A 72,089-nucleotide genomic window follows, 5' to 3' on the forward strand; every position below is an offset into this window, starting at 1 on the left:
ACTTTCTAGTAATAAATATTGTGCTGCTACGCTTCCTAAGATATACTTAACTGTTATAAGAATCACCACGGGAAGTTTGAAAGGTTACGGACGGACGGACCGACCATGATTAAAAGAAATTTGAAAGAAAAACTTCACCTTTCAAAATATCTGATAAATATAAACATGTGTAATCTTGGAAAAGACATATTATCAAAAACCAAACAAATACATTTTTTTTCTCAACATCTTTTAACTTTATTTGTACCTATAACTAACCCTGTATCCTTAAAATAGAGTAGAAGGATCTCCGTCTATGTGTATATCTGTCTGTGTGTGTGTACCGAAGAATATCGCTAACCACAGAACCGATATGGTTCTCTTTTATAGGGTAGCTTCTCATAGGTCCTGGGAAGGTTTATAACTATTTTTAGGAGGGTACTATTAAAATCTCACGGTAAATCGCCCCTAGAAAAAAATGCCCCCCCCCCCACAAAAAAATTCTTGGTCGACTTCCCTCCTCTCTCAAGGGCCCACAGAGGATTCTAGGGGCATAGCCGCTTGTATTTATATATCTTTCTTTCTTTTGTCTTTTGCTTTTCTGTTTCCTTTCCATTTGCTTTTTAACTTTCTTTCTATCTATCAATATCTAGTTTTTGATTTAACCATTTCCTTATCTTATTATGTAAATTATATGTAAAGTAGTCAGGTTTTAGTAAGAAACTTGAGATCTCAATAAATACTGAACAGATTATTAAGCTTCACATAGGTTCTGTAATTGCTTTAGGCTATTCTATTTACGGGTTTATGTTTTGGTTTCAAGCTAGATGCTAGAGGGGTGTATTATATAAAATTAAGGCTATGAGGAAATTACCATTATCTCAGCTGAACAAGAAAATAATAATATTACAAATATTCAATATCATAAAAAAGAATAATAATTTTCTTCCCAATTTTTTTTTTTTGTAAAGCAACTCTATATATATAGGAAATGTTTGTCCATTATATCTATAATACAAAGTAGCTTGATGTCTGTCTGTCTGTCTGTCTGTCTGTCTGTCTGTCTGTCTGTCCGTCCGTCCGTCCGTCCGTCCGTCCATCTATCCGTCCGTTCGTCCGTCCGTCAATCCATCCGTCCGTCTGAAGCTTAAGATCTCGGTAACCACTGAACCGATCGGATTCTACTCTTCAGGGTATATACCTATTGGTCCTGCGGTGGTTTTAAGCTATTTTTTTGGGGGGGGGTGGGACATCCCCAACCCCCCCAAAAACAAAAATTCTCCCCCCATTTTTTTTTACGAATTTTGCAAATTCGTTATTTAATCGCAATTTTTTTAACGAATTTTGCGAATTCGTTATTTAATCGAGAAAATATTTTCTGCTGGGTAGGTGCGAAAATTTGCGATCCGTTCTGCTGGGTAAGTAATAGAAGATGTAATTATACCTCTTGGGGCAAAGCCCCTAGAGGCTAGGGGCGAAGCCGCTAGTATATAAATAAGATAATAGATATGATCTTTATCCAATTTTCCCCTAATTTTTTTCTACCTCTCTTTTTAGTCACATGGACACACTTATATGTACATAAACAGAGACTCAAAGAATTATTAGTATAGTCAATAAATTCGTTTATTCCCGAAAAATGATAAAACTAAATCATGGGTTGAAATTATGGGCAAATAAATTTTTCTAAACCTTAACCCTTAACGGTGGGGGGGGGGGGCGTTGAACGCCCCCCCCATCTGGTTTTTTCTATCTCATTTTCTGTGTGTGAAAGATAAAGAGCCCAAACTGCTTGACTTTTTAAGTGTGGGTATGAGACATAACAGAGAGTTGAAATTTTTTGAATATCTCCATCCTGGCGGGCACAGGATGCCAGCAAACCTGGCACGGTCAATCAGGTAAAGAGCAAAAATATTTTTTTTGACTTAAACAAAGCATTTTATCTTACCAATATACTAAAATATCCTCTAGTAGTACATCCTCATATTAAATACAGGTGTTCAAGTCAATTTTAGGTTCCAGTTATGATCCTGCAGGTCCTGATCCTCCAGGTCTCCAGAAATCTCTAAAAGGCTCCTGTGGCCGCAATTTTTTACTTAGAGACTTCAAATTTCAAACTTAAGCTTATCTTACATGTCTACATAATGTTTAAAAATTTCATAAAGATCCGTAGCCGTTTTCCCGCCGACCGCATAACACAGGGGACTTGCACAAAATTTTTTAGCCCTCTAGCTCTAATAGGAACTGAAATAATAAGGGGGGCGTTGAACGCCCCCCCCCCCCCCCAACTGATAAAGGTGTGGCCAGGGGTCCGACTGCAAGGGGTTAATTTTTTCTATGCATGATATTCTATTGCATTACATTTTGTGTTTTCTGTTTTGTACATAATGTCCTTGTCTCGTTTCTTAAGACTTTATACTTTAAAGAAGAAATGATTTGTTTATCTAAAAAACACCTGTACACAACATCAAAATATTTTATTTCACTTTTTACCTTATGGCTTCGCCCCTATTCAGAGTTTATTGAAAAATCTAGCAGCTAAAACCTGATGATACTGTAGATCGAATTACAATGATAATTAGACCAATATTTTTTTTTGCAATAATATATGTTAAAATATGTAAAATATTATTACTGTGAAAGGAAACAATGATTTTTAATTAAAAATGACAAACGTCACTTTCCAGTTTTACTAGGCCAACCCTTGCTATAAAACTATAAATCGCTAAAAAAAGATAAAATTATTAATTATATAGGCTGTGAATTTATAGAATTGCTTATGAATAAAAATGATTTTGAACCAGTCTAAAATTCATTGAATTGCATTGCAGGTATAGACTATTGCTGCCGTAGTCAGGTACAAAATACATTTTTTATAAAGAAAATGTGTTTTATACAGCTTAGAATCTTTTGCTCTCGTCTGATTATCAAGATCCATTTATCTTGAATATTAATTATGGATGTTGTTTGTTCTTGGTAGTACAGTAACAGTAACAAGCCCTTTTCACTCCACAGGGGGAGCATAGGCCGCTGACAATTTGTCAGTGATTCTGTAATAATGTGGCTTTTTATGGATATGGGATAGGGTTGTCAGCCCTAAGCCCTATGATTGCGATGTAAAGCGTCCATTTGCTCATCAGACAACCAACCCTTTGATTGCACGACCTTTGTCTGAGAAGTCCTAACTGTGCATGGTAATGAGTTGCGCCTGTTTTGGGCCAATGCATTCCCCCTACTCTAACTATTTATGTCGCGCACCTTACATAGCTGCAGTAAGAACAATTTTTAACGTCTTTAGTTATGACGTGTTGGACGATATTCGAACCTATCACCTTCCCGACGACGAGCAGATACGCTACGTATTGAGCCACGGTCGCGGGTTATATTTCATGTGAAGTATGAATTTGGTTTGTTCTTGTTAGTACAGTATATCATAGTTATAATTCATGTGAAGTATGGATATTAATTGTTCTTGGTAGTACAGTATATCTTAGTTATATTTCATGTGAAGTATGGATATGGTTTGTTCTTGGTAGTACAGTATATCATAGTTATATTTCATGTGAAGTATGGATATTAATTGTTCTTGGTAGTACAGTATGTTGTAGTTTTATTTCATGTAAAGTATGGATATTGTTTGTTCTTGGTAGTACATTATGTCATGGGTATATTTCATGTGAAGTATAGATATGGTTCGTTCTTGGTAGTACAGTTTGTTGTAGTTATATTTCATGTGAAGTATTGATATGATTTGTTCTTGGTAGTACAGTATGGCATAGTTATATTTCATGTGAAGTATGGATATGGTTTGTTCTTGTTAGTTAGTATATCATAGTTATATTTCATGTGAAGTATGGATATGGTTTGTTCTTGGTAGGATATGGTTTGTTCTTGGTAGGATATGGTTTGTTCTTGGTAGTTATATTCCATGTGAAGTATGAATATAGTTTGTTCTTGGTAGTTATATTTCATGTGAAGTATGAATATAGTTTGTTCTTGGTAGTACAGTATATCATAGTTATATTTCATGTGAAGTGTGTATAAAGTTTGTTCTTGTTAGTACAGTACGTCATATTTATATTTCATGTGAAGTATAGATATGGTTTGTTCTTGGTAGTACAGTACGTCATAGTTATATTTCATGTGAAGGATGGATATGGTTTGTTCTTGGTAGTACAGTACGTCATAGTTATATTTCATGTGAAGTATGGATATGGTTTGTTCTTGGTAGTACAGTACGTCATAGTTATATTTCATGTGAAGTATAGATATGGTTTGTTCTTGGTAGTACAGTACGTCATATTTATATTTCATGTGAAGGATGGATTATATTTCTGCAAGCTTCGCAATTTATTTTTGCATACATACAAATATTCATACACTTTAGAACAGGAGGGATATGTTATTTGAGGAAAATACTTTTGAGTTACATATTTTTAAGTCAACAAAACTTACATTTTAAAGTTAGGGTTCTGCTAAGTGAGAATAGTTAACTATCGCATCGTTTATAGATAGCTTTCCGCGGATATAAGAATAAAAACATATTAGATTAAAACCAGTTTTATTATCTCCGAGAGGATTATGATTTTTTTTTAATATTCTTGGCAAACTGTCTGTAATACGGTCCTATACATGATTTTTCAGTATGCGTGAAAACCGGATTTAATTCAACAGATATGTAACTTTTTAGGTAAGAAAAACAAAATAGTTTTTTTTTGTATATAAATCATCACTTTCTCCATTATTTATCATTTTTTATATTTCTTCGTGTGAAGTGTAATTGAGACAACAGTCCATTCAAAAGCAGTTAAGCCGAAAGCTTTGTTGTGATATTTTTTTAGTCTTGTAGCGACCAATTAAAAAAATTGCAACAAAGAAAAATACTCCTTCCCCATTGTTGTTGTTTATTATAAAACAAAATGAAATCCGTTGAGGTAACCTTCTAAAAACCCCTTCCAGGTAGAGGTCTCCAGAGGTAAAGGTCAGATCCAATAGATGTTTTAAACAATAGCCAAGACAACTTTTATAATGCGGAAGAGAAAGAGATATGGTATAAATAGTTGTACAAATTAAAAGTCAAAATCAAAGACAGAAAGATAAAATAGAAAAAAGCTTTACAAAGTGTCTAAAAAAATCAGCCATGTGACGTCATAACAATGACGGATCTCTTTTTTTCGGTTTTCTTTCCCACTTCTCCTCACATCTCTCATTTTTATGACGTCACATGGCTGATTTTTTGACACTTTGTAAAGCTTCAATAGAAAGGTTGAGAGGAAGTGATAAAATTATTAAGTGGATATTTCAGGGCATGCCAGCCGCAGATAGTTGTGCGTCTTTAAAGAAGTTGCTAGCAAAAAAAGACAAGCCAAAGCACTCTCTTCATTTAAAAAGCTCTAGCTACTAAAATCTTTGCAAAATTTCCTAACAGTTTGATCAGAGATATCTACAGACTGGCGTCTTCATATTTTCAGCCACAGCCGCAGCCGTCACGGCTGCCAAGTCCTTAGAAATATTGAATTGAAGGGACTTTAATAGAAATATAGAATTAACAAAGAAATTAGAGTAAGGCAAAGGAAAGATAGGTAGAAAATATTTAGAGAGGAAATAGGAAGCAAAGTTTTGAAATGAGTTAAATATGATTGGGACATTGATAAATGTTATGAAAACAAAACACATATGTACTTGTTTTAAAGTATCAGAAGAAAAGTAAATGGTGAAAAATAGGTTTTTAACACAGGTATTTTGATTAGAGAAAAATACTAGAGAGAGAAAGGGTTAAATAAATGTATCTCCCCATCGCAGTATCCTTGTGCCGTCTGTCAATTAGGTCATAAACCAATGATGTCATTTATATTAACACAGCCAAGTAGTAGAACATAATTTTGTAGCAGACGAGAAAGGTAATAAAACAAAGGGACGGAGGAAGTCATCTGTTTATAGATCTGTGGTTTATTGGTTGATTTTAATATATGGAGAAACCATAATTAACTTTTAATTATTCAACTTTGGCCAATCTAATCTAAGGGAATATGACGTCAAGCGGGATACTTCGACCATAAGTTTTTTTTAAATTGTTCCCTTCTTTAGAAGACACTTTACCAGCTTGAAAAAAGCAACCAAAAAATATAAAACAAAATATTTTAAGTGATTGAAGTTAAGTTTGAATAGCTGTACCTAAAGAACGAATGAGACTTTGGGTGCCAATGTAATTTTCAATTCATTCTCCCCTCTCTTCCGAAAAATCGTATACAACATTAATCCAGAATTTCATACAAGTAAGTGAAGGTTAACCCTTACAGATCGGGGGGGGGGGGGGGGTCATATTGACCCCCCCCCCCTCTAGTTTTTTCAATGTCATTTTTTTGTAGGTAAGATGGAGAGCTGTAACTTCATGACTTTTTAAGTTTAGTAATTATTAAGGTGGGAATAGGGGCCCGATCTGTAAGGGTTAAATTGATAACTTTGTGAAAATTTGTTAATGATCTTTATCTCTGTACCAAGTTATGATGGCCTTGAAAGTTGTCAATCTTCAAATATCAAATAAATTAAATTTAATTCACTCCTACTTTCTTTCCAGGTATATGGTTCCAAATCATCAAATATAAAAATGTGCGTTCGTCTGTCTGTCCACTTAAGATCGCGCTAACCATTGGACCTTAAGGGTACTGCATTTCAGGGTAGATATAAATACATATGTATTATAAATATTTCCTAAAAGTTAGGTAATGATAAATAAAAAATGTGGAATTTAAGGCCATTGAAAGTCAAAAAACGCTTTATTTACCTACAAGACATTTATGAATAGATTTGGCTCCGCATCTCTTAGTTTTGAATTGTTAAGAGTACATTTTAGCAGTATGTATTTGAAATGATTATATTTTATATATTTATTTATATCACCCAGCAAGGATGATAAAAAACCAAAGAAGCAAAATTACTAAACATTAGTATCATAATATTACGAATAAATCATGAGGTTAAAGCATAATGAAATATAATGTTAGGGGGGTAGATGCTGAAAATTATAGTAGGATGTCCATGATTCGTTAGCAGAAATTATAATGTTACCAAACATATACAAATGTTCTTTCCTTCACATATCTAAAAACACTTAATTTTTTATTGATTAGTTCAAACAAGCAGTTTCCAATCTTTTTTACCTATGATTTCTTCAGGAAAGGTAATTTTGTCTATTATCATTTGGGATGTACAATATTTATCCACATTGACTTATTCTTTAAAAATCCTCTATTCATCCTTAATACACCATGATGATTTATTGTGGATCTAAGAGAAAAATTTAAGAAAAAAATAAAGATTAAAAAGCTCTATCCCAACAAAGAAATTTTATTATAAAGTTTGCCTGTAATTTATACAGTTCTTATATTTGTAAATGTAGGTGAAACGCATTATCATATTTAAAAGGATTTAATTATGTGTAAGATATGATATGATAGAATATAGACACGATTAATCTTCAAATACAATGAAATGAAAAAGGAGAAGGGAGATTATAGAAAATATACATCAAATTCAACAAGGATAACAACATCCATGAGTAGCGAAACACAAAGAAATCATAGAATGGACAAACGGAGAAATTAAGTTAAGAGTAGATGTTCAATTATCATTACAAAGAAAAAAAAGAAAGAAAATACGCAAAATCTCAAAGTAAATCACGAAACCTTTAAAGAAGAAGGTTTATATCTTAGAAATCTTCAATAGCAGCCGAGAAAAACACATTTAACCATAGCGCTTTTACTGACTGACAAACAGACATTGTGAATTATAGAGTAGCTTGGCTACTAAAAAAGATCAAAATAGAATATAGTCGAAGGATAGGACTATAAAAAAGTTGAAGAACATTTAAAGGTATAAAAAAACTTTGACAAGAACAAGGATGACTTTATTTATTAGTAGTGAAGCACATTGGTGATTAAATTAAAAACAGACATCTTGACAAACAGTCATTATATTCATTGGTTAAAAAAAAAATACTTTTGAGAAGACTACAATGACGTGCCGTCGGACGGACGTAAGAAGTCCAAAATTTAGAGTAGCTCCGTTACTAAAAATAGCGTTAGCTTATTTTTTATATTGGCTAATAAAAAACACTGAATAAGGCAAACTAAAAAATTAACAAAAACTTGGAAATCTTAAAACAAAAGAAAAGCGTGTTTTTTTTTGACAAAAAAAAACTTTGAAATTTTGAATACAGGGGTTGGTCTAAGATCATTACTTAAAAATGATTTTCTGTACTTATTTGAGATTGATGAGGAAATTTTCGATTAATTTAAAATTTTAGGGGAATGTATTTTTTGATTTATTTTAACTATTAGCGAGATAACTATTTCTTTAACATAATTATGAAAAAGTTAAAATCCAAAATTATGTTTACGGAATGAACTTTGGTAGACTATAAAGTCATAAAATAGGTAATTGTTTTAACCTTTGAGACAATTTTTTGGTTGTTGGATGGCGCCAAAAATTGTAAAATATTAACGCCTTAGGTTTATAACCTTAGATAGATTTAAAATAGATAACATCTAATTTCAAAAGGGTGGCCAAAAAAAATTTAAAATATTTTTACCAAATTGAAAAAAATATAAATATCTTATGTAAAATACATTGTAATAACAAGGACGATTAGAAAAATAGTTAATATTAATTTATAAAACCATTAAGGTTGTATAATCATATTTATATTTTAAATATAGGAAAAGTAAAAGACATAAAAATAGTATCTGTAAAAACTTAATTCAATTCAAAATTTGATAAAATTTAACATTGAGTGTCCAAGCTTTTTAAGTCGGGTAACGTATGATTGGTTTCTATAACTTGCTTGATTGTTCGAAATCAAATCATATTCTAAATTTGGTTTGCTGTATATTTATAAGTTGAATCGAAAAATTTAGTAGTAATAAAACTTTCAAGATATTTTTAAAAGGTGAAGCAACCTCCTCTACCCTACTATAAAAAGATAGAGGGTTAATCGGTCCTCCTTTTTATCAACTTAAACTATGATTTTTTGCGCAAAACTTAATAGTCTACCCTGCATATAAAACCTTGATAAGTTGCCATTCCTTTATCCGGGAAAGATTTATTTCTTCTTCAACTTAGAACTCCAAACCAGGGACTGAGAATATTAATCCTAATATAAAAGTATTTGTCATTGTGTCTGTCAGTCGCTAACAGCAAGGCTGATATGGTTCTTCTTTATAATGTAGCTTATCATAGGTCCTGGGAAGGTTAATAGCTATCTTGAGTGATGTTACCGCTAATCTCTCGAGCCAAATTTCACGAGAATAAAATGCTTCTACTTTTTTGAACTAGAATTAAAATTTACTCATTGTTGTTTGTAACTTTAATAAGTGATTTATAAAATAGGCTTCTGAATTGTCATGTAGATATTTCCATTTTAGAACACCAATCCTTGTCCTGGGCTGGGAGCCTCTGAATTCATCTTAACATGGCTCATAAAATCTTAATTCTCAGATGCATTATAAAACAAATTTTATACCTTACATAAGAATAAAATTGCTTAAATATTTAAGAACATATAATTTGTGTCTTAGGTTTTAAAAATACAGATATAGATTTTGTTGAAAATTTTAGGCAAACTAAAAACGTTAAATAAAAATATAATAAAATTTTATCAAAAACCTCTTTTTAAAGCTGGCCTTTTATCCCTTTTTTAGTAGCGAAGTTACTCAATAACAATTACATATGTCATAAAGTAAGCACAATAAACACAAGACATACACACTATTTTTGCTGTTCTGTATTAATACTATTTTTGTTTACTTGTTGTTGTTGTGGTATTTATAGTCATAAAATTGTCCTTGTTTTCATTTGTTTACCATCATTTTGTTCAACGGCTGATCAATGATCTAATAATCGATATGTTATTACTTGCATGTTGCACCAGATTTGCAAATACTCTAATAAAGTGATACCTACAGATGGCTAAAGTAACGATATTCTCCACCCTCCTCTTTTACCCTATCTCCATCCTTAATACTGGGTAAACGAACTTACCTATAAATCAAGTTAATATTAGCGCTCCCAAATTGAAGACAAATTTTCCACTGTCAATATATCCACCTATTCTACATCCATTCATCTATTTTTAATGTAAAAAGTTTGTCCTAAAATCTGAAAGTGCACAAATCAAAAAGCCCAGAAAACTAAGAAATTATTTCAGGAATAGAAAGGTATGCGGCATCATCAAATTAAAAAAAAATGGAAAGATTTGCATTGGCCCCGGTTCAAGTTCAAGAAATCAAAAGTTTCTAAAAAGATTGTCTCAATACAAGCTTTCAACTAAAAAAATAGCTTTTTTTATACATTCACCCCTGCAAAAAAAGTAGACACACAAGAGAATTGGAAATCAGGGAGTAAGGGAGGGGACAATGGATCGAATATTCAATTTTTAGGAGTCTCAGACTTTGGGGACTGGCTTAAAGGGAATGTGCAAGAATTTAGCAGTTTCTGACTGAGTTTGGGGACTTGCGCATAGAATGCCGCTACTCGTTATGTATGTTTTGAATATTGCAGACGGGATAAGGGAAGTGGGGGGAAGGGAAATAAACACTCGTTGTGTTAGTTTGGAATGTAGCAGACGGGGAGAAGGGAGAAGGGAGGTGGGGAAAGGAGCAAGGGGCAAGGGAAATAAACAGAATAAAAAGGGGCAGTCATATTCTTGCTAGGAGCTGGCCGGGTCCAATAATCTTTTAATATAAAAATCACACCAAAAAACCTCAATATATTTCATCAAAAACAAGTTGTGATTTCACTTTACATGACGCTATGGAAATCTATTATTCAATTAACAATCCCTTTATAATTTCCTACAAATTTATTGGATTAAACTGGATTTCATGCCCTTTCTTTGATAACTCTTATATTGAATTAATTGCCCATTGTCCCCTCCCTTACTCCCTGATTGGAAATAGTTCCTTCCGTTTTAGCTTTTATCTTTTAGTATGGCTATTTCTTGAGATAAGAAAAGAAGGGTAAAATAAGATTTTCTTAGAAGCGTAGCTACTTCTCTACTAGTCCATCAACCCAACTCTTATTGTAGCATTCATGTATATAATGCTAAGCTGTTACCTTTTGCCTGTTTAATTTATGTTTTAATTGTATAAATAAATATCCTGTAAGATTTCTGAAACCACTGGAACGATATCTCAACAATTTTGAAAAAAAATTGTGGCATTCATTGGGTAATGGTAAACCTCTTTAAAATTTATAACAAACAAAATCTCACACAAAATAATTTTCCATTATGACTTTGAAACCGATTAATGTCCGCTGGATTAAAACTGGTTCTTAGACATACTGAAAAATCTTGTATAGTATCGTATTACAGACATTTTTATTAACTACCTATTAAAATTAAAATCATAAAATTAATACCAGTTTTGTTAGCAACGTCCTTCTTCTCCTCGGGGATACTAAATCTGGTTTAGATCTTATTATATTTCATTTTAATATCCCCGGAAAACTGTCTATAATACGATGCTATAAATAACTATTAACTTTAGGTTTTTTGTTTTAGCTAAAGGCAAAGCTCTATAAAGTTCATATAGCCAACTCTTAAAAAATGTGGACGTGGCATTGCACGTTTTACTATTCAGCCATTGGATTGGGTAATCTTGATTTAGTGGTAGGCTTACGTAAGGCTTTTGCAAGTTTTAGGCTCCCAACAGGGGCTAGGGGCTTGGTGTTTTTTTTTGTTACTGGAAATACAAAAACAACTTAAAAATATTTATCTATAAGAATAGTACATAAGAAATATTTAGATAAAACAATTATATCTTTTCACCTCATCTTATCTTTATGTCAAAAAACACTTTTTATAGGATGAATGATTATTATAGATGCACATAAACTTGATTGTTAGTAACCTTATTTTTTATTGACTCATAACGGTTGGTTATTTGTTATCCTTCGCCCTCGATTCAAGTATAAGAATAAAGTCCTTAACTTTATTATATTAATGAATTGTTATTGAAGTAATAACTATATCCTGAATTGCACAAAATGCCAGTAAACCTGGCATTATCATCCAGGTAAAGAGCAAAATATTTCTTTTACTTCATCAAAGCATTAAAAATTGCTAAAATACTAAGATATCAAATGGTTTACTTCAATCTCAGAAATTCTGCTTATAAGATTATCAAGAAAATAAATATTAAATAAGAAAACAGTTGGAATCATTTATGTCAGAAAAAGTCTCCAATAGTATGTATTATTATCTGATTCACTCTGTACATTAAATATTTATAGAAAGTAATTTTTAGACAAATTAATTTTTAGCAGACTCAATAGCTAGGACATATATTTTTTACTAGACAGTAAATGTATACGTAATAAGTATAGATCACTGTGGGTTAGAATTGAATCAAGACAAAAGTAAGTGCCGAGCCCTGGGACCTATGTATGGTGAAAATAGACATAAAACCATGATGATTCCAGGTAAAACCAAAATATTTCAGTGGGGGCTTTTTGAGAAAATTAGATTTGAAAATTTCAAGTTCAATTTTCACCCCCTAGGAGTTGCCGCATAACCATGACAAGAAAAACAAATATTATTTATTGTAAATTTTTAACAACTTTGCTTTTATGAAGTCCTTCTTAAAACCTCTCTATATATGATTTGTTTTAGGCTGAGTTTTCGTGACCTTTGCAAAGCAAGTGATAAAAATGGCCATTTATTAACTCCCTTCAGGAGTGGTTTTATGAAGAACTTTATAAAAGCAAAGTTGTTCAAAATTTAAAATAAATAATATTTGCTTTCTTGTCATGATTATGCGGCAACTCCTAGGGGGTGAAAATTGATCTTGAAATTTTAAAATCTAATTTTCTTAAAAAGCCCCCGCTGAAATATTTTGGTTTTACCTGGAATCATCATGGTTTTATGTCTATTTTCACCATACATAGGTCCCAGGGCTCGGCACTTACTTTTGTCTTGATTCAATTCTAGCCCACAGTGAGATGTATTATCCCGTCAAGTATCTGGCCCAAGGGATGGAGACACTTTTCGTCTGCTTGCAAATTGTTTTGTGTTCTTTTGTAGAGATTCAGCTTTGTTTAAATTTTCAACGCTAAGCGCTGATTTAAAAGACCCAAACAAAATCTGGACAGGGTCCCCAACCATATATAGCTCGTGCCCTCTCTATTCTTCCACTTTAACTACCAAACCACCGAAAAATACTGAATGAGTTAAAATAACGAAGTTAAACATTTAAAATCATTAAGTCTTTAAATCTATTAAAAATTATAATATTATGTTATATTAATTTGGAACATTAACTGCAATAAAACAGCTAGCTATAGGTCTCATTTAAAAACTTAAATGAATGAATAGGACAGAGTAAGATTTTAGGAAAAGTAAAAATAAAAATCCTTTTGATTTTTTTGCAGCTATTTTATCTAAATGAAATTCTTAAATTTTTAAATGTCTTTATTTACTTGGATGTTGCACCAGATTATCCTTAGCCCCCTCCTCTCCTACTGGATGAACGAGCTGGTCAATATATGAGGTCCATATTAGCAACCTAAATTGACGACAAATTTTCCCCTGTCAATTTAACAAAGCTTTGCTTTAACTTTACTACTTTCATTACCAAAAAAAGCTATTAATCTAATACCCTTTTTGGTGTTAGAAAAGATATTTAACGCATTTTATTATAGTCAGTTTTCCGCTGATAGTAAAATGGAAATATGTTTTTTGGCCCCCAGAGAAAAAAGGCCCTGGCCAACAAGGATTAATTTATGATTTTGTTTTATCATTCGTAGAAAATTGTCTAGACAATACATGACAATGCATTACGGCTCAGAGCTGATTGTAAATCGGTTCGGAGACTTACTAAAAACCTTTTTTCTCTAGAATATTTGTCAACTTTCTTGGACTTTGTCTTTATTGAAATGTTTACATTAAGCTCTGGCTATAAAACCATAAAAACAATTTTGTGCACGGGCACAACAATTTCGAACCAAGCCATACAGGGGCGTGCAAAGAGGGTGCGGGTGTAGAGAGGGAGGTGACATTCCTCTGTTTATTACACTAGTCCCCAAAGTTTGATAAATGCGTTTTCTTATTTGTTGGCTCAACAACTTTTTTTGAATTTTGATTGTTTGGTTAAGGAACTAAAGTGTCAAAACGTTTAAACCTTTAATAGTAATCTACAGAAGGGGTAATTTTGTATATCATCATTGGCCATGTACAAAAAAATTTCGGTCATTGGCTTAACTATTTAGATCCCTTTTCGGTTGCACCAACCCATAGAAAAAAAAACTATTTTGAAAATGCTGTAATCCCTGATCCCACATACATTGCATGAAATTTCGGTCTAAAATAAAACGTGGACTTTTTAAAAAACTTCGTTAATGCAAAATCTCAAAAATCTTCAATTATAGTTTTAAAAATGTTTTCGTGTATATTTATTCAAAGTTTAAAAGTTGAGTTTCAAAACGTTTAAACCTTTTATAGTAATCTACAAAAGGGGTAATTTTGTATATCATCATTGGCCATGTACAAAAAAATTTCGGTCATTGGCTTAACTATTTAGATCCCTTTTCGGTTGCACCAACCCATAGAAAAAAAACTATTTTGAAAATGCTGTAATCCCTAATCCCACATACAATATGCATGAAATTTCGGTCTAAAATAAAACGTGCTTTGACTTTTTAAAAAACTTCGTTAATGCAAAATCTCAAAAATCTTCAATTATATTTTTAAAAATGTTTTCGTGTATATTTATTCTTTTGGTATCTGAAACTTAAAATATTTTTTAACGTAATTCTGCTTAGCATTGAACTTTTTAAAAAATCTAGAAGAAATTAGAGTCTTTTAATGAAAAATGATGAATTTTGAATTGATGTTAAACCCTCCTTGTAAAATGCCTGCGTACGCCCTTGTAGCTATGCTTATGCCTAGTGTTTAATACTGCCTTTTAATGGCGACATTTTAGGATAATGGACAATTTAAAATTCAAAAGCTTCTTGGATTTTTTTTTGTTGCGTGGCATGGATAGTTCAGTTCACCTCTTTTTCCATCTTTCAGTTGCTCTTTAATTTTTAGGAGCGCGTGTACTTTTTAAAAGCGAAGCTTTTCTATAATTAGGGTCGGTCCGTCCGTCCGTCCGAGATAGTTAGCTTTTATTCGTTTATTTAGGCATGTTAGAATTGTCCTATCGATTTCAAACTTTGTATTGTGATTCCTGTAGTAGTTAAGTACGATTTAGAAAGCGTAGCAACTCTATAATCATTACCAGAATGTCCGTACGTCCATTCTAAACATGTTGATTTTTTTACTTTTTTAATAAAAATTCTTTTATGTGATATAATCATCCGATTAATCTAAATCTAAAACTTTATTTGTTAAAGACATCAAATTTAACAATTCGGTTATAAAATTCCATTAAGTAGTTATAAAATCACATTAAACATTTCTTTGCTTTATTTAGTTGATGTTATGAATGTTATCATCCTTGTTTTTTCTTATTTTCGCTTCCGTTTAATAAAAAAGCGAACTGAATATTCGTGTCTAATTTGTAGTAATAATTAAATTTAAAAGAAAAAAGTTTAGACTTTCCATTTAATTATCTAAAACAGAGCAGCACTTTTAGATAATAACATAGGTAATGCTTATAAAAATTAATTGATAGACGACTAACTAATACTTTAAACTATTTTGCTTTTGTTTTGGCAATTAGCTTTCAAAGTGTTTACTTGTCTTTGCTGCTGTTTGGTTGGTTCAATACCAAATTGTTTTTAATTGGTTATTTTAACTCACTCCCCGTAAACCTTGAGGTTTTTTTTACTATAAAAAAATCTCTAATTAATAACAATGTTCTTTTTTAGATTTTATGCATAGAATAGAAAGGACTATAAAAGGCTTAGGATACACTAATTCTGAGGTCAGCCTAAATTATTTTACTTAGGATTTAGTATAACAACTATAGATTAATTATCCCTTGTCCTAATACTTAAGAAGTGCATTATGGTATTGTAGTTTGTTGTAATTGTTCTAAGCAGTTTATTTATTATGGGGTTTTCCTCTTATATAACAGATATATTTGTCCTACTTAATTATTATTTTCATCACAAAATTTGTAGTACTCTTTTCTAATATTTTTCCTTTTTTTCTGTCAGCATGTTGATAACTTGAGTTAACCATGAGGTTGCGCAAACATATGAGATAAGCTTTGAACTTTTCTTGTGAAAGATGGCTATGTTTCTGGAAATTGGGGAGACATTATACTGGTACCTGAAGTTTTACAAATACGATATCTTATATCCAAAAACATTGGGAACTTGCATTAAACTTTTATTGGTTGGTGCCGAACTTGCTGTGTCTAAACTTTTAAACCAATGATTAAAATCTATATGAAGAAGTGGTAATTATTTAAAATTATTATTAAGGATGAATATAGATTTATCTACCATTGTCTTTTCTCTTTCGATCCGTTCATAGCTCATTTAGTCAGACCGTTTAGTTAACTATTCTTGATCTGAAACAAAGAGGTGGGATGTCTATTTGTTTGTATTAGAATATTATCCAGAGAAAAATATTTCGAGTATGGCTTCAAAACTGATTAATGCCCACTGGATTAAAACCGAGTTTGATCCATAGTAGAAAACAGTTGTAGCATCGTATTACAGACAATTGTCTACAAATATTAAAATATAAATCTTAAAGTTAATAATAGTTTTGTCAGCCCAAGCCTTTGGCCACTCGGGGCTTAAAAAAATTGGTTTTAATCTTAAAATTTTTTATATTATTATGCGATAAATAACTTTTACAAACATTAAAACAATGCTTCTATTCAACGAGAATAAATATGCTTTAGTATTATTCTTATAAAGATAATACAAATGAGCAATGCAACAAATCACGGCATCCATATCAGTTGGGATGTTGAAAATATAATCTTTTCTTTAACCATATTCCGTAGGCCTTCTAGAATTAGGGGCAATAAACGCCCCCAAACCCTATCTTTTCTCGGAATCTGTACATTATACCAAGGCACACTCAAAAGCAAAGTTGTTCCTTTATAAATATAGGATGATTTAAATTAGTAATTAACTTTAGGGGAAGGGGAGGTGTCGATCATCAACTTTCAATTTTAGTTTGTTAGGGGAGGTAATAATTTTAGTCGCTATTTCTCACGGGAGGTTAGAGGTTCCCTCCCCCAAAATAGTTATAAACCTTACCTGGACCTATAGGAAGCTCCACCGGTTCAGTGGTTAGCCAGATTTTTCACTTCAAACAGAAATAAAAGAAAAAATATCATCCTTCCAACTGAGATTATGATGTCTATAAAAAAAACTAAATTATTTATCTTTTATGCATTCAATAGATTTATTTAATTAGTAGAAATAATGATATTTTTCAGGGCTCGGCAGCCAATTCTGTGGTTATTATTGAATGCTAAAAACTACCAACAACAACAATGCTACAATATACACTACAAATTTTTTTGTGTCCCAAGAGCTTGCTTACCACTGAACCGATTTAGGTTTACATGGAATCATTACATAGGCCCACTTTACATAGCTATTTTATTTTGAAATTTAAATCTTTGGATGGTTACTATATTTTTCTGCACCTTCATCCCCCTTTTAAAATATATGTGCTAGATGTTAAAGCAAAACCACTCGTGTATTTTTTAGTATTTAGCTGCAACCGCAGTTATCAGTAGCATTCAAAGCTTTACCCGAATAAAACAGTCAGTAAGGTTAGCATTTTTTTGTAATAATCTAAAGATTACATCAAACTAACATTTAGCCTTATGATTCGCAGTGGTAAATGAACCGAACTTAAAAGTCGCGGATGTGTGCCCTAATTATGCATTTATTTGTGTATATAATGTTCAGACATTTAAGTTTTCTCTTCATGTTAAGATAAATTCTGAAAAAATGCAGCAGACTTTTTACACAATAGAGCTTTCAAAATCTGTTTAATTTAAAAACTTCATTTTTCTAACATTTTAATCATATGATGGTCTCATAATGAGACTTCCACGACGCTATCTTGTTCCCAATATATTTATTACTCAATTGTATTATCCAAGTATATCTGACTACTACCACTTTTAATGCTTTGTTAAAATCAATTCAATATATATGAGAGTTAGCTAAGATGAGCCTGTTAGGTTTGCTGAGGTATTTTGGCTAGGGTGGTCAAATTAGCAAATTAAAGATTATATTAATACTTAATACTTTAACACAGAAAATGAGCAAAATAAGTTATAATATTTAAATTTTTTTTCTATTCTTGTTGGAAATTTATTGTCATTAAATGTAACTTACTTCCATTGTATATTTTCTTCAAGACTTGCTTACCTTAAAAGTTTCTCTTCAAATCTTTCTTGTAGAAATCTTTGTCCGACTATACATGTATTCATGTCCATGTTCTTGTGTTATTTAATATGTATGTCTAATGTTGAATAATTCCCCAAGTGCATTTACTAAGTTTCCATACATTTATAACCAAGGAGGGAGGAAACAATTGACTGTAAATTGATTTGGTACTCAGAGTTTTATAACAACACTAACAGCTTCGCCCCTAGCCTCTAGGGCTTCGCCCTCTGAGGTAAGGTAAAGTCAACCCTCATATATAAGATTTGTTTTAAAAAATAGGCACTGCTTCAGGCTACTGACTATGCTACGGCCTACCTAAAAAAAAGGGGGTTGGGGGTGTCCCACTTCCCAAGAAAATAGCCTAAAACCACCACAGGACCAGTAGGTGTATTCCCTGAAGAGTAGAATCCGATCAATTCAGTCGTTACAGAGATCTTATGTGATCAAACTTTTCAACCAATAGATTTAATCAAATCATTTATAAAAACTTTTAAAATTGGAAAAAATTTCAAAGAGAATAACACTTAAAAATCACCCAAATATAAAACAGATAAATATATTACACACAGTATTATTGTATTGTATCTATAATCCTAATTATAGTATTGCTCAGATAGGCCCAAATATATAATACTTATGAGAACACCTCAGGATTGGTTCTTCTTAGAATACAAAAACCTAACCCTAAAATATGAAAGAGTACGCATAAATATTAATTTTTTGATGATATGTTTCATTTAACAAAACACCTGTACCTAAAAATTTATTCAAAAAGATTTGTTATTTTAGGTTTAAATTAAATACAATTTTCAAATAGTCAGATAAATAATAAAGTATTACTTTAATTGAAGTCTTAAATTGCATGATTCAAAAGCCCAATAGGTTTACTCTCAGAATCATGATAAAAATGCCTTATAGGAAACTTTAGTCGGGATGAAATTTTTCAGAAGCAAATCCCTTTTTGGTCATATCTTTAAGAAATCAGCATAATCAACTTTAAGAATCAATCTTATGACAGGAGTATAATTCATTTTATAACAGCAGCTGTGCCCCTATCCTAAGGCATTCTATATTCAAAAAGGTAAGGAAAAGGCATGAAAAAAGCAACAAAAAAATATCTAAAGATAAACTAGCCAAAAACCACCTAGGAATCAATGTAAAGTTTTCCTGAAGTGAAGAACCGGACAGATTCAGTGGCTAGCAAGATCTTAACTGTCAATCAAAAAACCTCACTATTCATTATCATTTATGGATTTGGTCAGGTTTCTATATTGAAACATGGCCCAGTCCTGAAGTACTCTAATGTGTATGTGATAATGCTTTTTAGTTCATTTTTTCTCCCTTGATTAATTTATAAGACAGGCGAGCATATATGTCTGTTGTCTATCTATGATATGTATGAATAGTCTGAAAACATTTATGCATATAATTAATGTTATTATTTTTCCTATTTTTGTATTATTTTTGTTGTTTTATGTAAAAGAAAAGATTTGAAATGGCTTTTTAACAAAAATTGGTTATACTTTTTCTGTCTCATTTTCTGTCTCATAAAGAAAAGAGCTAGAAATAAATGAATTTTCAAATCTAGTGATTATACATTACTGAAAATCCTTACAGACACAGGATGCCAGACAACATGGCTGGGTCATTAAGTAATATATGAAGTGAATAACTTTTTATTACTTTTTAAATCTTGAACATGGCATCAGAAATTTATTTAATATTAAAATATACCATAGTAGATAAAAATTAGTGGCAAGCCAACATTAGGTTCTAGGTGAAATCCTACAGATCCTTATCCGGAAAACTTTAAACGGCTTCTGTAACTATTAAGTACCGGCTGAAAGCCTGATCTTTTAGGTTTAATTAAGGATGAAAAGAATTTTATTCTTTTTCTAGTAAAAATCTATTTTGGACAAAATATACAAAAAATGTAAATATTCAAAAATATAAATTCTACAGAGAAAGTAAGGAAGAAGCAATCTCATAAACTTAAATAAGGAAATATTCTTAAATTTTGTGACCACTATTTTCATTGAAAATGTGAGCCATAAAATGTCGACATGACTTTGTAGAAATATACAAGGGTGGACGGCAGTTGAGGAGCACACAAAAATAAACATTGAGAAATGAAGATTTTAAATTATCAAATTAAATTGTGTTAAATATTCCATACAAATATTGTTAACCCTGCAATGGTTGATTGTGTTTTACATGTTAAATTTCAATACCTGCACGCCCGCAGGACCTCTAAGAGCCGACCAGTGTTTGGCTAAGGAGGAACCAGAAAGAATGGGTCAATTGTAACTGTCAAGCAGCTGCAGTCTACTTTGATTTATTATAATAATTTATAATAAACATATTTGTTGCTAACTCGCTGTACTATCAGGGAGTTAGCGCCCCTAGCTTAAAATTTTGTGATTAATAAGGTTTATTATTAAGGCCATTAATTTATGTTGGTGCAAATGGTCAAGTAGGCCATCAAGCTGCCGTACAAGAGGCGCGTAGTTGCACAGGATTAAATATCATATCATATCATACCCTGGGAACAAGAATGCAGGGCAGGTAATGAATGCCCTGGGAGGGGGGGAGGAAGGTGACTGTACCCAATGTTTTTTAACCTTTGGGTAAATTATTTATTCAAACTAACAGTGTCAAAACTTTTAAAGAATAATTTCAATCTACAAAAAGGATTTTTTTTTTATTCATTATCATTTTGGATGTACATAATTTTATCATTTATTGTCTTATCTATTCAAAAATACATGAACCTTGCTCTTGTTAGTTTTGAAGTAGTAATATAATTAAGGTTGTAGTATTGGCATGTACCATTTCAATTTTATAATATATATACATAATATGCATAATAAGGGATTTAGAATTCTCTTGTAAAACAAAAATTCCATTAGTTTTGCTTACATCTGATACAAATAAAAAAGATCATCCACAGAAAAGCAATGTTCCTCTATAAATATATCATATGCCCATGACTCCAACAAATCATTTAAATTGATAAAATACAAATTAATAGTATCAAAATAATAAAAATACAGGACTCTTAGTAAATTACAGGTTCAAGGTATATTCCTGTAGGTCCAGTAAGCTTTAGATGGATCCTGTGAACGCAATTTTTAACTGTGGTCCAAAACTGCCACCCTAAATCTTATGTTTTGGTGACCTAAACATACAAACAGACCATTCTTAAAGACTTTTAGAGAAGCTTTGTAACAAAAAGAGGTAAAAAGATAAATTTAAAATGTAAATTTGTCAAGATAAACATTTCAAAGTTGTTGAATATGAAATTAGTTATCAACTGGGATAAGAAAGTCCATGGGCTTTGCAACAATTCTAAATCAATTATATTTGTACTTGAAGTTGATTTATAGAGCAGCAATTATACAATAAGGTAATCGATATTTGGATATTGCACCATATTTTCGTCTACTCTAAAAGAAATATGCCTTACAGCTGGCTTATACCCCTTTTATCCTATACCCTCCTCTAATACGGATGGAACGTACTGACAAATAAATGAGGACTATAGTAGCAACCTAAATAGACGACAAAAGTTTTACTTTCATAATATCCAGGTATATTATATCAATTTGTAAGGTTAAGAAAATAATCTGAGACAATTTACTAAATTTTCTGGATTAAGAGTAGTTATCCTACTATTAGGATAAGAAAATAGACAGAGACAGTTTGGTAAACTAAATTATAGAGTAGTTACTCTACTATAAGGTAAAGAAAATAGACAGAGACAGTTTAGTAAACTAAATTATAGAGTAGTTACTCTACTGTAAGGTTAAGAAAATAGACAGAGTTAGTTTACTAAACTAAATTATAGAGTAGTTACTCTACTATAAGGTTAAGAAAATAGACAGAGACAGTTTACTAAACTATCTGAATTCAATGCAAATTAGTTGGCTACCTTCTTTCTCTATTTCTCCAGGGATAAAGTGAGAATATGTGAGATTAGTTTACATTTCTTTTGTATAAAATTATATTTTTTATTTTCAATTATTAAGAGAAAATAAACTGAATGTTAATTTAAGCTTCAGCTCTTCTTTCCTCCATGCTTTCAACCTTAAAAAAAAATTGAAAATAATCTAACCTAAACTGATCTAAAGTAATAAACAAAAAATTAAAGAAAAACTATTACTTAGTTTTCAATTTATTTCAAATGAAGGGTGATTCTAAACTCATCTTGGCAGTTTTAGGAAAACCACCAAATAAACTAAATGCTCAATTACATATCTCTTTATCTGAATATTCCGTCTCTAAATGGAAATGAATTTGTAATTTTAATTCCTGTTTCTCTCTCTCTCCCCCCTTCCCATCCTTCTTTTAGTTCCACAACTTAGGTTTTGTTGAGTTTATGATTCTGGAATATAGGGAAAGTTAACCATACCCTAAGGGGGTTGGAAGTGGGGTCTTAAAAACCTGTATTCTATAAAGAATATTAAATACTAAAATAGAACAGATGATTTTCTAATGGGTGTAACTTTCAAAAAAATATCTATTAGATTTACCGCAATTTAATTGTATCTTTATCGTAAAGGAATAAATTTAAATTTTATGAAATTGTTATTAAAATTTTATTAAACACTTTACTAAAGTCTAAAATACAATAATTATTATAGAGATTTAGACATTGCATTATAAGTTACACAAAATGTAACAATTGAAAATATCATTGCTGACCTATTTAGCCCTGATATGGGTAAAGTTTTTATTAGGTCAGACAGTTGCCAGTTAGAATATGGACTACATATGTACCTTTTATTCAGGAAGGAATGGTATAGTAGCATATAAAATCAATTAGTTAACATCCAAAAGCTTAATCTATAGGGAAAAATTGTGACAGAAGTGGGGAAGGGGAGATAAAGTAATGGATAGTAAAGGAAAGTGTAAGATTTAACGGCAACCCACTACCATTATCAATAGATTAGAGTAAAACACTAGAGGGAGAAAGGGTTAAATAACTGTTTCTCTCCATCTCAACCACCTTGTGCAACCTTTCTATTTGGTCAATGAAAATCAACCACTGGTGTCGCTTATATTGACACAGCCAAGTAGCAGAAAATAATTTAGAAGCAGACGAAAGAGGTCTTTAAAAAATTGTCTGTATATACATATATACTATAGATCTGTTATTAATAGAAAGATACAATTATAGATTAGCTTCGATAATAAAAAAACCCACATTTTTACATCATTCATACATTAATTTGTCTTTTTCCCATATCCCTGTTTACAAAAAAAAGGTACAATGGTTGATTTGACCCTATTGTAACACCGAAATAAAAACATTTTGTCCCAAATTAAAACATCATTGTTGAAACAAAATGTAAATACTATTCGCATCTTAAAGCACCAAAGTAGTCAAATATACTGAAGTTTAATTTAAACTACAGATAACTTTGCTTTTATTTGTCGTAGCCATTCTAGAAAACTTGTTCAGCCGTTTGCCGTTTGCCGCCAGCTTTGTACCCCCAATAATTCAAAATATTTTCAATTACTATATTTTCATCTAAATTTTGTTTTAAAGTTTTAATTACATTTTTTTCTTTAAAAATCAGTTTAAATTACTTTATTAAAAAATGTGGACCTTTTATTTATGTATTTAATTACATTATTTCATAAAAATATTTCTTTTAACTTTAACCTAACAATGTTATTGATATATCAAGTTTTTCAAAAGATTTATTTTAATTAAGTTAAGTAATCTTAGAAATTAATTCATTAAAAAAATAACGTTGAAAAATACATTCTTTTGTTATTTTATCTTATAACATATCTTTTTTATTTATCATCTAATAATGTTTACTTAATACAAAAGTACTAGAAACAAGAATAAAATTGTGCATTGGTGCGCATCTGGATAATTAAAACATAAAAAAGCGAAGCTATTGTTGATTTAGGGTGTGATCGTACGTCTGGATCATATTGCTCTTGTCGTAAATTTAGGAATGATTTAATTAACTTATAAAAATTTAAACCTTGCATTAAGATTCCCTTAAAAATACAATATGTACCTTATTTTAACAGCAATTGTATAATCATTGCCAAAATAAATTCTAGATAATGTTCTTTTTGACACAATTTTTTATTTGTATAACAGAATTGCCTAAGCTTTACAAAGTGTCTATAAAAGTCAGCCCTGTGACCTGATACAAATAAGGGATGAGAGGAGAAGTGGGAAAGAAAACCCTAAAAAGTGATGGGCAATCCTACATTTTTATGACGTTACAACGCTGATATTTTGAGACACTTTGTAAAGCCTCAGAATTGCCTAAATAACTGTTATAATGAAATAGGTAAGCACAATTTTTAAAAACATAGAATAGAAGTTATAGATAACCTTGTATCTTTCGATGCTACGCTGCATCTAAAGATATAATCTTGCATAAAAAAAAAATGTATATATACATATGTGTACTTTATATAAAACAATAGCTTTTCATGATTGTATTATGGAATCTCTATTATTTATTTACTACAATAGTGTCTTATATGAATAATCCGTTTAAAGAAGTATTTTTTTTAGGTCTGCAGCTTGGTATTTTTATAGATATTGAACTGATTGAGTTCTATCGGTTGTATTAGTTTATTTTCTGCCCCTCCCTTTGAATACAATTCATAGATGCTAGAAGTGCAGCCGTTATTATTGTTATTATTCAAAAAAGAGCAATAGAAGCTGATTGTCTCTACATCTGTTTAATTTTGACTGAGTAACCTAAACAATTTGTAAGATTCCATTTACCAAAATTGTCTTAATCATAATGACTTAATTGTTCTTTTCTTTAAAAGTTGAGAAAAATAATATTTTAAAAAGTAGTTTTTAATTAATCGAGAAGTACGTTTATGAAGTACAAAAAATATTCCATTTTTTATGGATTAATATTTACATATCATTTTTGGGGCTTGTCAGTCAACCTTTTTATTTACAGCTGCTGGAGCCAGATGCGGTGTTTTAAAAATATCCAATAGAAGTTTCATATTTTGCAGCTGAATGCCTAAATTTTCATCGCAGTTCTTATTTAAAACAAGGATGATAACATTTAAAACCAAAGCACAGTGTTAAATTAATATTAGCGTATTTTTTTATGCTGATTCGAGTCCTAGTATTCATATTTCAAAAATCGGGTAAAGGATAATTTCATCATAAAAGTATGAAAGCGAAAGGTCGATTTTAACCAGCCCAAATTAAAAGTCAATGTTACGGTCATAGGTGGACGGAATAACCGTAAATGTAGAAAAGCTTTGCTTTAATGTAAACAAAACTGGCTGTCTCCAGTATTCTAGATTTTGCTTCCGATTAATCCCAAAATGTCAGCTGCATTTAAATTAGCAATCCACAGCCGCAGCAACACAGATGAATAGCTGCCACGTCCTGATATTTTAACCATCAAATAAACCTATGAAAAAATTATGAATATAATAATAATATCTTATGAAGAGGTCAAAAGCCAAACTGACTATTTGCATAATAATATGGGACCTATCAAATTTTTACAATATTTTTACCTTATTTTTATGATTGAACTGATCTACTTCCTATACAGTACTTTCAAAGATAATATTTTCTATAAAAAAGAAATAAAGCTATGGGAGAAAAAAAAATAATTTCAAAATATCTAAAAAATATATTCGAAATCGAACCCCTAATCATATATCCCTCCTCATTTTATATTTTTTTAAGTAAGAAAATATGTATTTTCAAATTTTAACCAAATTTTTGGAATATTTACGATTACTTTGTTTCATCCTTCAATGATTTTATTTTTTGCTCTTTTGAAACAATTTCTATGTATATATTCTCTGATAATTTTATGTTTTATCTGTTTAACTATATGTAAACACTTTTTTTTAACTGTTTTTCTTCTTTGCAAGGTTGGAAAAACACTTCCGTCGGAGTAGATTATCTCCGCCAATATTCCCATTTTTATGGGGGATGATAAGGGGGAGTCATGAATATTTAAACCAAAGACGTATTCCACATAAAATTACTTTAGATGAAGAGGTAGGTAGCTAATTGTTGGTGCTTCTAATAATATTATTTTTTAACTTTTAACTACAATCATATTGATAGTATCTTTAGAAAAGCAGTAGATATCTGACATTCATTTTAACATTAATGCTTAATTTAAATAGGAAACAATAATCCCAAAATCTGAAAATAGAACCATCACAGGACCTATGTAAAGTTTACATAATGTAGATAACCCAATCCGTTTAGAAGTTATTTTGATCTTAAGCTACAGTAATGAAACAGTCACTAATTTGAATATTAAGATCCCGTGGCGATAATATGTCAACTATGTCTATTTTTTTGATGCCATATAATAGAAATAAATAAATGTATATATACCATTTATATGGCATGGTGATAGTTTGACACAAACCATCTAAAAATTGTATGTTGGATGGTTTCTATATTTTTCTATGACCTTCAGTCACAAATAAAGTAGAGTTGTAAAAGTAGAAATATTCTAAAGGATCAAATCCTTTTCATATATATTCATATTTTTATGATTTTATGCAAAAATTAGTTTGCTTTAACTTGGAAAAACTTTTATAATTTATAAGCTTTAAGATTTATACTAGTTCATTGGCGTACATAAATCAAAACTTCCTGTCTGTTCCACAAAATCTCTTAAACGACTGAACTGAATGCGTTTTTATTTTAGAAAAGATTCGTAGGAGTTCTAAGACGAGTTGTCAAGGAGAAAGTTTTAGAGAGGGAGGGGATATTGGACTTTAAATTACACTTGTACCCAAAGTTTGTATTAGTTATAAACTTTAGGTACATTAATTATTTAATTTTGATATGTTGGTTCCAAAATAGTAGTGTTTAACCTTTTCAACCAATTATTCTAATTTACTTCAGGATTAGGTAATTTGAAATATCATCATTGAAGCTTTTTATCAGTTTTTCGCACATTGTCATATTCATTTAGATACCTCTTTAACAAGGAAGACAACATCCATAAAAGCGAAGCGCTGAAACGGTAGGACAAACGGACATTATCACTTGTAGAGTGTCAGAAACTGCTTGATACAGAATAATGTTTATTGACATACTTACATTTTAGGACTTAATTATAGAGTTGCTTCGCTTAAAATATTTTATTTTGTTGTCCCAGGAATCAGTATACAAAAATCAGATCAATCGGATACTTAGATCATATAAAAATTTGTTGTTAAAAGAGTAAAAATCAACATGTTTAAAATGGACGTACGGACATTTTGGTAATGATTATAGAGTTGCTACACTTTCTAAATCGTACCTACTACTGCAGGAATCACCATGCAAAGTCTTAAATCGATAGGACAATTCTAAGATGCTATACGTTATATATAAAAAGCTATACGTTACGGACGTACGGACAGACGGACGGACCGAACCTAATTATCGAAAAGCTTCGCTTTTAAAAATTAAAAAACTTTTTCTCAAAAAAAATCCACATACGGATAGGGGCACAACCGCTAATGCAAAGGAAATAATATAAAATAAAGGTAAAATTTAGCCATACAAAAATGTAAAGCCAATCCCAATAAATTCAAAAGAAAAATAAAGAGAGAGGAAAAATAGTTAACTGTGCACAATTTGATCATAAGATTTAGAATGGCTTTCAAAAAGGTATTTTGTTGTAACCTGTCCAAGAGAACCTTGCCCCGGGGGTATCAAGCTTGAGGCCACCTTTTTATGTTTTATGAAATCATATCTTAAACTGTTATAGACTTTTTATGGTTCTATATATACGGACCAGAATATTTTTATAGCTCATTAATAGCAGAATTTTAATATATAGGTTAAACATGTTCTTTTACATTTAATTTCATTTATGAGGGTTAATGCAAGAGTTTTGGACAGAGGGGGTAAAATAGGGGTAAATTTTAAAAGTCCCCCTTTATCAATTTACCCGCAATTTGAAAATATTGTTGTCTTTACATTGTCCATAAAATTATGCTGTAATATTTTGAATAGTTTAAGAATAGAGGCAAAGTATTGCTTTTTAAGAAATATCTTACATATGATATATTTCAATAATATTGATGTTGATAAAAAAAAATTTAAATCCTCCTTTTGAGTCATAGATTTTTAATGCATATTTTAGTAACAATATTTTCTGAAGTTACTGAAAATTTAAAACTTTATTTGCTAGGAGACCTAGATTTAAATTCAAATGCTGTTGAAAAGTATAAAATGTTCAGTATGGGTATCATGATTTTTACCATGTCAGAGTATAAAAACTAGAACAATACAAAAATAGATTAAATTTTCCTAAAATTTTAATTGTTCTTTAAATTGACATTTGATTAAAGGCCTATGATATAAAACCATTGGGTTTTAAAAATCTAAGATCAAGACGAATGCTTTATTTTATGTTCTTAATGAAGCACAGTACCAAATATTCTGATTTTAATTGTGTATCTAGCTGCCGAGAGGTTTAACTTATTTAAAAGGAATATGGTCTTGTAATTGCACAACAATATGGTTAAAATCTGTGGATCCATAAATTTTCAGGTTATTGATCTGAAATATGTCATCAAATTATCGAGGCATCAAGGCACAAATAAATTCAGAAAGATTAAATTTTACGGGAGTAGAATATGAAATATTTCCTGAAATTTGAGAATGATATAATTAAGTTGAAACCAGCTGATGTTAATATGGTGCTTCCACTCAAACCCAGTACTTGACCACCGAAACATCCCCCACCTTTTTCACTTTTAAAAACGAGTTTAACAAATTCCAACTGTACATAAGCTCTGTATGGTGCCTATAAAATTAACGCCATACAAAACAAATGACCATTGAAGGTCAATACACAGACTTAATTACCAATGACAGGAAAGTATACATTTAAATTGACAAATGGAATGCCAGTATGACGTTATTTATAACAGGCACTATTAAAAACTTTATCTGTACGACCAGGTTTTTAATTTTTTAGACTATGCATCGATAAATTACATTTATTCGCTCATACACAGACACTCAAACGCCTACTTAATCAGTTATGGTGAATTACTTTACTCAATAATAAACTTTCCTGAAAAAAAACATCCAATATGAAATGGTAAGGTATTGAAAGAATCATACAATATGATGGAAAAGTTTGTCATTGGCAATGCACACATTCAAACAGAAAGTTGGATTCTAGTTACAGTAGTTTAAATAGCTGTTACAGTAAACTTTCACCATTTGAATTCAGTTTTATACTGTGATTTTTATAATTTTGTTGGCTTTAGACCCGATGAAAACTGCAAGAGAGTTTGTACTATCAAAGTTTTCCATAGTATTCCTTTTCCAATTTCAAAGATTTTTTACAAAAAGGTTGAAGATTTGGGAGATTTTCACAATCATCAGAAAACTGAATATATATATTGTCAAAGTAAGTTTAAAACTAGTTAAATCTGGTTTAAAGTAAGCATTATGTCGTTAAATAAGAAATTATGCCTTACCTATATCATAGCATTAGAATGAAATTAACTAAATAAATAACTGATAAAAATAATAATTGATAAAAGTTTAACGTTATCAACTAATAAATAAAGAAATTCCAAGCTATCAATCTATTAATAAGACAAATAGGAACATTTTCTGGGATAATTGAAAAAAATGTACATATTTTAGTGCTTTAAAGTTATTTTTTCCATTTAATTAGTAATCTATGAATAGCTGAATTTCTTAGGATTAAATTTGTGACGAGATTAGACGAAAATTCATCGCCTATTAGAAACTCCTAATAAGTTATCTTAACCACCTTGGGTAATAACTAAAGCATAACCTAGCCATACCATATATTTCAAACTTTATCTTAGTAATAAGATTTTTAACTAACTTTTACGGATTTATTTTTAATTCAATTGATTGATTTTATTGGTTCATCTTTGTATAATTAAGTTAGAATGTGCAGGCCAGTTTTTTTTATGTCTATATCAAAAGATATGGAAAATCTTTTTTTTCTTGAAAGCGTTCATATGTTACTGAATGGTTTTTAGCTGTTATTAAGAAGTGAAGGGTAGGGAAGGGAAGACTCTTTTGGCTATGAACAAATCCACTAGTTTGAGGCCAATACATTTTTTTTTAAATTACTATCACTCCAAACACATGAAAAAGGATAAGAATATCCTAGTAAAAAAATATAACAAAACTTTTTTTTTCATTTAAACTTTCCACTTTTGATCTGCAGATACAAATATATACACTACATCCTATTATAGGTCATTGCAAGTGCAGTTCCAATATCATGAAGTGTCCAATAGATTTCGCAGAAAAATTGGCTAATTGTAAAATGTGGTAAAAACCTAATAGCAAATGTTTAATAGGTATTTTTTAATATTACATAATTACGAATACATAATAGCAAAAATTTATTATAGATTTTGTCTAGGGACATTTTCATGGCTTTTTTGCGAACATGAGGTTTCATCATATCATTTTTATTGTGTGTAAACTTTTTTTCACCCTTTTGGGATATTATTAAACAAGGACAAAATGTTCATTAGCACCGCAGAAATAGCATTCTAAATCTTGAAAAAAATAAGGCGCGAGACAATCTATGACAAAGTCTATGCTAACTTGTTTATTGGTCATTTCGTTCATCTATTAGCTGGATCTTTAAATCATTTAGTGGTAAGCCAGATCGAGGTGAGCCGAACCGATCTGGCTCAACACTAAAATAATTTAAAGATCCAGCTCAGGGGAGGGAATGGGATAAAGGGGGAATCATTATTTTAGCCCGCTGCAAGTTTCACCTTAACATGAAAATCTGGCGCAAGATCCAAGTAATAATATATCTAATGTTATTTTTTTACACTTGGTACCTTATTAACTGTTTAGTTCATCAAATATTTCAACTTGAGGAGATATGGTGTGTTTGAGAGATAAGAAAGAGAGAGAGAGAGAGAGAGAGAGAGAGAGAGAGAGGGAGGGAGAGGGAGGGAGAAAGAGAGAGAGAGAGAGCTAGAGTGATATTTATTATGTTATTAAACTGAAGAACTGCAACTCAGCATTGCATTAGGATACATGCATTAGTAGAGATACTATCTATCTATTTTTTAATCTTTCTAGCAGCCCAGCTACTCTATGATTTAGGATTTCTGTACACCAATTGGAAATTGAAATATAGTTTCTTGGCAAATCTTATCATACAAAACCGTAGTTTTGTTAAAAATTAAATTGTTTTCAAATACCAAAAAAATTATAGATCTATATTTAATTTTCATCGAATAAAATTCCATCTGTATAATACCTTACACTCCTCCTTTATTATTGAAAAGATTTTAGAATATAGCAAGCTAAAGGAAGTAGCAAAATTAATTGCACATAAATTTGCAAAATATCTACATTGGCTTCTATTGAATGTAACCGTTCTTGTCCCCTTTCTCTTTCTTTGGAAGTTTGGGTTTATTAGGATGTTGATGAAAAGCAGGGAGAGATAGGACATTGGATTGTAAATTAAGCTGGTACTCAAAGTTTAATATTCACGTTATCTTATTCGTTGGTTAATTAAATTAGGATACTTTTATTGAATTTGATCCCTAACAAGTAGGGTCCAAACTTTAAAACCAATAATTTCCATCTACAAATGGTTTGTTTATCATCATTGGGGTTGTCTATAATGTTATTGTCTTATCCATTTAGATCCCTGATCAAAAAGAAATGCAAATGGTCTTAATACATATTTTAGAACGATAAGGTTCTTTAAAAAATCTACTTGTCACCCAATCTTAATTTTTAAGGTCTTTGTATCCCCCTTTCATCCAATGACTCAAAACCTGCACATAACCAGAAAGAGCTTCCCTCAAAATCAATGAACCCGCGGTCAAATAATTTTGAGAATATTATGAAAATTGAAATTCAAACAAACATTAATGCTACATTATATAGAAAATTTAAAAAAAAAGCTATGCAAACGTATACATTATATAGTTTCAAATAATTAGAATTTATGTGCTTCTTCTCAAAGTGGCTAGTGAGCTACCTTGTACCTAATTTAACCTACAAAATTTAATTAATCTAAAATAAATGTGGAGGGAGTTGGTCTTTGCTCGGCTAGGTACTTTAGGATTAGTATCCAGATTTATTTATAGATTGCTTTATTTTCAACGCCATAGTAAAACAAATTGTATTAATCAAGAACAAATATTTCATATATTATGAAATAAAACTAATTGTTTTTTTAAAAATATGAAAACATTTGGGCCAAAAGGAAAAATATGCTGTTTAGGAAAATGTAAATATTCTGGTTTTAATACTGTTTATTTGAATTATGCTAATGATATGCAACAAACATATTATAACAATTACACCATAATATTTTTAAAAGCGAAGCTTTTCTATAATTAGGGTCGGTCCGTCCGTCCGTCCGTACGTCCGTCCGTCCGTCCGTCCGTCCGAGACAGTTAGCTTTTATTCGTTAATTTAAGCATGTTAGAATTGTCCTATCGATTTCAAACTTTGCATGGTGATTTCTGTAGTAGTTAGGTACGATTTAGAAAGCGTAGCAACTCTATAATCATTACCCAAATGTCCGTACGTCCATTTTAAACATGTTGATTTTTTTACTTTTTTAAATAGCTTTTATTCGTTAATTTAAGCATGTTAGAATTGTCCTATCGATTTCAAATTTTGCATGGTAATTTCTGTAATAGTTAGGTACAATTTAGAAAGCATAGCAACTCTATAATCATTACCAGAATGTCCGTACGTCCATTTTAAACATGTTGATTTTTCTACTTTTTTAACAACGAATTTTTATATGATCTAATTATCCGTTTGATCTGATATTTGGTATATTGATTCCTGGGACAACAAAGAACAATATTTTAAGCAAAGCAACTCTATAATCAAGCCCTAAAGATGTAAGTATGTCCATAAACATTATCCTGTATCAAGCAGTTTTTTAACAAATTTACTTACAATTTTGCTTCGAATCTTATACTTTTATATTCTGATTATTCAGTTCAGACACTATACAAGTATTAATGTCCGTTTGTCCTACCGTTTCAGTGCTTCGCTTTTATGGATGTTGTCATCCTTGTTACCATAACAATCATTAGGGGTAGCACAGCTGTTATATAACTAAGGCTTTTTCCGTTTGACCTTCAACATCTGTAGGAAAATCTATTACAATCCACATACATACAACAATACACCTTATAGTACATAATTTTAGAAGATGAAAAATAATTTGATTTTATGAAGACCTGTAAAATCTTTCATATGCCTTCTAGGAATCTAGATGTCTCGCAAAACTGGAAAAATATTTTCTCGTATTCATTCGAATCCGGTGGATAGGAACCGGTTCTCATCCATACGAAAAAACTATGTCTAGCATCGTATTATATCCAGTTTTCTACGAATATAGAAATGTACAATCATAAGATTAAAACTATTCTTTTTAGCCGGTGCCTTCGGCACCATTGGGCTAAAAAAACTAGTTTTAATCTTATTATTGTACATTCTATATCCGCGGAAAGCCGTTTATAATACGATACGAGAAATAACTATTCTCGTATTCATTCGTATCCGGTGGATAGGATATAATTGTACATTCTTTGTCCGCGGAAAGCTGTTTATAATACGATGCGAGAAATAACTATTCTGAAGATACATTCATAAAACGTTAGGCAGACTAACACACTAACAATTATTATGACTTACAATTTTTTAATAACAGCCGTTTGCCCATTTTGCATTCATGCCTCAGACTTTTTTATCTAAAATATTGAATGTTGTCTATTGCTGCGTTACTTTTGGCAATAATTGTATTTTTTATATTTGTTTAAGCATTTTTCATTATTAGTTACATACAATATTGTGATTGGAGAAAGCTATAACATTATTAAATGAAAAAGGGAAAGGAGAGACACTTTTAAAAAATGAAAGATAATGTAAGTTAAGTTGCTTTAAGCAAAAAGGCTTAAAATCGACCAAGACATATCTTGCAAAACTAAGACTCAGACTATCTTGCTTTTAAAAACATTTATTTGATATTCAAAAAATACCCTGCTTTAAAAGTAAAATAGTCTGGATGTATAATAGATGTTTATGTCGATTTTATATTATCGAAAAAATATTTTTTTGCTCTGCGTTTGCATAAAATGTAGGTAATAAAAGGGGAAGGGAGAAACGTTAAAAGGGTTAATGGTTTTAATCTGGGACTAATGATGTTAACATAATACCAATAATATTACATTGTCTCATATTTCAGAATATTAACATTTTTTGACAACAAATTTGAAAAGGGAGAAAGTGTTAAATAACTGTATCTCCCCATCGCAACCACCTTGTGCAACCCTTCTATTGGGTCATTGAAAATCAACCAATGGTGTCGCTTATATCAACACAGCTAAGTAGCAGAAAATAATTTAGAAGCCGACGAAGAAGGTCTTTGAAGAAGAAAGGGAGGTAGTTGTCTGTGTATACATCTATACTAAAGATCTGTATAATACTCTTATATAATCATCAGAGCTTAGGATCCTCAGCCGCAAAAGCTGTACGGCTAATATAAGCCTAACCATCAGCAGTGCGGTCAACATACGCAACCCAATAAGAACTATAGCCACAGCCGCAGTAACTCTAAGTAACACTAATCCACATCCTTGCGGTATAAAGTGTTGAGCCCTTATTTTCATCATAAAAAATTTTGGATGACAGAAAATGGAAAAATTTGTTTTTCTAAAAGTTTGTTTGAGTCTCCTGTCAATAAATCATTTTTATATAAGTATATAAGCTGGGATGGAGGGGACAATGGGTTGTTTATTACACTAGTTCCCAATGGTTTATAATAATGATTTTTTTTATTCGTAGGCTTAACAACTTTGGAGACTTTTATTGAAATGTTGTTGGTTGATTCATTAAGTTGAGTGACTAAACCCGTCAACCATCTAAGAGGTAAATTTGTGTATCTTCATTGGGATTGTGCATCAATTTATCACCTATCCCCATATATCCCTGGTATAAAAGAGATATACTTTTCAAAGTTTAGCAATTATAGTACATCATAACAAAGCAAAGTACAAATAGTAATTTAGTATTGTATTTTAGAAACTTTGTAAAATAAGTAGCTCAGTAACAATGGTTTATCATTGAAAAACAAACAGTAATTTGCAATACAATAAAATCAAGAAAATTGTATGATTTTAAAGTGAATGCTATGAATGTATGTTTCAATACAAGTTTATACAAATAATATCATATTTATAACATTGTTATTTTTTTATTGACTAACAGACATAGATATAGAGTAGCTACGCCCTATATAAATATATTATTAGCGGATTGACATGGTTGTTCATATGTGACGTAAGATGCATACATTAATAATTCAATCAGGGGTTTTCCTAAAAGTGTCAAACAGCTCCCCCCCCCCCCTTGAAATAAATAAAAAATAAGGGGGGTCATTAGTTTGTTTAGTTCTTTAGGTTTGGTTAGTTTACAGTACTGGTGGGTTGCCCCGCATGCAATAGAAAGAAAAAAACTAATCCGCTTATTATAAACAATAAACATATATATTAGGAACGAATAACTATAGGATAGAGTTTGACCTTATCTAAGAATTTCTATTAACAATTTCTTTATACACTAGCGGCTATGCCCCTAGAGGCCTCTGAGGCACTTAAGGAGGGAGGAGTCAAATTTGATAACCCAATTTCTTATTTTAGATTTTAAAAGAAAAAGTAAAAAAAAATATTTTGGGGGGTGGAATTTTTTATCTTTTTGGGGGTGGGGTTATTTTTTATTTTTTGGGGGGTTGGGGGTGTCCCACCCCCCAAGAAAATAGTTATAAACCTTCCCGGGACCTATGAGAAGCTACTCTGTTGAGGAGAACCCGATCGGTTTAGCGGTTAGCGAGATCCTTAGGTACAGACACACAGATACACAGATACACAAAGAGACAAACACCCTGTTACTTTAGTATAAGGATACGCATTAAGTACACTTTTATAAAAGGTTGAAAAATGAAAAGATCGTTAAAAATATTGTTAATTTTGAGTTTGCTGACTATTGGATGTTATTAAATCTAAAATCCATGGGATATAGATCAACATGTTCAGTTAAAATGAATGAAGCCATGATGTTCTTGGGTCTCTTGTATCACTTGAGGACTTGTAACTACTATTAACTTAGATTATGATCAAACATTGTACATGTACTATTACTATTTTCAAAACTGTTTGATGAAATATCCTTGACATATATAATATTCCCAGACTAATGCAATCATAGATTAAAGTATGATTAGATAAAAATACATAGCATATATACATATATTTTTTACCTATTCACTTGCAGTGAGGGGAGGGACATTTGAGCTGCTAATAACACTATTCCCCAAAGTTTTTTAATAACGTTTTTTACTCATTGACTTACCTTGAATTTTTATTGGTTGGTTAATTCAGTTCAGTGTCCGAACGATTACACCACTAATTGTAATTTCGTTTATCCTCATTACGGATGATTTATCGGCCATTGTCTTATCCCTTACGATTCCTGGTTTACTTGTCAGGAGGAGAAGCTATTTTTGTTAGTCTTGTCTCCATATAGGTTCATCCTAATATATTTTTTTGTCTGTAGCGAAGGATCTCGCTAACCGCTGAACCGATATAGTCCTCCTTTACCGTGTAGCTATATATTGGTTTTGGAATGGTTTTAGGCTATTTTATTTTTATAAAATGGCTGTGTAGGTACGGTTTTAGGCTATTTTCCTGTCTTCCACCTTTCTTCGAATATAGAGTCCCTAGATGCTAGGGGAGCATTCGCTAGTTTACAATAATGGAATATCTTTCTTCAGCCAGGTGACCTAATTAATAATTTGAAAATAATAAGTTGTAAAGTCCGTAAAAAGTGGTTTTGGGTAAACGTAAGTTTTACGGCTGTTATTAAATATAAAAAGCAAATTGTGCAGGTTCCAAATACCAATGAGGATCATTTACTTGGTTCATCGATATTGGTAAAGAGGACATTAGATTTATGTAGAACAAGGGTGACAACATCCATAAAATCGAAGCTCTAAAAGGATATGACAGACGAACATTAACTTTTGTTGAGTTGTGCAATCAAATAGTTAGTTGCCTGTAAGATATTTATCTACAACATCATACAATCACCTTTTTTAATGTAAATAAAAAAGTTTATGGTTAACATACTAAACTCATCTCCCATAGATTATCTAATCTACATTCAATAAAAGTACATCAATAGATATACCCACATTACCCTATACCCCATCCCCTCCTCTGGGGATAATATCTTAGGACAGCTATATTAGCAACCTATATGGACATAAAAATTCCCCTTTTATAATATCCATGTATTCTATATCAATTAGTATATTTATTTGAAAGTAATATAGGACAACAAAAAAACAGACAGTCAATAAAATTATTGAATAGCTTTGCCACAAAAATACACACATAGTTAAACTTTTTCATCAAAACATCTTTTTCTCTATTTTATGCAATATTTTTCTCTGAATTTTTTAGTCTTAAATTTATTAGAATTTATTTTTATGAATAAACAAATTTGAAATGTGAAATACATTATTAATTAGTTTTAATGAGAAATAGCTAATATTGTTTGTAGTTATTAAAATCCAACATGTTTAAAAGATAGCTTTAAATGTTCAATTTTATGTTACATCAATACAAATGTTTTTTTTGTATAATTATAGAATTATTTGCTAGGCCTTGATATATGTACATTGTTGCTGCCTACGTTTTTGTCCCAGCTTACCACATTATGCACATCCAATTTACTAAGCTGACTGCCAATGGACAAATGTTATCTACTGTTCTAAATTTAATGCATAAAAAATAATATAGTTGTACTGTTAGATATATAAATCCCAAATAGTCTAAACTATCAGCTTAAGATTTTTGTATACAAGTTGTAAGGTTTTTTTTTTAATTATTTGAAAATGTATTAAAGTAAAACATTATAGGGGAAGGGGTTTAATAAATGTATGACCCCACCCAGTGGACCCTGTGCCAACTTTCAATTGGGTCTTTGAATATCAGCCAATAGTGTCAAAAAATTAACACAGCCAAAAGAGCAAAAAACAATTTCATATTGGACAAAAAAGGTCATCAACACTGAATCCAGACAGTTATCTGAATTATAAATCTATACTATACATTTATTGAAAATATCATAATTTCTTTTTAACTAAAATTTTATTTTCAGATAAAAATGCATGTTTGTAATAGCTCCACTTCTTGCCGCTCTATCTACTTGAATGGGATAGTTTAAGCAAAGAATGATAACACCAATAATGTACTAAAATATAAAAATAAAGTTATCAAATCCTTATGTAAAAGTACCAGGATGTTTGTATGTATGTATGTAGCCTAAAATCTTGCTCATTAACAATGAAGCTTCTTAGGTGTAGGGAAGGTTTATAACTATTTGTGTTGAGAAAACCTTTGCCCTTTTACGAGAAATCGCCTAAAAAATAACCATCCATTTCTGTATAAGCTACGTTTTTCTTAAGATAACCTGCAACTTCAGCTTTTTGTTTAAATACATTTTTAAAAGAGGAGATTTGATTCAGTAATTACCAACGATTTATATTGCTTCTATGTCAGTCTCGTGGCATTTTTCTATCTGCCAATAAATAATTTAAAAATTCTTTATTAATTATAGATATCACTGTATGACACTCATGAAAAACTATAGCTTAATTTTTTTGTTCTTGTTCTAGAGGTATATCTCTTGCAAGGGCATCGCAATGCAAAGGATAATAATTGTGATTTAATTTCCATATCTTTCATCTTACTAAACTTAAAAAATAATTAATGATTTTTTTGTTGTTAAAAACAATATATTGAATGTCTAGGCAATATCTTGTATTAAATTCCCTGTGTTTGTAAGTACATATTAGTAACAAGGTTTGTATGATTTCTCTAGCAAGGGCATAGCAATGCACAGGGTAATATGTATGTTCAGCTGCCCAAAGTAATAAATATATTGTAACTAGTATTCAAGAAGATGTATTTTATTAGGACCTTGGTTTGGATCTTTTTGTACCTTTTCTGTATTTTCTGTTTACATTTTGTGGCAGGTATAAAAATAATTTCTTTTAAAGTGGCATACAAATGTTTTCCAAGCCAAAAAAACACGTTTTAAGTGGAGAATTTTCTCAAATGTACCAAAATTGTGTAATATATAAGCTTATGACATATATTCCTCTTTACATATGTCACAACCATGAAAGTTATTGATATTTAAAAAGATTTTATATAAATAGTTGTTACATGTAGTATTGCAATATTTACTTTTAACTGTCCTATACACATCTTTTAATGATTTTTATATGTTTTAAATATAAAGATAGCAAATTATTAGCAAAGAAGGCGTATCAACTTTTTCACTTTTTATTTAAGATAGCTAGCCGGTTCTTTTAGTAAGTAGTAGATGTAAAATTTTTCATAGAATTCAGATATGCAATCGTTTTTTTTGTAGACCTCTTATTTTTAAAGTAATTTAAGTTTTTTAAAAAAATAATTAAGTCGGTTTTAAGGTACTAAAACGCAACAAAATAAAAGAAGAAAATGGCCAGTATGAACAAAAATAGTAAGATCTTTAATTTGACACCTTACTTTTAAAATTCTGTTGAGTAATTATTGAAGAAATCAATTTTTTAACCTCGGTTTAATCAAAACTTTGAAGTAAAATATAATCTCCCACAGGCATAAAAAATATGGGTTCATATATACCTTTAGAATCAGAAAAATATTACGAATCCATTGTAAGCAAAATTGAAAAAAGTAAAAAAATAAAAATAATAAAAATGGCCTAACGTATTATTTTTTACAGGTAACACTTAATTGTAACTATTAAACTAGCCAATCACAAGTCTCAAAAATTGACTAATCGGGAAGCTTAACCTCAAAACCTCAACCAATAGAATTGACAAAAAAAGGATAATGTTCATAGAATATATACAATAGATACAACAATGAAAATAGTGATACTTACATAACATGTAAAGAACGAAAAATTATGAACAAATATACTTCAATCTGTTTATAAACTTCAAAACAATGCAGTTAAAAATGCTTTATTGTTTCTTGTGTTTAAAAAATATCTGTTACATTGTATGTATATTTATTTAGGTTTATTTCAAGTTTCAAGTTTTCAAGTTGTTCAACCCTTTAAAGCCGAAAATTATGATTCTTAAAATAAACTTATATTTTTTATTATAGTTTTATAAAACTTTTTCAATTTAGCTTACAATGGATTCATAATATTTTTCTGATTCTAAAGTTATATATGAACCCATATTTTTTATGCCTGTGGAAGATTATATTTTACTTCAAAGTCTTGATTAAACCGAGGTTAAAAAAATTTATTTTTTCAATAATTACTCAACATAATTTAAAAAGTAAGGTGTCAAATTAAAGATCTTACTATTTTTGTTCATACTGGCCATTTTCTTCTTTTATTTTGTTGGGTTTTAGTACCTTAAAACCGACTTAATTATTTAAAAAAAAAAATTAAATTACTTAAAAAATAGGAGGTCTACAAAAAAAACGATTGCATATCTGAATTCTATGAAAAATTTTACATCTACTACTTACTAAAAGAACCGGATAGCTATCTTAAATAAAAAGTGAAAAAGTTGATACACCTTCTTTTAAACTTTCTGTCAAGTTATTTAACCTTTAACGGTTGGGCCCATGGCCGCACCTTAATTGGTTGGGGGGTGGGGGGGGGGGGCATTCAACACCTTCACCCTCCCCTATAATCTCAGCTTCTATTAGAGCTATAGAGCTAAAAAATTTATGCATGTTCCCTGTTTGATAATAAATTTCCGACCATAAATGAGTCAGTGATCATGACCTGCGGGATCATACCTGGAACCTAACATTTACTTGAACACCTGTATTTAATACAAGGATGTACTACTAGAGGATATTTTAGTATTTTTGTAACATAAATTCCTTTGTTTGGGTAAAACAAAATATTTTTGCTCTTTACCTGAATAACCCTGTCAGGTTGGCTGGCATCCTGTGCACGTCAGGATGGAAATATTAAAAAAATTCTAACTCTCAGTTACGTGTCATGCCAATATTCAAAAAGTCACTAAGTTATGGCAATCTATCTGTCACACACAGAAAAGGGGATGACGTTTAACACTCCCCCCCCCCCCTTCCCGACTGTTGAGGGTTAAGAGATTTTAAGGAATACAAATTGACAGAACATCAATGTGCTGAATAACTAGCTAAAAGATTTACTGCAATTCACTGCTGATTATATGAATTATGGCATTGGTTTTTTAATGAAGGTTAACTCCATTAAAGAAAAAACTAACAAGAATATAGGAATGCAATGAAATATAAAAAAAAGTATGTTTGTGTTTTGTTGAAATGAAAGTGTAAAGCATCTCGGTGCACATAGATCAAGGGAAAATGTTAAAGTTAACCTCAAGGATAGAATATGCATAAGTTAGAAAATAGAATAATCTTCAATATTCAATAATCGTTCCTATCATTTTATGTTTTTCAACTTAAATGTAAGTTATTGGAAGTTTATTTTTATGTTCTGAGGCGGGGAAAATTCTGTGTAACACAGAATTATGCTAACAAGGATGACAACATCCATAAAAGCGAATCTCTAAAACGGTAGGACAAACGAACATTAACTTTTGCAGAGTGTTAGAACTGATAAATATTGACAAATTGAAAGCATTTGTTGCAAAACTGTTCAATACAGGATACAGTTAAAAGGACATACTTACTTTTTTAGAACTTGATTATATAGATGCTTGGCTTGTGATATTGTGCTTTGTTGTCCTAGGCATCAGTACTTCAAAAAACAGATATATAGGTTATTCATGTCACATAAAAAAAATTATAACGATAATAGAGTTGCCACGAATTCTAAATTATACCTAACTGTTATAAGAATCATCAAGTTTAAAATTCTAACATGTCTAAATTGACGAAAGAACTATTTTTGACCTTACGGTTACTGACGTTACGACCCTAATTATAGAAAAGCTTTGCTTTTAAAAATATTTTAGAGTTTAAAACCCTATATTTTCGTTTTCAAAATTTTAATACTTTTATTTTCCAATGTTTAAGTGAACACACCATGAAAAGTTTGCTTATTGATGCCTATCTAACCACTTTTAAATAAATTCATTATAAGAAAGATGCACCACCCAATATACTTTAGGGAACGCCCATGGAGGGAAAGGACAATTTCGATGAAATTAATATTTATATATCCCTTTACAAACCCAAACTTTTACTAGGTATTAAGGACAAGAAGTGGAGAAAAAATTCAACATACTATCCTAGCTTCCCTGAAAATGCTAAATTGCTTATTTTCTCACTCTCTCTCTTTTGCTTTCTCCTTTTTTCTATCTTTCTTTACCTTAAACTTTCCCTTGTTTTTTTATCTTTCCCTTTTATTCTTATTTTTTCAGGGATAACAGATAAAATGAAAAGATTAAGAATTAATCAAATAGAAAATGTATATTCAAAAAAAGAATTGCGTTTAAAGTTGATTAAGATTAATGTTTTGATGATACAATAAAAGAGGTATGTAATACATACAACAGGCTTTTTTTTCAATAAAGCTTCCAAAGCTGAATTTTAATTTCATAGACATAAAGTATTGGAAAAAACGACAAAGAGGCAAGTTACTTTGACTTTTTAGACATAAAAGAATAATACTGATTTCTGATTTAAAATATTATTTCCAGATCATCTTTTGTGCTGAATTTTTTTATTACCATTCCATTTTCCATGCGATTGAAAGGTTCTTTAGTTTCTCTTGCAATATTTCCAATGAATGTTTGGCTTGTGTATGTTGTGGATATAGAAACAATAGGATAAAGTTGGTATACTGTAGGTAGGTTCTCAGGATTGGGTCATGTTTGAATACAGAAACCGAACCTTAAATTATAAAAGTTTGTTCAGATAAGGCATTTTATCTTTAGCAAATATAAAATAAATATATAAGCTTCAATAAAATGAACAATTAAACATTACCCTTTTTTATTAACATATTGCCTTAAAATATATTGATAAGATCAAGATAAAGACCCAAGTATTATGCCTCTTCCATATCTTAGCCTACCTCAAACATGACCCAGTCCTGTGGTTCTCTACTTTATACATAGCTCTAGTGGAGTGCCTGCTACCTTTAAAGTGTGGCCTAGCTGAGATAAAAGATTAAATAGAATAGAAAATCAACACTTAATCTTTTATTAGAAGGTTTCTATATATATTTTAGCTGAAGGGAGGGTGGGTGGACGACCCTATATTTTACACTTTTATTTTTAAAAAAGCAGTATAAATATTTTTGGTGGAGTATTTTTTCCACGGGCGATATCTCTTGGAAGGGTGAAGATACTCTTACTTAAAATGTTATAAAACTTCTAAGGACCTCTGAGAAGCTTCACTGTAAATAAGAAACATAATTGTCCAGCGTTTAACGAGATCATTCGATAAAGACAGACGGACAATAAACATGTTACTTTTATATCAAGATTTTGGGTATACCATTTCTTTTTGGGCACAGCTGCTAAAAGCAAGAGAGATAAATCTAGTTGCTTATCTTTATAGTGATATCTATTGTATTCCTTATCCTGGCCGCTTCAGTATATACTCAAACTATTTCTTTGAACTCAATTTACCGCAGGCCAGTCACTAATTCAGGATTGTAGATCTGTCCCAATTTTCAAGAAACATGATGTCTATCTGTATGTAGCCTAGGATCGCTGGGCCTGTATAATTCTCCTTTAGTTTAGCTTCTTTTAAGTTCTTTATAACTATTTTAAACCTCTGCCTTTACCCTCCAAAGAAAAAATCATGTCCGAAAAAATAGAGGCCTTTAGATGCTGTGAGTATTGGTGCAAAAAATATGACGTAACAAAAAAAAATTGACCATGAGAGGCCACTATAAATTTTACCATTGGTCAATAACGGCCTCTCATTGGCTAATTTTTTTGTTACGTCATATTTTTTTCACCAATACTCACAGCATCGGCCTTTATGAGCGTAATTACTAGGCTTAAAAACAGCTGAAACTACTAAAACTTTACAATATTTATCTCGCACATTGATTAGTTTGTTGGTTATACTTTTTTTCTGAGATCCACCTCACTGATTTTATAGCATGTGAATAAAGTATATGTATCTAAATTTATCTTAAACAACATTCTTAAACTCACATGTGCATAGTTATTGTTCTAGAAACAATCATCTACAATAATCATTTGTTCAAAATAGCATTTTTAGTAGCAATGCTACTCTATAACTGAAAATGTTACTCCAGCTGTCTGTCTGTACGCCCGTTCCGTGTAGTAAAAAACTTAATTTAACCAGTTGAGTTAACTTGAGTTTTTGGGGAGGAGACAATCAAATGTAGATTATACAATGAATTACAGTTCAATGTATTCCCCATCCCTAAAAATTTCCTATTTATTGATACAAATCTACGATTGGCTGAACATATAACTCGTACTGTATCCTTCCAATTTACCCTAATTTCTGTCAAACACAAATGCATAATGTTCCACCCTCTCGATCATAAACAATTCAATAATTATTTTTTGCTAGTGACACTTTTAATAATATTATGCATATAACGGTAGTTTCCCAAAAAAGTGCCTAGTCGAGCAAATAACCCCCTCTTTCCCCAAATCCACTTAATTTATTTTACAAAACAAACAGGAACAGACATCATTTACAAATACAAAGAATCTATTTTTAAGAGCAATAATACTCTTAGGACTTTATAAGAGCATTTAACACAATACAAGGAAGACAACATCAAAAGGTAGATAAAAACTCACATATTGACAAAAGGGTAAAATGAGTTATAGAGCTGACGTTTAGTTGTTATAAAAAGAATAAAGTAATTCAAAGAATTTCACTTTCTTGAAGGACTAAGTAAGTTATATACTAGTGAATTATAGAGTGGCTTAGCTAATAATAATAGTATGAAAATGATATTTGCAGGAAAAACAGATGGTGATAATTGATTCATAATACTGCAACTTTATTAATAAATAATAGCTTATAACCTAATATCCCTTGTTTTTATTTGGAGGATATATATACATATATATGTATACTTTTAAGCATATTTTTAAAAGTTTGATTCCCTCTCCCCTCCCCCTTACTTTTACTTTATATATACCTAACTTTTTTTTTTAAAACTATAGTCATATACTTTTCAAATCACAAAACTTTTTGCAATATACATTGTACATATTGATTAAGAAAAGCCTAAATGATCATTGAACATACCTTTTTCATTATTAGGCCCATTACATTGAGTATTTCTGTACACTTTTAGATAGACAAGATATGTAAAAATAGATAATACACGTATACATGGATGTCCAGTTCATATAAAAAGTAATACTTTACTTAATTTCAAAATTTTAATAAAACATAAATGACAACATCCATTAAAGAGAAACTCTAAACTCAGGCGGTAAGACAAACAAACATTAACACTTGTAGAGTGTCAGAAATCAATAAGCTAAATATTAATGTATAAAGTACATAAATCTGTTGCAAATTGCTTAAATACTGGATTCTGAAAATACCATACTTACATTTCAGTAATTCATTATAGAGAAGCTTTGCTTATGATATTGACCTTGTATTCCTACGAATAATTATTTCAAAATTTCCAATCTTCTGGAAAAATCAAGGTTGGTGGATTGTTGAACATAAAGACTCTAGATATAGAGCATCTGCAATAAAAAAGGGCAAAGAATTCAAATTATATTTCAGGTGTAATATTAATGTCAACATCAATTACTATTTATAAAATGCACATACTTATGTTTTTTGAATATCAATTCATATTAACATTTTACATTTAAGATTCAAGATAAGGTTTAATCAGACAAAAAATAACAGCAATAAACTTATTTAAGACTTATTTAATATACCAGCAGTTAGGGGTGATCTTATATTGTACGATATTATAACTCATATAAGATTGCTGAAAAAAAACATTTCTTGTATGAACATAAATAAAAAAATTGTGATTTGTGAAAAGGGTTTAATGAATGTTTAACTTCCATTGTGGTTGTAAATTGTAATTGTTACCTGAGCTTTTTAATGAAATTTTCTCATAACTAATTCAGGAATCCAAATAACTAAATCAAAGATGCTGATAGCACTGAGCCCCAACCAAAGACCCAGGGCACTTCCTATATCAACAACCAAGTTAAAGATATCATAAGCCATTACATCAGTAGTTACCAACACCTCTGTCGCAGTCTCAAATGCAACTGTTGTTGCAGCTACATTGGTTCCTCTAAATGTTTGTTTGAGTTTGATCTGCATTGATACGCATGGGGTCTTGCATTCATCATTGGCAAAAAAATCTTTTCCGGAAAGATACTTGTTGATCTCATTTTTAATTTCCTTCATAGTTTGAGAATCAGGCATCTTTACTTTTGCCTGAGTTTCAAATATTTCAGAAGATTTTATTTCACCAGGCAACCATGGAGGCAAGCATCCATACCAGCACCTAAGTTTCTCTCTCATGGCACTTTCAATACACTCTCCATATGTATTGTTGCTCTTACCATAAACCTTACAGGTTTTTCCATTGTAGACAGATGAATCCCGAACATTGATTTCTAGTTTGTAAGTAACATGTTCTTGTTTGTTAGGAATAATGTTTTCCATACCTTCTATTCTAATGATATTGTTCTTGTTGGGATCAACCAGAGCAATAGTGAAACTCTTTGGATATCTTATTTGTTCACTTCCACTCATGTGTTGTTTCTTCATCCTTGAATAAAAACCATTTGGTGGAACAAATATTTCTTCAAGGGCTATTCTTTTGGTGTCAACATCAGTTTCATTGTTTTCAGTAAATGGTCGAATAACCAATTCAGAATAATTTACAGTGAATGCTGATATAATAATTTCATCATAGGTTTTATCAGATTGCTTTCCGTACCATGTTATTTTGTCATCGTTCTTTAGTTTTCCCATGTAAAATTCCACAACATTTCAGTAACCTAGTCCTCTAATTCTTGCATTGTCAAACTGACCATCTAAAAAGCATGTGAAATTAATATTAATTAAAATTAATAATTCTAAAATCTAAATTAGAAAGGTGTCTGTCTGTTGAATTGTGCCCTGCTTTACAGAAAATTTACTTACTTTTCACAAAATTCCTTGGGGTTAGAACACCTCACTAATGAAAAATTACCTTACACTTTCAAGTATTTCTGCTTATAAATTGATGGGTTACGCTCATTTTTAGCATAAGCTTTTACAGGGTATTTATCTGTAAGGGGGATAATAAGTAAATACTCCCAAAAGATTTTTTACTGTACCCTTTATCTTTTACTAACATCCATTTTGAGGTAGTAAATTCCAACCCTTAACCCTTACAGATCGGGGGGGGGGCTCAAAGAGCCCCCCCCTCTAGTTTTTTCAATCTCATTTTTTTTGTAGGTAAGATGGAGAGCTGTAACTTCATGACTTTTTAAGTTTAGTAATTATACGTCGGCAAGAGTTGATTTTATTAGGATATCTGGTCTGTGTCGGTCGTGGTGCCCGGTCAAAGTCGGTTGGGTAGCAAAAAAAATTAGAAAAAATTCTAAATAAATCTTAATTTCTACATTATGACTTTTGTGTATAAGGTAGAAACCTAAAATTTTTTTGGTGAATACTTAGATATCAATGACCATCTGAGAAAAGTGGTGTTATGACCGTTTGACCGCTCCCTGACCGACTTTATGACCGATTTTTGTCCGGCTTTTACTACAGACATATATCATGAATATCGTGGCTTCTATTACAGCTAGAGACCTAAAATTTTTTTTGGTAAATCCTTGAGCAATAATAAACAGATAAAAATATTAATTTGCGCCGCCAACCGCCATTTTACCGCCGTAACCGCCGAAAATGGCGGTTTCCGTTATTTGCCATTTTTCGGCGATGATCAGAAAAAGTATTTTTTTTGTTATGAAAAATAAATGTTCGTCCTAAAATTTGGTCATCCTAGCTGCAAAATTGGCCGCTCTACAGCTGTTTTAAAATTTAGCGGCTGGCCGCTAAAAAGCGGCTAAGGAGCGGTCTGACTGCTATGACTAGAAAAAGTAATTTTCTCTAAAAATACACATGAACTACCAGAAAAAAATTTTACGTCTTTATCTGTACCAGGAGCCGAGATAGAGGGGGGGGCTCTTTGAGCCCCCCCCCCGATCTATTAAGGTGGGAATTGGGGCCCGATCTGTAAGGGTTAATAGGGGATGTGCCCCTTAAAAACTTGGGTGAATTTACTTGAGTATTAAAAATTCATTGAGAAAATCTATGTAATTCATATTATCAAATCTTTTTTACTAAACTATCCCTTATAATTTCACATTACTTCCCTTGTATGATCCAAATAACAGGCATCTCAATAGCATCCAAAGTTGAAGTAGATGGTATTTGATTTACAGGACTTTCCAGGTATTTTCCAACAGAGTTCTTCATTTGGAATATAAAGATTCCAAACACAAGAATTTGAAACATGGCTCTTATAAGGTTTTTAGCTTTCATGTTAATTCAAATATATGTGCTTACCTATGAACATTTGAATTATTACTAAATTACATATAATACAAACATGTTAAAAAATACAAATTTATATTATTTGTCCAAATATGCTCAGCACCATATTTTAACAAATTACCCTTTAACTAAATTACAAAAAATCCAATTACATTATATAAAATGTTTTTTCAAACATACTATTTTTCGATTTTCAATAATTTCCTTTTAACAAAATTATGGATTTTTTATTAAATTTAATTCTTATGATTTGATGTTTGGAACTTTTAATGAATAACAATTACTTTTTTATGCTGTTGTCTAAATTGACAAATTGTCCAATTTACTATAAATTGTTACAATAATGTTTTTTGCGATTTTCAATGTTTAACAAATACCAATTACTATGGTCATCAGTTAATCTTTTATAAACAAAAAAAACTAATTTCAAAATTTGCTAGAAACTTCTAGAAATTTGAACAATGTGTATATGATATATTGACAGAAAAGTTATGTATCTAAAAAGATATATTTGCTCGACTGTAAAAATAATGTTTAATTGTGCAATTGGTTTATTAAAAAAAATGTTAATGTTAATTGTGTCATATTTAACTTTAGGCAAATATTGTACTAATATTTTAATCATGTGGACTCTGTTTCAATTAATGCAAAATGACTAGTTGTGTTATGATTCTAAAATCTGACCTTTGGAAACATTTTTCATTTTTTAAAAAATATGACTCTGTGTCACTATTTTAGGCATGCTTGGTTATAATTGTTTGTTTTTTTTACTTTAGAATTGAATGCATTTTCATATGTGCACTAGAACACAGAATGGTATCAATTTGTTATAACTTATATTCCTGATATTGTGCTTCTTTAACAGGAATAAGGTCATCCATTTAACGCCTCATAACACTTTGGCAACATTCACAACATAAATCTTGACTGGGAAAAAGCTGATTTCCGCCTGTCTATCCATCCACTATTATATATGTATAGATAAAAACATCAGCAAATGCTTGTTGTTTTTTAAGTAATCTTTTGTTCATTATTGTTTTAGCATACATTACCTGTTCATTATAAGCAAAGCTACTACACAAGTCTGTAAACTTTTACCCTAATTATTAAGTAAGCTCCCAACAACATAATTTCACACATGATAGTTGAGAAAAGATTAGTTTTATAATAATAATTCTGCCCCTTGAAAGAATTAAAGGAACCCTGCAAGAAATATACTGCATTAACTACTGAAAGACTACCACAAGTGGACCTAATACCTAAAATTTGAAGCCTTCAGCTTCTATAACAAAAAAGTTATAGACATTTCAAAATGATATTTTTAGTACAATGAAAATTTTTCATTGCTAATAATAAAAATTTCATTATTAAAATACATCGCCTAGAAAAAAAATTATAAGCTTATTTTTAAAACTTAGGATGCCAGTAACTGATAACCTTTTTTAAATAAAAATATCCTTCTTATAGTTAAAATCATTCAAAAAAAAATCAGTTTAATTTGCGTTGTACTGAGAGTACTGTAGTGTGAGAATGCCAGCCTTTAGGATTTCTAGCCAATCAGAAGGCTGAGTCCGCGCTAAGTCCGCTGAACAACCAATCACAGCTGAGCATCTGTATTACTTACATTAGTTTCATTTTTTCCCCGCTATGATTATACGCTTACAAATGTAATTTAAACCTAATTTATTAAAGAGATTTTGACTATGAAAAGGGTGTTTTTATTGTAAAAAAGTTACTGGCAGCCTAAGCTTCTGACAAAGATAAGCTTTTAATTTTGCTTCTAGACGACGTAATTTTATTATTGAAATTTCTATTATAAGCAATGAAAATCTTTCAAAATTTTCATTGTACTAAAAAAACATTTTGAAATGTCTGTTACTTTTTTGTTATTAAAGCTGGAGGCTTAAAATTTTGGGTATTCCCTCTACTCATGGCAGTCTTTCAGCAGTTAAAGCAGTGTATTTCTTACAGGGTTCCTTTAAACATCCTCAAATAAAACTAAATCTACATTTTAGATAAATATTTTGAAATAATCAGTAAATAATCTAAATAAAATTAATTAAAGTTTTCTTAATGTTTTTTTTCTAGCGCTAGAGACATAAGAGGATAGTGACCCTTTATTAGTATTTCTAGCTTATTTGCAAACTGTAAATTCTTTTTAGAGATGAACATTCACAGCGTTAATTTTATTCAGGGAAGTTTTCTGCAATATGAACAACAAGTATATTCTCTGAAAAACAGAGCTCAATCTTTAACAAGATCCTTAGATTCATATTGACAGATATATGGCTTACCTACATACAAATATTGGTTAATACTGCAAAAGTCCAGATTTTATGTATTCAGTATATGTACTTGTTTAAAACTTATTTTGTACTTATTTAGTATTGTTTGTGCTTTGTTTTCAAAACTTTACACATTTGTGAATTGTATAGAAAATTTACTCTAAAAAAATTATTTGAGTAAGTATATGTATAAGTAAAGAATAGTAGAATTTCTCAGGATAAAGTTAGCTCTCTATAAATTAATCATCAAAAAAAAATAATTGTGCTATTTCTTGATTAGATCTTGTATATAACAAGAAAAAAATAATGGTTTTTGTCTGCTAATATCCTTTTTTAAGTTTGACAAGAAATGGGGTCAGATGGAATATCTAGATGCATTACATCTATTTTTATATCATGATAATTTCTATCAATATTTTACTTAAATCATTTTAAATTCTGAAAATTGAAAGCTTTTTTTAGATCGTACAAAATGATTTTTTTGAAAATGTAAAAAAAAAAATACTTTTTTACAGTTAAAGTATTTTGAATTGAGTTATTTTCAGTGTTAGTGGGTGTTTGAATAGATTGTTATATTTGTTCTTTAAAAAATACTAGATTATAACAAAAAGGACTTAAATTTGAATTTTACTAATATTGAGTGATTGAATCTTTTAAACTTTAAAATCAAAACTTTTCTAAATTCTCTTCTGTATTGCCTTTACTTCACTTTAGCTTTTTTCTTTCTATTTTTCTAATCTTTATCTGTTTCTCTGTAAATGTTGAATGAATATGTCTGCTGTGAATGATTGTCTGTGTTAGTGTCTGAAAACTAGTAAAACCTTTCAGATTTTCAGACCTAGATTTCTAAAATGAAATCCTCAAAATGAGACAGAAAGGGGAGAAGTTAGAAGGAACCTGAAATAATGGAAAGATGTATAATGATATATTTCAAGTAATTATATTGAGATGATTAGGTAATAAAGGAATTGTTATGTAGAAAATATGTTTGCATCATTATAGCATTAAACTTGATATGGATTATTATACAAGTTATAATAATCTAAAACTTACATATTTATAGCCATCTATAATTTTCACAAAAATAGGAGAAAGGGTAGGCTACCCACCTACCATCAGGGAATAGATTTGAAAGTCAAAAGGTATTGTTTATTTTTTAGCCTTTTTTTACTAACTAACAATAGCCTTAAATCTGCCCAGAAAAGCCTAAAAGCTGTTTCAAAGATGGACAGACAGACCCATATTTACTTAATATATTATTTTGGGTTAGGAATGAGTTATTAAATAAAAAAAATGCATAAATTAAAATTTAAATCCCAAGGTAATAAATGATCGAGCGATAATGATGATACAATGCTATAATAGAGTTATCAGTATGGCTGAGAACCAGTTCTATCCACCTCATATTAATTGATTTCCAAGAGATACTGAAAATATAGATTATTTTCTCATCTCAAACTTTATTCCCACCTTTCAAAAATATGAAATTAAATGAAAATTATAAATGCCATTTAATTCAATATAAAAGGTTCTTACTGTCGAAAAATTTTCCCACGCCAAAAATATGAAATTAAATAAAAATTATATATGTCATTTAATTCAAAATAAATGGTTCTCATGCTCAAAAAATTTTAAAACAGTATCATTTAAATTAAAATACTAGAAAAAAGCTAAAAAAAATGGATTTTTAATCAAACCAAATATCGCGTTTTTTGTAATGGAATGTACATTTTTTAATAAGTGCTTTTACTTGCTTTAGAAATATTTAAAATGATTGAATGACACACAGGTGTAGACAAATTCAAATATTACAAAGGAAAATTGGTTTTAAAAAATCAGAGAGAAGGAAAGAAGGATGAATTTTCTGGAGAATGGCTGGCACGCAAGTAGGGTGGCTGGGAAGGATGGTTGGGTAGACAGGTTTTCATTTCACGGTATACTACACCCACCCACTTTATACCAAAGTAATTTCTGATAAAGGTGTTCTTAGTATACAACAAAATTTCAATAGAATCTGTTTGAAATTAAAATTAAAGAAAAAAATGTTAAATATCACTTAAAAGTTTTCTAATATGAATTCTTTAAGACTTTATTTAAATTGTCTTTTGTGTCTTCAACTCAATTGGTTCATTTTCTTTTTTAAAAAAATTGGAATAGTAAATAAATGGGTTTACTTTACTGCTGAATAACTAAATATGTAAGTCAGTCTCTAATTATGGTGTGTATCATATATCACTTCCTCATTTGTTTTTTTATAGAATGAAATTTAGCTAAAACACATTAGCACTTTGTTTAAAGTATAAAATAGAGTACATAATTCATATGTAAAGTCGGTGATAAAACATGAATGCTTAACCAAAGCTTTATTCTATTTTTAGTACTTATAGAATACAGTATAAATATATAAATCACAGTTATTAGGCCTCTTTACTCTATAGGCAGATTTTCAAGTATAATTGGTCACAGTCCTTTATTCTTGAACCTGAAAAGCTAAAAATTGTGGTAATAAATTCAGTTGGTAGAAGAAAGTGTAGTACCAAAGAGGTTAGTTGCAACTTAAAGAAAAAAGTCTGTTTATTACATTCAAGCTTTTATGTATTACAAGTTGCAATACTAAAAATAAAGATTACTAAAACATACCATACATGTTAGTTACACTTGTACTTTGAGTATCTGAATGTATTATAAGTTTGCTGAGCAAACCACACAGCTGTGGTTGGCCAAATTTTATTCAAAGAATACCTAGCTACAACTTATTCAGAGGGAAGGAAACGCTCATATTTACAAGGGGTTTGAAAATCTCCATTTTGAAGGCAAATTTTATTCAGAAAATATTTGATTTTTAATATTTTTTTTCAAAAAATTTATTAATAGAGTTGGGTAGGACTTCATAATCCTTTTCATAACACTTTTAGGGATTAGAGTAAAACACTAGAGGGACCAATAGTTAAACAATTGTATCTTCCCATCGCAACCACCTTGTACAACCTTTCTATTGGGTTATTGAAAATCAACCAATAGTGTGGCTTATATTAACAAGTCAAGCCAAGTAGCAGAAAATAATTTAGAAGCAGACGAAAGAGGTCTTTGAAAAAGGAAGGGAGGTGGTTGTCTGTATACACATCTATACTATAGATCTGTTTTTGGTGGTTTTAAATTGATTGTAAGCCTTTATCCACCATCAATTGTCCTATCTCTAAATCCCTGATTGTTGTATGATTTTGCTTCCTGGTTTTAATGGATTATTACAGACAGCACATTACCTGTTTTGTGTTATCACAATTTTTATTATAAATCAGAAAACAGAGAGAAAAATATCAAAAACAGTTTTGTTAAATTTGATGTTTTTTAAAGGCTATTTTGAAAGAATTTAAAGATCTCGGTAATTGCCATTCCAATTACCAATGACTTATCCTATGCCTATGGTTCCTCCCATTACTAGAAAAGCTCACAGAGGCTATGGTTAAAGCCAGGGAGGGAGGGGAAATTAGATTAAAAATTACACTGGAGCCAAAAATTGTATAACTTTGTGTATGACTTAAAAACTGGAGGTGCTTTGATTGAATTTTGGTTGTTTGTTTTCAAACTATTAGTGTACAAACAATTTGGATATACAAAAAAAAGTAAGTTTGTTCATTATTATTGGTGATAATTATCAATTTAAAGCCCATTGTCTTATCCCTTTAGAACCTTTATTTTCTGTTTGTGTTTAAACAAGATAAGGATAAGCTACAACATGTTTTTTCTTCTATTTTTCCATGAGATTTATATTCCCTGTCTTAGGAAACCAAGATAAGAACGGGAACATCATTGTGCAATGAAGCGGAATGTAGAAACCTTGAAAATATCAATATTTTATTGTTCTTCTATAGACATACAAATGAATCTTTTGTGTAACGTTTTATGCTTTTTGTGTCTAGTGGATTCACCGCTAGCCTCTAGGGTTCTATGAAGTGTAAAGAAATTATTTTATTTTTGGTTTGGTTATTTTTTTTAAAATTCACTGTTGATGTATACAGTTTAAAACAATCATAGAACCAATGGTAAGCTTCACATATAATAAGAAAAAGGTTATCTGTTGCTGCGATCTTTTGCTGCAACAAAATACCTTATCTTATACTAATGTATGATACTGATACTTTACTGACAACTTTGAATGAATAAGATGAGTTACTACTTTTAAATACAGGCTCTGATAAAAATCAACAACAATTAAATCTATAAACGGGACTGTGCTTTATTTCTTATTTTCTAAAATTTCTAACAGCTTTTTGGGGAAGTTTTCGACAATTTGGATGGTGGTCGTATTATTCCCCTTCAAAAAGTATGTCCAAATTGACACTGATGCTTATCAAAACAAAACAAAAAAAACCTTTGTGAGTAGTCTGACAAAAATGGGCCATGAAAAAATGTCTCAGTGCTTTATTGTGCACCTGTAAAAAAGTTTTTTTTTGTAATTTAGACCTGTCCAATATTTTAGTGGCGAAGCTACTCTTTAATTCACAGTGTTTGTCCATTTGAAGGTTCAATATTAACACATGGGAGAAAGGTGACTTCTTAGCTCCAATGCTACTTAATAGACAACTTAAATTTTTACTAATAAGCATGTGCATTATGTAATTTACTTTAGTCTGACGAAGTAAAAGATTTGTTAAAAATCCAACTTAAAAAGACTACTTGAAATCGAACAAATATTTGCCAAAAAATTTAACAATGAAAATATCGAAAACAGGAAATAATGAACAGTCCTAGTATACAATACATACATGGTAAAACTAAGTACAGTTAATAATGGAACAAAAGAGTTTACTCAGCTACCTTTTTGTTAAATAAAGAGGGATAAAAAGGAAATATGTCCTTCAGACTTTTAGTATACTTTCCCTTTTTGTCCTTTTACTTTTTTGTGCTACGAAAGAAGACAGGATGTGTTTGTATTGTATGTACTAAAATATCTCACTAACTTTCTTTACAATAAAGATTCTTACAGGTTTTTCCATCTATTTGGGGTAGAGTACCCCACCAACCCGCGACCGTGGCATCCGCTCGTCGTCGGGAAGGTGATAGATTCGAATCTCGGTCCGACACCGCGTCATAACTAAAGACGTTAAAAATGGTTCCTACTGCTGTTATGTCAGATGCGCGACATAAATAGTTAGACTAGGGGGAATGCCTTGGCCCAAAACTGGCGCAACTCATTACCATGCACAGTTAGGACTTCTCAGACAAAGGTCGTCCAATCAAAGGGTTGGTTGTCTGATGGGTTTGATACCCTAGGCGATTGAGCGCGTTACACTGCAATTTAAAACGCAGAGTATGTTCAAAGGTGACGAGGAGAGGTTTTGTGCCCGAAGCGTCACCGCGCCCCTAGAGTCAGTCAGAGTACCCCACCACTAACAAGAGAAATCTCTCTTAAAAATTCAATATCAATTCTATACGGTTATTAGAAATATATCTTTATAATAGATTAATTTTATCTAATCATATAAAGTAGTAAGGGTTTTTTCGTATAAAAGCAAGAGATCTCGGAAATTGCCCTAATAAGTTGTACATTTTGGTAAAGGTTTTTAATTTCCTTGGGTGGTTTTAGTATATTTTCCTGACATACCCCGCTCTTCCCTAGAAATTTGGGGCGAATCAATTAGTTTAATTTAAAGTACAAAAGGCAGGGTTCGGAAGCCGCAGCCGCAGCCTCAGCCTCAGCCACCATCAGCCGCGCGGCTTACGAGAAGCCTCAAAATCAGCCGCGCGGCTTCCTCAGCCACCCAATAAGCCTCAGCCTTAGTCGCAGCCGCGCGGCTTAAAGAAAACATAAGCCACTGTAAGCCTCAGCCGCATTCAGCCACTGTAAGCCTCAGCCACTGTAAGCCTCAGCCACAAAACTCCAATTCAGCCACATTAAGCCTCAGCCGCACTAAGCCTCATTCAGCCAACGCCCCTCTAAGCCTCAGCCGCAATCAGCCGCGCGGCTTATAGTTGGGGAAGCCTCAGCCACACTCAGCCGCGCGGCTGTTAATAATTTGAAGCCGCAGCCGCACTCAGCCGCGCGGCTTCAAGAAAGCCTCAGCCGCAGCTGCAAAGTTATGATTATGCCGCAGCCGCAGCCGCGCGGCTTGATATTTGTAAGCCGCAGCCTCAGCCGCAGCTTAATTTTTTAAATTCAGCCGCAGCTTTGACACAGCCGCGCGGCTGAGATATTGTAAGCCCCAGCCGCAGCCGCAGGTGCTAAATTAGTACAAGCCTCAGCCGTCAATTCAGCCGCGGGGCTTAATTTTCATTTAATTTTGTCTGTCTGAAGCTTAAGATCTCAGCAACCACTGAACTGACAATGTTGTCCTTCTCAGGAATCCTTTTACTAAAGTAACAGGATGTCTGTGTGTCTGTGTATCTGTGTGTCTGTACCGAAGGATCTCTCTAACCGCTGAACCGATCGGGTTCTCCTTAACAGGGTAGCTTCTCATAGGTCCTGGGAAGGTTTATAACTATTTTTTTGGGGGTGGGACACCCCCAACCCCCCAAAAAAATTAAAATCCCCCCCCTCAAAAAAAGAAATTTTTTTTTAAATTTTTAAAACTAAAATTAAAAATGAGGGGGGAGGCCCCCCCCCCCCTAAAAAAAAAAATTCCCCCCTCCCAAAAAATTTTTTTTTACTTTTCTTTAAAAATTTAAAATAAGAAATTGGGTTACTAAATTTGACTCTCTCTCTTCCTCAAGTGCCCCCTAGAGGCCTCTAGGGGCGTAGCCGCTAGTTATATATATATTGACATTGGATGGTTTTGAGCTAATTTTGGGGTGGGGGTCAGACATTTCCATCGCCAAAAAATAATTTTTTTAAATGTTATACTTTTAAATTTTTTTATATTCTTTTATAAAAATTTTATCTTAAGTTTTTTTTAAAATTACAACATAGAAACTACCATCTCGAACAACTACAAAAAGTTTGAACCTGTAATGTCTTCTACACTGTTATGCCGGGGTTATAAGTTCGAATTTCACCAGGAGCAATACGTTTTTGAACGTTGATACTTATGAATATTATTGAATACTATTTATAGGGTAACTGCCCTACTGACGTACGTTTGCCTAATTTTATTGTTTTTAAAAGATACAAATTTTTCAGAATTTACTTAATATTCACTATGAATTTGTATTATCTTAAATTTTTTTTCTTGTACAAGTGGCCTATTTAGCTCAATGGTAGAGCACTCGTCTTGTAAACTAGGGACCGTGAGTTCAAACCTCACAGGGGGCAATCAATTTTTGTGATACTCAAGTTATATAGTAGCTTCTCTTTTATTTTTCCGTTTAGGTACGCAATACTTGTTCTATATAATTAAGCTTCTCCTACTTAGATATTTCTTCAATTTTAAATGTATTTAATACTTTGTGGTTGATGAGAGACACTGAAAAAGTTATGCAAAAAAAAGATTTATACATATTTAATTTTTTATAGTATTTTTAAATTAATGAAAATAATTAAATTAAGATTTAGGGAGGGGGGAGGGTGTGTGTGTGTGTTTATTTTGAACACAAATTATCCTAATATGTTTTCTAACAAAAAAAATTTAAACAGCGATGTATTTTACTTTTTAGAGTTGGTTAAAAAAAGGTCTGTAAAATGCAATAAATTGTCCTGTATAATATGCAAAAAAATCTACATAAGAGAGAGAGAGAGAGAGAGAGAGAGAGAGAGAGAGAGAGAGAGAGAGAGAGAGAGAGAGAGAGAGAGAGAGACTGAAAAATATTAAATTCATCTATCATCACCAGGATTTGAACGCATGATTATCATAACTGAAAGCCTGCACTTTGACCGCCATACCACAGGAGATAATAGATTTCCTTCAAATTAATAAGATACATAGAGAGAGATAAATAAATAATAAACTGAAAAAAATTATTTACATCTATTATCACTGACATACGATAATAAACTGAAAATTTTTTTAAATTTCTAATGTCACCAGGAATTGAACACATGATCTTTATATCTAAAATTACTTTTAGTATACATCTTTGTAAATAAATAAAGATTGATTTTGACTCCATAATAAGATTCATTTAAGTCAATATATCAAATACTTAAACATTCTGAAGATATTAATACATTACTGGGCAAGTTATGGAGAGTTTAGTTTAGTAGATTTAACAATCACTTTTTTTTGTAAATAAAAGACAATTCATTGTGTTATGCGGACTTCCTATATTTAGACAAAAGTTTATTTTTTGTTTGAAACAATAATAGGAGAATGTATAATGTATATCTATAAAGGTATTTATTATTGTATATTCAAAACCCACCCAACCCCCCTTGAAATCCTTTAAAATGATGGACAGTTATAAAATGCCATTTCCCGAAGTTGCACGCGGTCATACACAATGTTGGAAGGTTAGCTAAAATTTCAGATATTTTTTTTTGCAATTTGATTTACTTATTTTCTCCATAAAATCTAAGGGATGCTTTCAGGATTATCTAATTTGTGCTATGATATAAAGATGAATTTTTCTCAAATCATGAATACTAAGATCTGAAATTTGTGTCACCCTTCTTTTTTAAAATGGAATCTTTACAGATTTTTTTATTTGATGGTAAAATAAAATCAACCACAGAAGAAATTAAACAAAAAAGCTAAAGCCCCTTTTTTTGTTGAAAATAATGTTTCAGGATGATGATTTTTATAAGAATCAATATCAATAATGTATCATAACAGAAGGAAACAATTATTTTCACCAATTTATCTAAACCTGGATGGTACATCCAGGCATTTCTAGTTTGTAATATTATTAACTAAATTTTAATATAAAATTGCTTTACACCTATGTTCTAAGGGTTAGTGCACCATAATGTGTAAGAAAGGTTTTCTGTTCAATTCCACCAAGAATTACATATGATTATTTCTAAAACCTTGTATAAAGTATGGAGAGTTATTTTGTCTGTAGATTAAGAATTCGATAACTACTGAACTAATGAAAACTTTTTAAATTGCCTTTTCCAAGTTTTTGAATTTTTTAAAAAACTAAAATTAAAACTAAAATTTTTTTTTTCTTCTGGGATTCGAACCCGGATGATAGATGGTTCAAAGCTGTTACCGTACCAAAAAGCTATCAGAGCTCCAATATTTCAAAATGAAAATTTGTCTTATTTTTAGATCATTAAGTATTATGATGTCTGTTTGTTTGTCTCTCTATATGTTTGTACTACAGGATCTCGCTAACTACTAAACCGATATGGTGCTCCTATTCAGGGTAGTTTCTTATAGGTACTGGGAAGGTTTACAACTATTTTGGGGGAGGGTACCATCACACTACCAGAAAAAAATTGCCTTAGAAAAAAAATTAAACATCACCCCAAAATTAAAAATGGGATTTACTCGCCCCGGCCCTCCCCACCCAATAAAAATCACCCTACCCCCCAAAAAATTATTTTAATTCAGTTCTTCTTTTTCCAGTACCTATTGTTTAGTATTTTTTGTAATAACTTCATAATTACATTGTCATTAAGATTATGTGACATAAAAAGTTAGTCATAAAAATTATACCCATGAATAATTGTAATGAAAAGCACTTTTGTAAAAAAAACATTTTTCATAAGAGGTAAGTTTTTATGACAAATACATTTATTGCAAGTGTACATATGATAAGCATTTTAAAGACGATTATTTTTAAGACAAATTTAACCTGCGTACCATGGCTCAACATGTAGCGCATCTGCTTGTCATCATGGAGGTAGTAGGTTCGAATCTTGGAGTGAAAACTGAAGACGTTAAATGGTTCCTACTGCAGCTATGCTAGGTATACAAAATGTAAAGTTAGAGTATGAGAATTTCCTTGGCTCGTAAACAGGCGTAACTCATTACCATAGGACTTTCTGGCAGGTAGTTGGTTGCTGGATAGATGTCACTTAAATTGGAAAGAATTGGTTCCCCTTAATTATCCAAGGTTCAACAAGAAGCGCATCTGCTTGTCATCAGGGAGGTAATAGGTTCGAATCTCGGCCAGACACTGCGTTATAACTGAAGACATAAAATGGTTCCTACTGCTGCTATGGCAGGTGTGCAACATGTAAAGTTGGAGTAGGAGGATTTCCTTGGCTCATAAACAGGCGTAACTCATTACCATAAAACTTTCAGGCAGGTAGTTCCATAAAAAAAAGTTGGTTGCTGGATAGTTGTCACTTAAACTAATACAGAAAAGGAAAGAATTGGTTCCCCAAGGTTCAACAAGTAGCGCATCTGCTTGTCATCAGGGATGTAATAGGTTCGAATCTCGCGCAGACACTGCGTTATAACTGAAGACATTAAATGGTTCCTAGGTGCTAGGTGTGCAACATGTACAGTAGCAAAGGAAAGATATAATTCCCCTTAGTTATCCTTGAGTTAATGTCATAGAAACCCTCGACCGTGGCTCAACATGTAGCGCATCGGCTCGTCGTCTGGGAGTTGATAGGCTTTGTACTGCATCATAACTAAAGATGTTGAAATAAATTCCTACTGCTATAAAACTTGTATAAAACTTTGGGTACCAGTATAAAACTTTGGGTATCAGAATAAATTTTTGTCTATTAGTATAAAACTTTGGGTACCAGTATAAAACTTTGGGTACCAGAATAAATTTTTGGCTATTAGTATAAAATTTTGGGTACCAGTATAAAACTTTGGGTACCAGTATAAAACTTTGGGTACCAATATAAAATTTGGGTACCAGTATAAAACTTTGGGTACTCGTATAAAACTTAAGGTACCAGTATAAAACTTTGGGTACCAATATTAAAACAAAATTTTAGTTATTAGTATAAAATTTTGGGTACCAGTATAAAACTTTGGGTACCAGTATAAAACTTTGGGTACCAGTATAAAACTTTGGGTACCAGTATAAAACTTTGGGTACCAGTATAAAATTTGGGTACCAGTATAAAATTTGGGTAACTGTATAAAACTTTGGGTACCAGTATAAAACTTTGGGTACCAGTATAAAATTTGGGTACCTGTATAAAACTTTGGGTACCAGTAAAAAACTTTGGGTACCAGTATAAAACTTTGGGTACCAGTATAAAACTTTGGGTACCAGTATAAAACTTTGGGTACCAGAATAAAACTTTGGGTACCAGTATAAAATTTTGGGTACCAGTATAAAACTTTGGGTACCAGTATAAAACTTTGTGTACCAGTATAAAACTTTGGTTACCAGTAAAATTTGGGTACCAGTATAAAACTTTGGGTTCTAGTCTAAAACTTTGGGTACCATTATAAAACTTTGGGTACCAGACTAAAACTTTGGGTACCAGTATAAAACTTTGAGTACCAGTATAAAACTTTGGGTACTAGAATAAAACTTTGGGTACCAGAATAAAATTTGAGTACTAGTATATAATTTTGGGTACCAGTATAAAACTTTGGGTACTAGAATAAAACTGTGGGTACCAGAATAAACTTTGGGTATCAGTATAAAACTTTGGGTACCAGTATAAAATTTGGGTACTAATTCTGAATCAAACATTTGAAAAAATCCTGCTGTCCTCCCCCCTCTTCCCTCCACTCTTATTCTCACAACCCCTAACCACCCTCAACTCTCCAAAAAATGTCCTAGAATGCATTTAAAAAATCCAATTTAGCCGAAGCCTCAGCTGCAAAGCTTATTTTATAATCAGCCATAAGATCAGCCGCAAGGCTTAATATTGTATTCAGCCGCAGCCGCATTCAGCTGCGCGGCTGAATTTAATTCAGCCACAGCCTCAGCCGCACGGCTTTCAGTAAGCCGCAGCCTCAGAATCAGCCGCGAGGCTTAATTATGTTATCAGCCACTCTCAGCCTCAGCCTCACTCAGCCACGCGGCTTAATTTTCCAATCAGCCACTGTAAGCCGCAGCCGCTATGAGCCGCGCGGCTTTCAGTAAGCCGCAGCCTCAGCCACAAATCCTTCAGCCACTGTAAGCCTCAGCCACCCTCAGCCACTGTAAGCCTCAGCCGCTCGAAGCCTCAGCCACAAAATTCCAATTCAGCCACTGTAAGCCTCAGCCACCCCAATTCTTATTAAGCCTCAGCCGCATTCAGCCGCAGCCACTCTCAGCCGCACTAAGCCTCAGCCACTCTCAGCCTCAGCCACTTCCATAACTTTAAGCAGCCGCAGCCGCAGCCGCAGCCGCAAATTAGGATTCAGCCGCAGCCGCAGCCGCGCGGCTGATAGCGCGGCTTCCGAACCCTGACAAAAGGTAAAAAAAAGACTAAATAGGTAATAAATCTTAAAATTTACATTATATGATTATTAACCTTCTACTTTTCTTGTGCCCAAAACATTACATATGTCTGAAATGATATCTTGACGAATTACATTTGTTACATACATATGATAAATATTTATGTAAATTGTCTAAAAACATGTACTCAAAGATAATCAATTATTTTATTGCAAAAAATAGGATTAATTTTCCATTCTTATGTCTAGATGGGTTCAACAGTATCAGCCGTATTTAGCATTATGATGCAAGGCACAGTAGCAACCAGAAGAATTAAAAAATTTTAATATATAGAGCTTAAACTGATCCACCAGCTGTTAAGAAAGTCCAAGTTTTTTTTGGGTGGGGGGAGGGTAAAATTAACATGAAGGGAAGAGGTGGGAAACCTAAGGTTTTAAAAATTAACCTGATTTATAAAAACCAAGAGCATAAAGAAACATCCAGAAAATTTAAGTAATTTGGGTTCTTGTTTTTTGGGGGAGGGGGTAGGCTTCTTATGTATCTGAGGTATTTTTATCAAAGTTTTATTGCTTTTTTAATTAAAGGTCAGAAACAATACTCTATCATAACAAAATCCGTGGCCCCCATAATATATATATATATATTATGGATATAATGTGCTGATGAGACCTTCCATTTTTCTCCATTCTGATCTGTAATGTTGGATAATTAATCAACATATACCATCCAAAATAGGCCTACAGGGAATATAATTTATTTTAAAAATGTACTGTATAAGCTTGGGTGTGTATTCCTTCAAATGGCCTGAAACCACCTGCTTTAAAAAAAATAAAATAGAAATAAGGGGTGTGGGGTAGTATTTAGTGGTATTTACTGTAGGACAGTTAGTTTATTTTAAATTGGGCACTGGTTAGCCTCTTAGGGCACCCTAGGTGAAGGCCCTGCAGGGTTAGGGTCTCCCGGAGGGTGTTAGCCATTAGATAAAAAATACAATTCTTTTATTCTAAATATATTTAATATAAGGTAGGGAAGGGGGGAGGCTTTGTGCTCGACTAGGCCTTTTTGGGAAAAATAATGTAAAATAAAAGGATGTGAACTTTTTTTTAAATGACAAATAAATCTAATAACCTATGACGATTTTAGATTTTGCTTTAAAAAATCAAAGCTTCTCTACATTTTTGTTGTTTCTGTTATTAGTCTATCAGTAACAGATAGCTGTCACCATAGCAAAAGATTTTCTATAAAAAGAGGAATAATTTTGGAATTAGGTATTCTCTAAAAATTACTAGAAAGTTCTTTTTTAACAGTTGTTGAGTTTTATTGACATAAAATGTTTGAAGTTATTCAATTAACATTTTCAAAATCCTTTTCTTTCTTAATATTTATTACTATAGCATAATTTCTCTATGATTATGATTCTACTTGTTTGTGCTAAAGCATAATGAATATTTATATCTTGACTCCAATAACCTTCAATAGTTTTTATGAAAATTAAACGAACCCCTAATTATAAAAAACGGCAAATCATATTAACGTTTTAGATTAAGATGTATAGTATAAATTAGACACTGCATGCTCTATTTAATGATTCTCAGATAATTCACATCGAAATGAAACAACCGTTTAAATCTCTGAACTAGACTAAGTAGACTTTGTGTCAAATTACCCTTGGAATCATAACGAAAAAAAATATTATTAATATATTTAATAACAGCAAATAAAATTGCATTGCTCCTCTAACAGTTTGAACAGTAAAAAGACAAATGGACAAAAAAGCATAAAAACTAAGCCACTTTAAATACATTGTTTCAGCTAAAAGTGTCCCAAGCCAACTTGCTAAGATATTATTTTACTGGAGCCAACCTCATTTACTCATCTACTTTACATAATCAATATTTTGTCAAATTCTTCATTTTGCTCTCGGCTGATTATCTAGTCTATATTAACCAAGGTTATTCAAATTGAAGGTGAAACATTAAAGTCTAATAATAACTTGTATGGCTACAACCGGCATTAAAGGAATGTTTTTTAGGGCTAGCCCCATTCAAAGTTATTTAGTCAGAATTATGACTTTAAAATTTTGTGTTTTATGATTTTTCCAAAATCATATACTATTGATAAACAGGTTTTTGAGACATTATTGGTCTCACACTTATAAATGTCTTTTTTATATATATAAAATGGGCAAAGCAAATATGATAATGATTATTGATTTTTGTCAATGGTAAGTAGGTTAAATTAAGCAATTCATTTGTTCTATTAATTAAAAACACTGTTATTACTTATTATTATATTATCTACTAGCGGCTTCGCCCCTAGCCTCTAGGGGCTTTGCCCCAAGAGGTGATAAAAAAAAATTATGGCGAAAATTGTAAAGGACAAAGGAAATCTCCTTCAAAAAAAAAAAAAAAAAAAAAAAAAAAATGGGGGGGATTTTTTGGTTTTTGGGTGGGTTGGGGGTGTCCCACCCCGCAAGAAAATAGCTTAAAACCACCACAGGACCAATAGGTAGATACCCTGAAGAGTAGAATCCGATCGGTTCAGTGGTTACCGAGATCTTAAGGGACAGACGGACAGACAGACATAGTTCTACTTTGTATTATAGATAAATAACATTTGAGAATACGTAATGCAGTATAAATGTTAATTTAAAAATAATCTAAAATTCAAAGTGTACTTGGTTCATCTATTATGATCTTTAATTTTTAGATAAATATAATAATGTCATGTATGACAAAAAATTTAATATTTTATGAATAAATTATGAAAATATATAAACATGGAATACTTTAGCTACTGAAATGTAAAATATACGTGGATATTATAACAGGGGACATTTTGTCATCAATTTAGCATGCTAATGTGGAACTCATTTATTGGCCAGTTTGTTTTTCCAGTAAGAGGGAAGGTGAGGGGTAAAGGAGGTGGATAGGGAGTATCGTTATTAAGCCAGCTGCGAGTATCACTTTATTAGAGTACATGAATATCTGATGCAGAATCCATGCATTAATATTTTGATAAATCCCAATATATCTTCGTATTATGACAGTTAGACTAAAGTAAAGTGTTTGATAATTACTCAATTTACTGGTTAAACCGGGAAGGGGGGAGACATTGAACTATAAATGTAAAAGTATAGATGTATATTCCTGACAACTACTGCTCCAAATGGCGAAGAACATTTTGCTAGCATACAAAAAATAATTTCATTAAACTTTACTTTCTAAATTCAGTTGTTTGAACCTTACAGTTACTCATTGAAAAAGAAAAAGACAATTTTGTTTCTAAATTATCAATTTTGACCACTTTTTTCAAAGTTTTTAGAAATACAATTTTCTATTTCTCAAAATTATGCTTCTGACAATAATATTTAATTCATAATTGACTTCTCCGATTTACATTTACGGATAGACCCTGGCGATAAGAAAGTGTCGTATTAAATAATTATAGAAAAGTTTTTCTTTTAAAATTCTTTAAGCTAGCCTTTAATAAAATGTATTAAACAGCTATTAATCTTTCCTTATTGAGACAAAGATATCAATTGCCTCATTGTTGCTCACTGTGAGCTTCTTGATGATAAAAGTTTAACACAAACCCAGCCACCTTCCTATTGTCACTGTTTTGTATTTTTAGTGTAAAACTTTTCTTCTATTTATATTTTTATGTTTGACTACTATTTTATATTAAAAAATCAAATATCCCCTTCTTTTATGAGATTCCTGGTATTAAATCTCCACCTTTAAAAATAAAATAATGAAAAGCTTAGGCCTCCTTGCCAGAAACTAAATTCTGAACTTTTTTAGTCTCTTATCACAGCGTGGAGGAGAGAAGTATAATTGTTGTCTGGTAAGGCAGTAAATCTATTTTAATTTGGTATGGAGCCCCACCAAATGTGACAGCATCAATTACCATGGAAAAAGAAACCACGACAGATATTGTTGGTTTATATTGGGAAGAAAGAAAGAATTACCAAAAATTTATTTTCACTATGATATTTATTGGTGAGGTTACGTGTTCGAATCCCACGTTTTAACTAAAGACGTTAAGAAATATTCTTACTGCTGCAAAGGTGTAATTTGACAATTAAAAAACAAAGACGCAGATGTTAGATTAGACAGCCCGCAGCCCTAAATGTAGCTGCTCTATGATTGAACAAATATAACAACATTCATAATTTCATAAGTAGCAAAGCACAAACATTATGGTTGGATATACGGATAAAGGGATTAAACCCTTAACAGTCAGGCCCCTTGCCGCACCTTAATCAGGGGGGGGGGCGTTCAACGCCCCCCCCCCTATTATCTCAGTCCCTATTAGAGCTAAAGTGCTAAAAATATTTGTGCATGTCCCCTGTTTGGTAATGAATTTCCGACCTTAAGTGGGTCAAAGTCAATTTTCGCTTCCTTCCCCCTTTTATTTACCTTTGTTTTTAGGTCCTTTTTTACTTAAAAATTTCAAACGACTGTATTTTTTTTATTTTTGAAGCTAGAAGAAAATTATTTTTGCAGAAAATTTTTATCTTTTTTACTTTTTTATTTTTGAAGCTAGGAGAAAATTATTTTTGCAGAAAATGTTTATCTTTTTATAAATTTTATGTTAGAAATATCAAAACATAATTTTCAGCGGCCGCAGCTGTACTTGGCGGCTGCCAGCCGCCGCAGTCGGCGGTCGGAGGGAAAACGGCGGCGGATCTTTATGAAATTTTAATACGTTATGTAGACATGTTAGAAAAGCTTAAGTTTAAAATTTGAAGTCTCTAAGTCAAAAATTGCGGCCACATGAACCCTTTAAAGATTTCTGGAGACCTGGAGGATCAGGACCTGCAGGATCATACCTGGAACCTGAAATTGACTTGAACACCTGTATTTCATATGAGGATGTTCTACTACAGGATATTTTAGTATTTTGGTAGGATAAAATGCTTAGTTTAAGTCAAAAAAATATTTTTGTTCTTTACCTGGATGACCCTGCCAGGTTTGCTGGCATCCTGTGCCCGCCAGGATGGAGATATTCAAAAAATTCCAACTCTCAGTTATGTGTCATACCCAAGCTTAAAAAGTCACGCAGTTTGGGCTCTTTATCTTTCACACACAGAAAATGAGATAGATAAAACCGGAAGGGGGGGCGTTCAATGACCCCCCCCCCCCCCCCCCGACCGTTAAGGGTTAAACTGCAGATGTTTAGTGGTAATGAATTAAGAATTCATTTATAGAAGTAACAAGAAACCTTTACATATGCAATTTATACATGTTTAGATTTTAGAACAAGAATGAGAACCTAACGGAATAAGTAAATTATATATTCGATGCTCATATTTCTCTATTTCTAGGGTATTGAATCGTGTATCTGTTATTGTCTGACTACAAAATTCAATCTTATCAAGGGGACAATTTATTGGCTTAATTCAATATAGAAAACTAATTTCAAGTCTGCTGCCTTCATTCTTAAACAACAGGACAAATTTGACCATAATAGGCGAAGGGTTTTCTATATTCTATAAATTGATTTACCTCTTGGTTACCAAAGTAGGTCCTAAAAGTGCATTTTGATGAGGTACGCTTGATTTTTGCCGCGGCGTTCCCCCAATTATCTTTTATAATGTAGCGCTTCTGACAAAGCAGCTGTAGATACAATATTAAACGTCTCTAGCTATTACTCAGTTTTGATCAAGATTTTAACCCATAACAACTACAATAAAAAACGGATGTGCTTTTGATTAAAATTTGAGCAACAATTGTAATATAATAAAAATGTATTACGGACGTACAAACGGACAGACGTAAGGACATATCCTAGTATAGAGAAGCTGCGCTTCAAACAACAATACAAAGAAAGATATTTATTTGTTATAGGAAAAATATTAACAAATAAAACAGAGAGTTTTACATGGATGAAAAATCCATGAAAGCGAAAAAAAATCAGTTATTGGATTACTAAATAGTTACTAAGTTAAGATAATTTTTTGTCTGAAGCTAATTATCTCGGAAATTACTGGTCCGAATTGAATGTTCTCTTTCAGGAAGCTATATAAATAGGATAGCTTTAAACTATTTTTTTACCTTCTTTATCCTTCTTTAGAGGCTAGGGATGAAGTTATTAGTATATTAAAAGAAACGAGGCAATTCACTTTTCAGGATAATAAATTTAAATATATACTTAAATATATAAGTAAAAGTATAACATTATCTATTCCAAAGTGTATTTATCTGAAGTTTTTAAAAATATGTTGATTATACCATAGCTATGCTTTAAATAATACAGCTGTTTTAAAAAGCATTCTTTTGGCATCTAGTAATTTCGCCTCCAACCTTTTTTAACCAAACTATTTTAGAGAGTTTCTCAATATACTCCTTTTTTCCTTCACGAATATAGAGCTTACCTGAAGTTTAAGAACATATACTTTTGAGTATTATTCAAGATCTTGTTAAAAACACACAAAAAATCATAAAAATAGTGCCAGTGATCTTATAGGATAAGACAATGGACGATGAATTTAGATACAACTTTAATGATGATAAACAAATCATCCCTCCTGTAGATTAAAATTGTTAAAATAATGACTAACATGAAAACATTTCAAATATTAAAAAGCTACGCTTTCAAACATTGTTTTCTTGGCATTTTCATACTTTTTCTTTCAAACTTTGGTATGTACCTTGTTATAATACCTCTATGTAGGCCAAACTATCTTGTTGAGCTGTTATTAAAATCTGAATCTTCAAAATTTTGGCACAACCGTGGATTTTTTCCTCGCTAGGGTTCTTCATGAAAATTGAATATTTATTTTTATTTAAGACGATTACGGCCAATTGAAGATTTATGATGGGATTATTATCAGGGAGGGAGATGACATTGTATTAGAATTTAACCTGTTACCCAAAGACTGAGATAGACTTTTTTATTCAGTCGTGATTGGTTGGTACAAACTAGCAGGTTAAAATGTTTAAAGCAATAATAGGATTTAGTGACTTACACCATTTAATCTCTCAGGAATCATAAGGGATAAGACAAATTAGAAGATGATTAAAGTCCCTCCACGGATTATGACGGCATACGATATAATAGCCAATGGGAGGCCAGAATACACTGTAATTGACCAATGCAAATGGTAAAATTAATGCTGGCCTCTCATTGGTTATTCTATCGTATGATGTGATAATCTGTGGGTGGACTAATCATCTTCGACAATGGACGTAAAATGATCATACATATAATTACCCCCTCTGCAGATTAAAATTATTGGATAAAAATTTTACTCATTTGGACACATCCAACCAAAATTTTAAAACAGTTTTTGATCCAAGAATAAGATAACATAGTTATAAAACTTTGGGTACCAGTGTAATTTACAGTACAACATCTCCCCCTCCCTTCTTGAGATCTTTTCTTATTATAAAATGAAAAATCGGAGAAAAATTGGAGAACCCTAGATTTCGTTGAATCTCTCTTATAATTCAATTTAATTTGGCAGAATGATTCCCCAACCCCAGGCCAAATTTCTGACCTAATACTTCACATTTGAAAAAAAAAGAATATAAAAGAATAATTTGCATTTCTAAAAAATGATATTCATAATAAAATATTATGATATTTGTATTTGATTTATAAATACTGTGTTTGGTTTTTGATGATGAGGTTTTTTACTCTATATTTTGTCTGTTAGTCAAACTCTCGGTTATACACTGTTTTGCAAACTTCTTATTCTATGTGATTGTGTGTGTGCCCCAAAAGATCTCATCAACAGCTTAAAGAAAAAATTTAGGCAAAAGAAGGATTAGGGATAAAGGTACAAACAAAAAATGATAACATTAAAAATACAGGGCTGCAAGGATAGGAAAGTAAACATTCTTAATAAAACTTAAAGACAATTACAATTACAATTAATGATAGATGATTGGACTCTGGTAATTTGAATCAACCGATCAAGATTTAATTTAAAAACCTACAACTAGGATTTATAAAACTTTGTGTATCATTGTTTGTCATTTAAAGTCAAATGTCCCCTCTCTTCCTAAGATAAATTTTGTCACTTTTGTTCTGGTAATCCCTAGGTTACCCAAAAAGACTTCTGAAATATTTTTATTATTTGACCTCTTATACATTTTCAAAAATAACTTTTTCCTACGATAAAATTTTGAAAATGATGTACATATCCTTGAAAAAGCCAATATAAATACATAAAACCAATTGTTTAAAATGGACCAATTTTCTAGCTTCTAGGGATATCGAGGGTGTGTAATTGTATGTGAGGGGGGGGGGGGAGTGCAAACCAATTGGCCCATGCATAGAGTCATTGAGGAAATTGGAAATGGAAGATGCAAGGCAATACTAATGTATTAAAAGTGGGATAATTGTACCTGAGGGGCAAACCTTGGTGCACAAAACAATGTTTATAAGGATACTCTGTGTTTAAAAGAAATTTATAAATAGAAATTTTGATTAACATTATTGTTCAATTTGAGAACGAAAATATTCAGTTTTTACTGCCTATTTTATATGATCCTTTGACTGGGTATTTTTTTGTTTTTTATTTTGACCACTGACACTGCGAAGAGGGTTAAGACAAATGACAATAAAAATTATCTCTCCTGTAGATTAAAATTATGGATTGAAAAGTTTGGACAATGTTTTTTTGAAGATTGATGAGATAAAAGTTCCCAATATTTTAAAACTAGAGTTGGCTCGATATAA

This window comes from Acartia tonsa, chromosome 7, assembly GCF_053477335.1.
Source record: "Acartia tonsa isolate MP-2025a chromosome 7, ASM5347733v1, whole genome shotgun sequence".
Lineage (NCBI taxonomy): Eukaryota > Metazoa > Arthropoda > Copepoda > Calanoida > Acartiidae > Acartia > Acartia tonsa.